At 34.1% G+C, this 72,089-nt stretch overlaps 1 protein-coding gene across 1 annotated transcript; it reads right to left on the bottom strand.

Annotated features, from left to right (window-relative positions):
• Window positions 1-46,451: 46,451 nt before the first annotated feature.
• On the bottom strand, window positions 46,452-59,141 carry LOC114325835 (pupal cuticle protein Edg-78E-like). Its single transcript, XM_028273965.2, has 2 exons — window positions 58,975-59,141; window positions 46,452-47,504 (listed from the first exon to the last, which is right to left on the bottom strand). The coding sequence occupies exons 1-2, from the start codon at window positions 58,984-58,986 to the stop codon at window positions 46,839-46,841; spliced, it is 678 nt and encodes a 225-aa protein (XP_028129766.1). The 5' UTR covers window positions 58,987-59,141; the 3' UTR covers window positions 46,452-46,838.
• Window positions 59,142-72,089: the final 12,948 nt, after the last annotated feature.

Raw genomic sequence — 72,089 nt, 5'->3', positions numbered from 1 at the left:
AAATCCTAAAAATAATTTATAATAAAAACAACACTTACCCATCAGACTCCCTATTTAAAGAAACAACACTTTTGGATATCAGGCAAACATATTTTCTTAATGTCGTTTAACATATTTATAAGAATAACTCCATAATTCATTCAACTCAACATAACTATAATACAAGATATAAACTTGACGATAACATACAAATCGCTTTAAAAAATAAGACCATAGGACAAAGATCATTAAGCTTTCTAAGTATCATAATTTTCAATTTTTTGCCAGTTACATATAAAATGTATTTAACGACCATTAACTCAAAAGGTCTTTTTAAGTCATTTATTAAATCATTCATTTTAAACACTGAGAGGTCTGTTATTCATTCTCTAATTGAAAGAGATGCAAATTAAAGTAATTTCAACCTAATATTTTATAGTAGTTTTAACTGTTTTAAATTTTACTTGTTTTTTTTTAATTTAGGCAATTCCTTCGATTTTCTTTTTTTTAATTAATAGAGTTTGGTAAAAAAAATATTAATAATGTACATATTGTAGAAACCATTACAATATAATCTGTTGAACAAAAAATACCCCATGCGCATCCTACGGGACATAAATGGTATTTTTTGTTTATTTTGAAAAAGCATTCATGTGATATGTATGAATTGTAAAAAATATATAAATATTAGGACAATGTTACTAATAAAATTTTCCATAAGTTATATTTATTTAAAATAATTAATAATTTCATATTCTTTTTTTACTTTGTAAATGCTATATAACTTTTGGTTGTAATATAAGACAGACTCTTATTTTTGATTATTGTAATATTATAATTAATTTAAAGATAAACTTCTTTAATTATGTTATACAACATATTCATGCATATGTAAACAAATGTAAATGTAAATAAAATAAACTCCTTATTATTATTATCCAGATTTAGCCATACGGCTCACACTCCCTCTAAGGGGAAAATTGACTCATCCCAGATACCTACGGTATCAAAAGGATTGAGCTCTGGTGGGACTCTTTCCGTGTTATCGAGCCCTAGGTGACTTGGAATGCAGGTGTATCTCCCAGAAATTTTCGTACGCATCTGGCCGTCGCGAGTAGTACAGCTTTCTGCATGGTCTTATAAAGATGTTCATTCAGACCCAGCTTTTTTATGCTTTCGAGGAGGGTCTTCGGAATGACTCCAGTAGTAGAAATAATAATCGGTATCGTCTGGGTACTTTGCATTCTCCATTGCCTTCGTATTTGAATTTCTAGATCTCTGTATTTGGCGATCTTTTCAGTAAATTTACTACGTAGATTATTGTTGTTAGGTATCGCCACATCAATTAGTGTTGTTTGTCTTGTTAATTTATTAACTAGTACGAGATCTGGTCTATTATGTGCCACTGTTTGGTCTGTGAGCACAGTGCGGTCCCAGTATAGCTTGTAGTTGCCATCCTCAAGCATACTCTCAGGGACGTATTGATAATACGGGAGATGGTCTGTTTGGAGAAGTCCCAGCTTGATAGCTATCTCTTGATGAAGGATTTTTCCCACTGCATCATGCCGTTCCTTGTATTCAGTTGCAGCAAATGCCTGGCAGCCCCCTGTAAGATGTTGGATGGTTTCTTGGGCTTGACATCCATATCGGCATCTGCCGTTTTGAACCTGAGGGTCTTTGATGATATATTTCAGTTATTATTATTATTATCCAGATTTAGCCATACGGCTCACACTCCCTCTAAGGGGAAAATTGACTCATCCCAGATACCTACGGTATCAAAAGGATTGAGCTCTGGTGGGACTCTTTCCGTGTTATCGAGCCCTAGGTGACTTGGTATGCAGGTGTATCTCCCAAAAATTTTCGTACACATCTGGCCGTTGCGAGTAGTACAGCTTTCTGCATGGTCTTGTAAAGATGTTCATTTAGACCCAGCCTGTTTATGCTTTCGAGGAGGTTCTTCGGAATGACTCCAGTAGTAGACATAACAATAGGTATCGTCTGGGTACTTTGCATTCTCCATTGCCTTCGTATTTGAATTTCTAGATCTCTGTACTTGGCGATCTTTTCAGTGAATTTACTACGTAGATTATTGTTGTTAGGTATCGCCACATCAATTAGTGTTGTTTGTCTTGTTAATTTATTAACTAGTACGAGATCTGGTCTATTATGTGCCACTGTTTGGTCTGTGAGTACAGTGCGGTCCCAGTATAGCTTGTAGTTGCCATCCTCAAGCATACTCTCAGGGACGTATTGATAATACGGGAGATGGTCCGTTTGGAGAAGTCCCAGCTTGATAGCTATCTCTTGATGAAGGATTTTTCCCACTGCGTCATGCCGTTCCTTGTATTCAGTTGCAGCAAATGCCTGGCAGCCCCCTGTAAGATGTTGGATGGTTTCTTGGGCTTGACATCCATATCGGCATCTGTCGTTTTGAACCTGAGGGTCTTTGATGATATATTTCAGGTAGTTTCTGGTTGGTATAACCTGATCCTGAATGGCCAGTAATGAACCCTCCGTTTCAGGGAACATCTTTCCTGATGTCAACCAGTAGTTCGACGCTATATTGTCGAAATAATCTTGGCTGACCTCATTGGGATGTCGCCCGTGCAAAGGTTTACCCATCCAGGCGCGCACTTTTTCGTCCATAGTAAGGTGGTTTATGCGCAGTTCTGCTTCCCTCAGTTTGATCGGTGTTGTGTCATCTACTGCGCAGATAGCGCGATGTAGAGTAGATGTCTCAGCCTGCATCTGAAAATAAGTTCTTAAATTAGCAATTTGTTTATCTAATTGCTCACCTATATCCATAAGTCCTCTTCCTCCTAAATACCGGGGTAATGTCGTTCGTTCTACTGCACTTTTAGGGTGGTGTTTTTGTGCCTTTGTGAGGTGTGTTCGTACTTTTCGCTGAAGATTCTCTATATCCGTTTTTGTCCACTTAACAATACCAAATGAATAGCTAAGCGCGGAACAAGCGTAGGTGTTTAGTGCCTTAAACAAATTTTTACTGTTAAGCTGTGAACGAAGCAGCTGTTTTACCCTTCTTATAAACTCAATAGTTATCTCAGTTTTCATTTGCTTATGGTCAATTTTTCGCGCCTGCTTTACTCCAAGATATTTGTACATATCGTTGTCGCCCATGGCCTCGATGTTCTGGCCATTTTGCATATCGAATCCACCGGGCTGTACCTTTCCTCTGACTATATTCAAAACACGGCACTTGTCTAGACCGAACTGCATACTAATATCATTAGAAAATGTTTCTACAGTTTTTAGCATCTCTTCTAGGTGTTCTCGAGTGGAAGCCATTAATTTCAAATCATCCATATACAACAGATGATTGAGCTTCGCTAGCACAATATTATTGCTTTTAATGCTAAAACCGGAGTCGGTGGAGTTTAATAGCTGTGAAAGGGGATTCAAAGCTAAACAGAACCACAATGGACTCAACGAGTCTCCTTGAAATAGGCCCCGGTTGATTACGATATTTTCGGTTTCGATATTGATTTCACCAGGTATTTGGAGGTGAATTTTAGTCTTCCAATCTCTCATTATATGCCTTAAAAAGGTAACTATGTTATCATCTACTTTGTATATTTTCAATATATCTATTAGCCATTCATGCGGTACTGAATCAAAGGCCTTTTTATAGTCAATAAAAGCAGTAAAAAGGTTCCTTTTTTTAGTGAATGCCTGGTTAGAAATGACTGAGTCGATGATAAGCTGTTCTTTGCAACCCATGGAACCCTTAGCGCATCCTTTCTGTTGAGGCTCTATGATATTGTTTAGAGCACAGTGTTGGTAGATACGCCGGGTTACACAGGATGTGACCAATTTATACAAAGTTGGAAGACAAGTAATTGGGCGGTACTTGGATGGATCTTGGGTGTTATTTTGATCCTTGGGTATTAAATAAGTAGTTCCCTGAGTTAGAAATGATGGTAATTCCTGCGGATTAGAAATAACATGATTGATTAATGTTGATAAGCACTCATGAATACTCCAAAACTTTTTAAGCCAGAAGTTCTGAACTCCGTCTGGTCCAGGAGATTTCCAGTTATGAAGCTCTTTGATGACATTTGAGACTTCTTCAGTCGTGAATGGTTCGTAGTTAGCAGTGACGTAGTGGTGACAGTTGTGCGTCGTATCTTCTATCCAGCCAGCATTGTTGTTAAAAGCAGCTGGTGTGGAAAGTTGATTTCCCCAAAACTCATCAATTTCTTCTTGGCTTGGGTAAGACTTGTCGACACTTTCTACGGTGGAATTGAGTTTTCGGTAGAACGCCTTCTCAGAGTTCTCAAAAAGTGCATTGTCACATTTTCGGCTGTTACTAACTTTATACCTTCTTAATCGTCCTGAATAGACGGAGAGTTTTTGTTTTAATGTATCCAGACACTGTTGGGCTGTGTTATTTTCTGGATCGTATCTCGAGTGTCTTGCAGTGCTCCGCATTATTTCTTCAGCTCTTTTAATGACTTTTCTACTTGTAACACCTCTTATATATTCTGTGACTTGACCAATATCCCTACGCAGTAATTCAATTTTTCCGAGAAGTCTTTTTTCCCAGGGTGCAATTCTGTTACCAGTCCTTCCGTTATTAGTACCCCGTCGTGTTCTGATCTTATTGATTATTATTATTATTATTATATAGATTTAGCCATACGGCTCACACTCCCTCTAAGGGGAAAATTGACTCATCCCAGATACCTACGGTATCAAAAGGATTGAGCTCTGGTGGGACTCTTTCCGTGTTATCGAGCCCTAGGTGACTTGGTATGCAGGTGTATCTCCCAAAAATTTTCGTACACATCTGGCCGTTGCGAGTAGTACAGCTTTCTGCATGGTCTTGTAAAGATGTTCATTTAGACCCAGCCTTTTTATGCTTTCGAGGAGGTTCTTCGGAATGACTCCAGTAGTAGATATAACAATAGGTATCGTCTGGGTACTTTGCATTCTCCATTGCCTTCGTATTTGAATTTCTAGATCTCTGTACTTGGCGATCTTTTCAGTGAATTTACTACGTAGATTATTGTTGTTAGGTATCGCCACATCAATTAGTGTTGTTTGTCTTGTTAATTTATTAACTAGTACGAGGTCTGGTCTATTATGTGCCACTGTTTGGTCTGTGAGCACAGTGCGGTCCCAGTATAGCTTGTAGTTGCCATCCTCAAGCATACTCTCAGGGACGTATTGATAATACGGGAGATGGTCCGTTTGGAGAAGTCCCAGCTTGATAGCTATCTCTTGATGAAGGATTTTTCCCACTGCGTCATGCCGTTCCTTGTATTCAGTTGCAGCAAATGCCTGGCAGCCCCCTGTAAGATGTTGGATGGTTTCTTGGGCTTGACATCCATATCGGCATCTGTCGTTTTGAACCTGAGGGTCTTTGATGATATATTTCAGGTAGTTTCTGGTTGGTATAACCTGATCCTGAATGGCCAGTAATGAACCCTCTGTTTCAGGGAACATCTTTCCTGATGTCAACCAGTAGTTCGACGCTATATTGTCGACATAATCTTGGCTGACCTCATTGGGATGTCTCCCGTGCAAAGGTTTACCTATCCAGGCGCGCACTTTTTCGTCCTTAGTAAGGTGGTTTATGCGTAGTTCTGCTTCCCTCAGTTTGATCGGTGTTGTGTCATCTACTACGCAGATAGCGCGATGTAGAGTAGATGTCTCAGCCTGCATCTGAAAATAAGTTCTTAAATTAGCAATTTGTTTATCTAATTGCTCACCTATATCCATAAGTCCTCTTCCTCCTAAATACCGGGGTAATGTCGTTCGTTCTACTGCACTTTTAGGGTGGTGTTTTTGTGCCTTTGTGAGGTGTGTTCGTACTTTTCGCTGAAGATTTTCTATATCCGTTTTTGTCCACTTAACAATACCAAATGAATAGCTAAGCGCGGAACAAGCGTAGGTGTTTAGTGCCTTAAACAAATTTTTACTGTTAAGCTGTGAACGAAGCAGCTGTTTTACCCTTCTTATAAACTCAGTAGTTATCTCAGTTTTCATTTGCTTATGGTCAATTTTCCGCGCCTGCTTTACTCCAAGATATTTGTACATATCGTTGTCGCCCATGGCCTCGATGTTCTGGCCATTTTGCATATCGAATCCACCGGGCTGTACCTTTCCTCTGACTATATTCAAAACACGGCACTTGTCTAGACCGAACTGCATACTAATATCATTAGAAAATGTTTCTACAGTTTTTAGCATCTCTTCTAGGTGTTCTCGAGTGGAAGCCATTAATTTCAAATCATCCATATACAACAGATGATTGAGCTTCGCTACCACAGTATTATTGCTTTTAATGCTAAAACCTGAGTCAGTGGAGTTTAATAGTTGGGAAAGGGGGTTCAAAGCTAAACAGAACCACAATGGACTCAACGAGTCTCCTTGAAATAGGCCCCGGTTGATTGCGATATTTTCGGTTTCGATATTGTTTTCACCAGGTATTTGGAGGTGAATTTTAGTCTTCCAATCTCTCATTATATGCCTTAAAAAGGTCACTATGTTATCATCTACTTTGTATATTTTCAATATATCTATTAGCCATTCATGCGGTACTGAATCAAAGGCCTTTTTATAGTCAATAAAAGCAGTAAAAAGGTTTCTTTTTTTAATGAATGCCTGGTTAGAAATGACTGAGTCGATGATAAGCTGTTCTTTGCAACCCATGGAACCCTTAGCGCATCCTTTCTGTTGAGGCTCTATGATATTGTTTAGAGCACAGTGTTGGTAGATACGCCGGGTTACACAGGATGTGACCAATTTATACAAAGTTGGAAGACAAGTAATTGGGCGGTACTTGGATGGATCTTGGGTGTTATTTTGATCCTTGGGTATTAAATAAGTAGTTCCCTGAGTTAGAAATGATGGTAATTCCTGCGGATTAGAAATAACATGATTAATTAATGTTGATAAGCACTCATGAATACTCCAAAACTTTTTAAGCCAGAAGTTCTGAACTCCGTCTGGTCCAGGAGATTTCCAGTTATGAAGCTCTTTGATGACATTTGAGACTTCTTCAGTCGTGAATGGTTCATAGTTAGCAGTGACGTAGTGGTGACAGTTGTGCGTCGTATCTTCTATCCAGCCAGCATTGTTGTTAAAAGCAGCTGGTGTGGAAAGTTGATTTCCCCAAAACTCATGAATTTCTTCTTGGCTTGGGTAAGACTTGTCGACACTTTCTACGGTGGAATTGAGTTTTCGGTAGAACGCCTTCTCAGAGTTCTCAAAAAGTGCATTGTCACATTTTCGGCTGTTACTAACTTTATACCTTCTTAATCGTCCTGAATAGACGGAGAGTTTTTGTTTTAATGTATCCAGACACTGTTGGGCTGTGTTATTTTCTGGATCGTATCTCGAGTGTCTTGCAGTGCTCCGCATTATTTCTTCAGCTCTTTTAATGACTTTTCTACTTTTAACACCTCTTATATATTCTGTGACTGGACCAATATCCCTACGCAGTAATTCAATTTTTCCGAGAAGTCCTTTTTTCCCAGGGTGCAATTCTGTTACCAGTCCTTCCGTTATTAGTACCCCGTCGTGTTCTGATCTTAACGCCCATTACATTGGCAATTGCTGTAGCTGCACAGTAGATTAGCATATGCAGATACTCCAATGTGTGGGCTTCTACGACATAATTGGGTAGGACTTCAGTATTCACAATTTGTAACAGGGCACCTAGTTTCTTACAAGAGTTTATTCGTGGTAGCGGTGGTCTGCTAAGTGGATTTGTTCCATTAAACTCTTGTACGGCACGAGCCATTTCGTTCTCTAGACTATCGCGCAACTCGTTGTTTTCCTGCTGTGTATTGTCAGGTTGAGTTTCTGGTATGGGAATCTCAGGAATCTGCTCATCAAGGATTTCATTAGGGACTTGATCTAAAACTAGCTCTTGGTTATTAATCTCCCGTTCGACTTCGCTTTTGATCGTATTGCGTCTAGTCTCTGGGATAAGGTTGTTTCTTACGATTACCCGGTATTGATCTGATACTCTTTGCTCCGATACTTGAATATCTGGGTACTCCCTGCAAAATTCGGCATACAGCTGTTGTCTGTAGCCGATCGTTTCTTGACCGAGGTTTGTCACCTTATAATAGAAGCGCAAAATGCTTTCGTTAATGGACACAGTCCATTTCATGCGCTGCCTCGGTCGTCCCGCTTGAGTGAGCGCCGGCTGATGTTCCGGCGCAGCACCTTCAGCGAGTGGAGCTCTTGCTGTTGTTTGGCTCGCTTGTGGTTGTTGTTCTTGTTGTTGGGCTGTAGCTGTTTGTGTGACAGGGGCCCGCCTCCTCAACACCCTGCCACCGACGTCCCGCATGCTGTCACGTCCAGCGTCGGCTCCAGACGTGCCCTGGCGATCCCCAGGCAGCGGCCCTAAACATAAACTATTAGTCTCCATTCTCATGGGTGTGCATTTTATACCTACTGCCAGGTGTCAGTTTTTGTTCCACGGCAAGTATTCCTGCTACTCTCTGGGTATTGGCGCTACGAATACCCAGAAAGCATCCCCCATTCGCAGGGGGCCGCGCCTGATAGAAGAACTGACATAAAACTCCCACAGGGGATTGTAGATTATTATTATTATTATTATTATTATTATTATAATCCATATAATTATCGACGTATAATTACATAATCCACATAATTATCCGCCAATGAGGAGGCTGAAAGGAAGAATGTGGAAAAAATCGACAAATCTGAATTACTGGCTCTTACTGGTATATTAATTTTGATGTACAATGTAATTTTTTATATTAATATTTTAGAAGATGCTGTGTTTATTAAGCATAAGATTCTTAAGTTTAATCCATTTCCAACAACTGTCAATACATATATTAGCTATTTTCTAGGTGGACACTTTTTACCCACACTTGGAACCTAAAAAAGGTTGGGCGTTTAAGGGTTAAGCTCCAGCTTAGCTAAGCTCTACTTATAGATAGAGCCTCCTTGAGTATCACTTACGGTGCACCATAATTTTCGATTTTTACCTTATTATCCATCATATCTATTACTACATTATGATATTTTTATTATAATATATTATAATTATATTATATTAATTCTTATGTTATTCTCGCTTAAGCTTAAGATCTGTTGGTGCAACCGGGCATAAGTGTAATAGTCACCGGAATTATATGTTTATATAATATGTAAGCACTTACTTACTTACTTACTTACTTACTTAGTAAGTAAGTATAAGTATAATATGTAAGCAATATAATGTAGAAAACAACATACTTTAAAGTACAAAGTAATAAAAAAATAGAGTCAAACAATTCTAAACACAACAACTTTTCATCAAATAGTGGCATCGAGGTAAAACGAACTGAGAATGCTAAAATGATGACTGAGAACAAGTTTTTCGTCGTTGTCCGATTGATAGCAGCACTAGTTGGGTCTCTAGGCTAGGTATCCCGTTTTATCCGACTATCCTGTTTTATCCAACTCTCCCCTATCAAGTCCATCTCCGCTTGTCTTGTGCAATTTTTTCTATGACATCTGTCATTTTAGTCCTTTCTTTCTTACTATTCTAAGTATTTGGTACGATATCTCTTCTTGTTATTCCCAACATTGCTCTTTGCATTTTTCTTTGAGTTATTCTCAATTTATTTGCGGAATGTTTAGCCAAAGTTATGGTTTCCGAACCATAATATATTGTTATTGACAGTATGCATGGGATTTAAGCTTTTCTCTTCAAGCAAATAGGTAGCGTTCCTGATCAAGATAAAATTCTATCCCGAATAGACTGTTTAGGATATTTCATATTGTGGTCATATTCCACATTTGGCCCAATTCCTCTAATACTAGGATATTGACGTTGAAGCAGTGGCCGGTCAGGGTTGGCAGGGTCGGCAGTGCCGACCCACACATTATGGACACATTGTAGATTTTCTAAATATTTAATTTAATCCAGAGTTGATGATATTTGTTTCTGTAAAATAAAAAAAAATCGGTGAGATAATACAGACTAAATTTAATTCATTGTTTTTAAAAGAATTCGATCAATCCGATACGTTACGTGATCCCTACGCGTAAGAAACTTTTCAAATTAATAATCCCAGCCGTGCATCCGATTGCGATTGTATGAATTCTTTTTTATAAGATCAGCTTCGCTTGACGGCAAGCCGTCCCTAGATCTACGATTTAAAGCGCTGCGCTGTGGAATATTAGACAACCAATTATACATTTCACCATAATTTCACCCGTATTTGAATGGCAGGGTCCGGCACATAAACAATCTGCCAATCGGTGATAGGTAGACACAGCAGCAGGCAAGCCACGTAAATCTAAAGTGCGCTGGGAATGAAATTAATTATGAAATAAAGTAGCTTTTGGAATTTTAAATCTCGGTTAGTTTTCACTGTAGCAGATTTTCGTAAACAGCTTTTGGAAGTTTTTAATTTTATTTTATTAAAAAAGGCGACAATTTTGCAAGTGATGATATTATTTCGATTCGTGAAACAATCGGTTTGAAAACTTTGCTAAATGATTATTCTTTTAATATTTTTTTACATATTTTTAAGAAAGTGTTTACCCAAACTGATGTGATATTCAATGTTGTTGAAAAACAGTCAACTGCCATTATTTATTCCAAAAATAGAATAACAAAGCTGGTAAAAAATCTCAGAGATAGTAATTTTCAATATAATATACGCAGTGACGTTTTGGATTCGCTTGATATTTCCGAACACCCCCAAAAAATACAAAAGTATGACACAGATCTCGAAAAACAAGTATATTTTGAAATTTTTGATACTATTATTATTTGTGCAAATAGTAAAATATTATCCTTTTTTCAAATTTTAAAAATTTGCAAATTTTTGAAGCATTGCAAAAATTTAAAAGTTACGCCAAAGAATTTTCAAAGTATCTATTAGACAAGTGTATTAAAACTATGCATCATTCTTTAATCAAATAGACAACTAAAGAAATTAATTAAAGTTTTATATGCTGATCCAAATATTTTCGGAAGATGGGATAAGTTACAAAATATGTATAATTTTATATACTGCAATTCATTGCAACAAACTGTTCCCGAAATTAATAAATTATTATCATGAATTCTCTCATTGCTACCAACTTTTGCCTTAAGGTGATACAGTAGCGATCAACAGGTAGCAACAAAAATGCGGTCCAAGATTCCGAAAGTTCTACGAACTTTCAAAAGTGAGGCAACAGTGCGTCGGTGATTCGACACTGACAGTGACGTTTATACTATCAAAAACAATAATTTTTATACAGATAGGGGCGAAATGTTGCCAAGTCAGTGACGTTCGATTTCTTGTTAAAAATAATCGATTTTTGGTAGTTTCAATGTGACACAAAGTCTAGGCACGGGATAAAAAAGTTTATTTGAAAGAAAGTGTATTTTTTTGTCTTTCTTACTGGCGGTACAGGCTCCTTTTTGCAATATTTTATTTAGTTATAGAGTAATTTCCACATACTAACATATTTCTGAAATTGGGCTCTATATCGTCAAATCTTTATTATATTACAAATAAGTGTGCCAAATATCTCCACAAAATATTCAAAATTACAGCCGCAATCTTGGAACGCGTTTGTTGCTACCTGTTGATCGCTCCTGTTTCCTCTTAAATGAACGGGATTTCTCTTGTCTCAAAAGTGTCAACACGTATTGTCGAAACACCATGAAACAAAAGAGTATGTCAAGATTTTCTCAAATGTCAATAGAAAAAACTATTAAAATATCTCCAACACATTAATAAATTTTACGATGATGTTATAACCCATTTTGCTACGTCCAAACAACATAGACTAAAGTTAATTTATAAACATGTTTAGGATCTAAATTTAATGTGAAAAAAAAAACAAAAAAAAAGCAAAAAAAAAAATAAATAAAAAAAAAACAAAAACCAAAAATCAAAAATCTTCTATGATGATTGAAGCCTTTCAATTATATGGTATACCTATCTGAGGAGACAAAAACCTTGCCGACTCTGTCCCTAAAGCCACGAGCCGCCACTGCGTTGAAGTTATTAAAACGGTTAAAATTCAGTGCTATTTTCTATCTATTACGAAATATTAATAATAATAACACTATTTCCTTTCAACTATTAATATTGAAAACTAATAAACTCTTTTTATTCGCCATTGCCTCTATTTAAAAATGTATAAAACCTTCATATACCAGAAAAATATTTGTTTAATCTTGTGATATCTTCAAATTGACGCTGTTGGGAGTGGTTTTTCCTGATCCATTTCGGTGACCCAAGGATGTTCTTGAAATATATCATCTATTGAAGTATTTCCGCAAGTGTGATAGAATTATTTTAACACCAACTTGTTGAGCAGGAAGTAATAGTAAAAATCCAGTAATAACTAACATTTGTTTATGATTAAATTTTTATATTTATTGTAGATTAATTTTTACGGCGTATTGTTTTTAAATTTATTGTAATTATAATATGTTGCTCTGTAACCACAACTCTTCAACTTAGCTCTGGAACATATAATCAGAAATCAGTAGAATCTAAAAACCGACTCAAGGGCGGATCCAGGACCGATTTTCGGGAGGGGCCATGAATTTTTTTTGGGGAGAGGTACTTGAAGTACTGGGGGTAATTTTTAAGAATTATTGTTACAATGGTGAGTTTTAAGGCACATTTCACACACTTTTACCGTGTGTAAGAAGTGCCTTAAAATTCACTATTCGTTCCGTAGTGATTCCTACACATTTCTTCGGATCCAAGTGCAGTTCTTTCGACAAGTTTAATATTATTTTTCCCAATGCTTCTCCTGTCAGGCATTGTTCTTTCCCTCTTTCTTGATTTTCACTAATTATTTTGAGGTTCTCATAAGCGCCACTGAACTTGACAAAGTCTTCACGGATGTTCCATGATGGGATACGTCGGTCGTTTCGTCTAATATCACAGAGTAATAATTTGCACTTTGAACATGATTCATTATTTGTTTAATTATTTCTTCACCACAACATGTTATTAATTGATTTTGACTGGTGCTACTAATGTTTGTTGCTCAGGAAGATGCTGTGGATAGGTGTTATTTAAGAGTCTTATCTCCTGATGCAATTTTAAACTTTAACAATTCCCCTTATTGCTAGATCCAGCATCTTTGTCCAGAAGCAGATGGCCATCATCACGATGGTCTCTTAGAGGAATATTTTGTCGACCTAAGATAAGAATACTATAGACCCTACTATTGGTCGTAGTCTTTCTTTATTTTTTTTTTGTATCTGTTTAGACCTCTGAGAGTCTATCTGGTTAATGACTGACTTTCGAGGGTTACGATAACTTTGTAGAAAATCCAGCTCAAGCTGAACGCAGTCCTTGTGGTATGATGTTTTTCATGGGTGTGTATGGCTCCGTCTTTGCTCATGAGTTTGGTAAAAGATGTTAAAGGTTTTATGACAAGGCTTTGGGCTGTCATCCCTTTATTGTGACCATATTTTCCATTAAAAAAATAAAACGCAATACTTATAAAAAAATTCCTTTTGGCTGTGCAAAAATACTAACCAACTCCTTTGTTCTAAGTGCTAGTGTCCCAAGTAACAGTTCATTTCTTTTTTATTCTTTGTGTGTATAGAATATGGAAATTGATACGATTTTGATGGCTGTCAAGGTCGTTCTAACAATTGGTACTTTGTAAAATTATCAACATTTTGATTTATAAAACATCCAATGTCATTCTTGAAGCTTCTGTTACTGTCTTTGTTCAATTCTAGTCCAGAAAACATATGTATCCCCTGTTTTGTACATGTGTTTGCAATTAAAAACATTTGAACTGCAAATATTTAAATTTATATATTTTTTAAATTCTCGGAGGGGGCCATGGCCCCCTCCCTGGATCCGCCCTTGAACCGACTACAGTATTACATCGAGAAAAACCAAATTTACTATTGGCATTTGCAGACGATATCGATTTAATAGGAAACACCCGATTAATAGCCCGGCTACACGCACCGTCTTGCCTGAGAGCATGCCTGTACAGTCTGGTTTGTGCAGGTAAGAGCGTGCGTATGGACGGCAAGACTGTATCGCGCACAGGCACAGCATAGAAAACGCAACAGCAGTGACACACTAGTAGGCGGGAAAAGTTCGCGCACTATTACTGCGCAGATCGTCGGCCATTTTGTGCGTAGTACCAGACAATGTAGAAAATCGACAGTGTTGCCGATTTGTACATAATTATCAGATTTACTCAACTTTTATGACATTCATATTTTTTAACATAATTTTATACGTATGCCTGTGGGAATTATGTCAATAATTGGGACATAACACAAAATATTGACGATGAATGGCGATTGTATTGTTAATCTTTTGCATAAATTCCAGAAATTATTCAAAAAGAATCTCTTACGGGTAATAAAGTTGGTGACATCGGCAACACTGATGAACCAACACATCACATACTACGCGAAAAATGGCGACCCTGTACTTTTCAACTTCAAAGGCGGCATCAGGGAGTGTCCTTGCTGGTTTCGTTTATTATGCTGTGGCACAGGCCTCCAAGCGCGGACTGTATCCTCCTCGACATGCTGAAGATTTAACCTGTGCAGTTTTTGGTTCTACAGTTTTACTTGCACGTGTGGACGGTAGTTCAGTCCGTGCTTCAGTCCCACAAAAGTTTTCGAGGTGGATAGACCAAGATGAGCGACATAAGAAGTGTTACGAAACAGTTTTTAACTGAATTTATAGAGTTATACAAATCTTTGCCGGCGTTATGGAGAGTAAAGTGTAAAGAATATTCCGACAGAAATAAGAAAAACGAAGCCTACGCTTTAATGGCAGAAAAATTAAAAGAGGTAATATTTTATTTTTGAAGTTATACTTCTTTAGGCGCGATTGAGATTGAGGGTGAATTTATATTAATCTGCGCGCATGCGCACACCGACAGTATGGTATTAGTCGTTATACGGGCTCTGATTGGGTGTTGAAATGATCTGTCAATAATAAATAATTGTTCAATATGAAGGTAAATAAATGTATAATATATTAGTTTTATTATTGTGAGGACAGAAACAAAAAAGTTTATAATTGTAGTGACTTTTAAATAGTTTTTAAAGCAACAGGTACGTAATAATTGTAAATGTATCATAGGTACCTACCTATATGAACCTACCAAAATACATAGTATGTAATACTTTTATTTACATAATTTGATTACCATCAAAATTTCTATCAATATTCACCTAATGTATTGTTTTCTTACTCTATGTTTTGTTGTATCTTTTCAGTTCTAAATCATTTCAATTCAAAATCAAAATAATTTGATTTAATTCAAAAATGTCAAAAGTTTAATCCGTTTACTTAGTCGATCTTCGCACACAATGACACATTGTCTCCGTGGCGAAGGGTTTAATGCGAATGAACTCCAATACAACGCCAATACCAACCGCGCTGATAAGTTAGTTCGAATCCCAATAGAAACTTTAATTTTTTATTTTTTTTACATTTTATGATTGTGGGTATATCTATTATATAATTTTATTTTCAGAAAATACGTATTTAGTTAAAAAATTTCCGACAATTAATGTTCAGAAATCATTTGTGGCATTTTTAATGTGTTTGTGTGTGTTTTATTCTTTTATTATTTTAATTTTTGGCACTGTTTTAATAAAAATGTTTGAGAAGTAGTAAGTATAAATTAGTTTAATATTTAAATAAAATATAAATAAAAAGTATATTAATTTCGTTTATAATCATATAATCATAATAGAAGTATAACTTCTTACGTGCGTACAAAGTACACACACATTCTTTTTTTATTTTTTAGTTGATTCTAAAATAGGGCATACTTTAAAATCAAATAATTTATACCGTTTGGTATTTAATAAATATTAACTATTATTTTTTCCAATATTGGTATACTATTATTGAAAACAGTTTATACAGTGCGCTGGAATAACTGTTACAGCCCCCTATTAACTTATTTATTTTTAGCACATAAGAAAAACGCTCGGACAGGTCGATTTTTAAAATAATCATAGTAGGTATATCATAGCATCAATGTTGAACTTTACCCGATCCCTCCTCAGGTGACAGGCATAACTTTTTTTTAATGGGAAAATACATCATGTGACACCTCATTTAAAAGATTTTAAAATACTTATTATAAAAATGTATAGTAATTCTTTCTAAACGCATTTATTTTTTTCGAATCCTGAGAAAACTAATAAGTATTTTTTTAAAATTTAAACGCAAAATGATAGATTTCATGAAGTCCCTTAGAATAAACAAAAAGTATCTTTTGAATGAAATAAAAATCATTTTAAATTAATAAACAATACAATAACGCTTCCATTAAAAAACCCTCTTCCGTGCTGTTCATCGTGTCGAATTCTCTGAAAGACTGAAGTTTGCGAAGTCCAATTTTTTACGTAGCCTGCACGTGTGGACAACGTACGGTGTACAGTTATTTTGTTCCGTCATGCCTGCACAGTTTTGGACTGCACAGGCAAGACGGTGCGTGTAGCCGGGCTATAAGGATGAAGGAGACTTACGCGAGGTTCGAGCAGGAAGCAGAGAAGATGGAGCTAAAGTAATAGATACCTAGCAATAAAAGTTAATAATGTATGTATAGATAATAATAATTAATAATAAATTAGTTAGAATGTTACAGGGGGTTCGATAACATAGTGGCAGACCAAACTTACGTTTTTTTTTTTATTGGAACACCCTATGATATAGGTAGTAAAGTATTATTTTATATTCGAATTTCTGCTAACTGCTCCATCACAAAAATATAAAGGTTTGTTATGTTAAACAGGGTATTTACAAAGTTATAACCAATTTTATATGAAAATATAAAATTGCATAAATAAAAATAATGGTAGGGGAGCCAAATCGGGGATTTTTGCAGTTACTCGAGCGCGTCAGATTATTAAATGGGAAGAAACCCTGTACCAGATTAAGATAAGGTACGTTAAGTACATGCAAAACAGTGTATATTTAAAAAATCTGACGATATGAGCGGGGCGTAAGGAAATGGGCGAGTCTCAAAGTTTCACAAGAAAAAAGCGAATATTTCGCGAAATGAATGACAGATCGAAAAACTAAAAATACGTGCTCAATATTTTTCAAAAATCTATCGAATGATACCAAACGTGACTTACCACTGAGAGGGGTGGGGGGTAAATTTAAAATTTTAAATACGAATCCATCGCGATATTTCGCGAAATAAACATCAGATCAAAAAACTGAAAAATACACTTATTCAATATTTTTGAAAAATCTGTCGAATATATTTTTTTATTTTTCAATGGACCAGTAGCGTAGCCACCCAGATCACCAGAATTTAATAAACTGGACTCATTTTTTTAGGATTACGTTAAGAATGAAGGTTATAAAATACCTTCAACAAGGGATGAGATGAGATATACAATACAAAGTGTATTTCGAATTGTTAATTTACAAATGCTTCGTAGTGTAACTCTTTCAATGATCGTTTTTAGACATGCATAAATGTGTTAGGAGGTTATTTTGAACACCTTATGTAATTAAATATTTAAAATATTTTATTTAAAGTAGCTTTTAATTTTTTTAAAAATGTATATTTTGTGTTAATATTTTTTTTTTTTTTGTAAAATTTATTACTGATAAATTATTTTTCGTTCTTTATTTGTTAAATTGTTGCATGCACATACAAAAGTAGTTTTTAATTGTTTCAAAAATGTTATATGTTGTGATAGTGTTTTTTTGTAAAATTTATTCCTAATAATTTATTTTTCTTTTTTTATTTGCTAGATTGTTACATTGTTTACCGGTTTAATAATCAGTAATCGTAAATTGTCAGTTTTAGACAATTCAGTCATGGCTTACTAAAAATTCGGAAAATTTAGACACCTAATTAATAATTTGCTCTGAAAAATGAAAATGTCACGAAACCTACTAAATTTAGACATATGGAATGTTAGCTAAAACTCTAAGTACGGTAATGGTACTTTTCGATAGTGATATAAAATACAGGGTGTTCCATTTAAAATTACTGAGAACATAATGTAATTGCGTTTTGACTCACCCTGTATTCGACATAAAAAAATAGCAATATCAATAATTTTGAAAATTTTGACAATAAACAAAAAATATGGCATCAAGTACCCATTGCTGTTGTGCTTATTTTTATTTATACAGTGAGTTGAACTTGTTACGATTTTCATATAAAATTGGTTATAACTTTGTAAATAGTCTGTATAATATAACAAACCGTTATATTTTTGTGATGGAGAAGTTAAGAAGATATCAAATATAAAATAAAATACAGGGTGTTCTATTTAAAAAAAACATAAGTTTGGTCTGCCACTGTGTTATCAAACACCCTGTAACAGTCTAATTCATTATGAAGCTCAAAGTTAGCTAACATTTTTGCTGTTAAATTTTATTGCTATCTATTACTATAGCATTGCAGCATAAAAATGGAAGAAACCATATTTAAAAACGAAACATCAATGTATTGCTTTTGTGGATGATCTAACAATATTATCAAAATCAAAGAAAGAATTGAAAAGAATTGTGAAAAAGATAGAACAAGAAGCAAATAGGTTTGGCCTAAAGATAAATGAAAAGAAAACTTAATACATGATAATGGGTGATACACAGCAAGACAATGAAGAGTTTATAAAAATACAAGGGGAGAAAGATTACATATACAGTTTTGACAGAGTGGAAGAGTTTACTTACCTTGGTGTGAAAGTAAAGGAAAATGGACATGAAGATAAAGAAATAGAATCCAGAATTACAAAAGGCAACCAGAAATACGGAATTCTGAGATCCTTAATGAAGTCGAAGTTTGTTTCAAGAAAAACAAAAGAAAGAATTTACAAGACAGTGATTAGAGCTACGCTGCCGTGCTAAGCCCAAAGGCGGTAACTGATTTTTTATCGAAAATGAGATTGTTGTATTTCTCCGTAGATTATAGGTATTTAGAATATTTTTACCAAGTCCTTAGAGTTGTAGAACTATTATAATGGGTATCTAGAATATATTTACAAAGTCTTTGAAGTTGTAGAAGCATTATAATATAATGAAACCTACCTAGAAATACAAAAATGTCATTTTCGATAAAAAATCAGTTACCGCCTTTGGGCTTAGCACGGCAGTACGGTTGTATATGGAGCTGAATTGTGGGTTTTAAGAAAGTCAGATGAAGAAAGATTAGAAAGATGGGAGAGGAAAATTCTCCGATCAATTTACGGCGGCATAAATACACAAATGAGATGGAGAAGAAGGAAAAATAAAGAGTTGGAAGAGCTGTATACGGAACCAAAAATCACCGCAATAATAAAGGCGCATAGAATAAGATGGCTGGGACATGTGCAAAGATTGGAAAACCATAGAATGACCCAGGAAACCAGTAGGGAAAAAAAGGAAAGGAAAACCCCGTAAAGGATGGTTTGACAGCGTCCAAGCAGATTTACGAGAACTAAAAATAGATAACTGGAGAAACAAGGTATTAGACCGAAAAGAATGGAGAAGAGTGGTAAGAAGAGCGCAAGAGAAATTGTAACAGAAGAATGTGCCATGAATTGTAAAATGAGAGCTATATATATATATATATATATATATATATATATATATATATATATATATATATATATATATATATATATATATGTATATATTTATATGATGTATTTTTTAAATAGACAAATTAATATTGTATATTTTAGACATGTATAATAAAAAAAAATGTAATTGTGTTTTTCACGCCCAGGGCCTACACGGCCTGTTGAGCAAAATAAATAAATAATTACTATAGCGGATCTACTGAGCTTTATCACACTAATCAATCACCCTGTATGTATATGAGCCGCAACAGCCAATGCAGAGACAGAATAGGTCAGAACATCACCATCGATAACTTTAACTTTGAGCGTGTTAGAGAATTTAAGTATCTTGGAACAACAATAACTGAAGACAATAGCAGATCACAAGAAATAAACAATAGGACACAGGACGGCAACAGATGCCTTTTTGCCTTTCTAAACCTTATAAAATCGAAACAACTAACTAGACGTACGAAGATACAAGTGTATAAAACGTGGACGATAACAAAGGCAAACGAAGAGGGACTACGTATTTGGGAAAGAAAAATCCTAAGGAAGATCTTTGGGCCTGGGCTGGATAAAGTATCAGGACAATATAGTATAAAAACTTACAAAGAGCTCGAAGAACTTTACACAGACGCCAACATTATAAAAGTAATAAAGTCCAGAAGACTTCAATGGGCAGGACACCTCAGAAGACATTCTGACCAAAGAACAATAAGGCTGGTATGGGAGGAAGTCCCAACTGGAAGAAGACCACACGGACGTCCTAGACTCCGGTGGCGAGATAATATAGCAGATGAGCTAAAAGCTGTGGGCGTGGAGAATTGGATACAGGTTGCTCAAGACACAAAACAGTGAAGGCATGTTGTCGAGTCGGCAAAAACCCACGAATTTTAACCCCACGGAGTAATTAAAAAAATATGTTGCTTTATCTAGTTGCGACGCGTGACTTTTTCTAAAGTGTTACCAAAACTAGATGTAAAAAATCTTATTTAAAAAAATTATTTTGAACCTCCCAATTATAAGTTTTTGTATTCAATCCTGTGGGATAAAACTAAACAAATCACTATTATTCCCAAAATGTAATAGGTATAACAATAAATAATAAACAATCTAAAGAACTTCTACCATTACCATAAAATTAACATAAAAAAATGAACAAGTAGGAAAAAGAACATATTTTGAAAACTATTGTTTATATTTTAAGTCTTCAATTTTCAATAATTCTTTCATACTACTAAAAAATATACAAGGAGAATGACTTTTCAAGTAGTTGATCAACCCACACTGTAATCTGTAATAGATACTAAACCAACGTTACCAATCCAAAAAATGGTTACAATACTGATATACACAGCGTGCCCACGCGCCGTCTCTAGAGCCGTCGCTCCTTAAAAATTTTCAGAAACGAGCTAGTCCCGAGCGACAGCGAGGTTCCTTCTGCATTACCACTGCCAAATGTGGTAACAACGTATAATAATGTGCAACGGATTCACATAATCTCGCCAATATTTTCGTGCGTCTAGTTGGCTATTTACTAAATTAGGTACTATTAACAAATATTTCTGTTGGTAAAAAATATAAATGGAATTTTTCATAGTAGTCATAAAATATTTATTTGCAAGATTTTTAACTGTTACCGATGGTAACAGTGGCCAATTAGTGGCCAGTTAACAATAATTGCCAATATTGATGAGTTGCGTTCCTGGGACGATTTTACTAAAAGATAGTTCATTCGATTAAATGAGTTGATGAAATCAACCCCAACTCAAGAATATCCGCCACAAGTTGAGATGGGGTTGATTTCATGTAATCGAATGAACTATCTTTTAGTAAAGTCATCCCAGGAACGCAACTCATCAAATTTGTCAATATCATTTTAAAGTCTTCTACTTTAAAATGTATAAATCATGTCTGAATTGCCGATATAAATGAGTCAGATTAAATAAATTATTAGAAGAATTTTTTACTAAGCAACAACATTTTTGTTTAATTTAGTAATATTTTGTATTTTGACAACGACACCCGATTTGGGCGTCGAAACTTTAATAAAATCATTTTCTTTTAGTAAAATTGTGGCTTATTTCCCATTAAAAATAGTTAATTATAAAAATGCCACAAGGAAATAGCTTCAGAACAACATCGTAGATTCTTTGGCCATCTTTAAATAATTATGTTATGTAATTTTTCCGGGCCGGCGTAGCCGAGTGGTAGTGTGCTAGGCTAGCGTGCCGGTGGTGCGGAGTTCAAATCCTACCGCCGGAAAGAACAACTAGACATTTTTAAAATGTTTATAGGCCCCAGGTCGACTCAGCCTGAATAAAATGAGTACCTTGGGTAAAACCAGGGGTAATAATAGGCGGTTGAAGCGTAGCACTGGCCCTGTTACCTTCCTTGTATACCGTAGGCCCTAGATATAGCAGACTACCCTGCTATACTCCCAAAGCCACGTGAGCGGTATAAAACGGGAGACTATTATTATAATTTTTCCATTCGGTAAAGCGCTCTTTAATATCACTTACAATTCTACCACCAGAGTCTTGCAATATACCTATTTTGCTTGTAAATTCTGCCTTTTCCTGATAATTACTCAAGTGAAAGCTGTGGTGTCGTTGTTCCAGTTTCTCAATTTCTAAACAGCATTCTTGTAGTCATTGGTCTTTTGCTACTTTAATTATTTTTCGGATTTCTTTATGTTTTAATGTATTTGGCGTTTTATGGATTTATGCTGCCTCCGAACGTCCATTAGATCTAAGATCTCCTCTGTCACCCAGTAATTTTTAACTATTTGTTGTTTTAGAAGATTTTCTCAAGCTATACGGTGATTATTGTCATTTTCATTTATTCTCAGCAATCATTTATGTTCTTGGTATCTTCTGGTCTAATTTCGTGGAACTTATTGTTAATTTCTTGAGAAACTTTATTTACAGTGCATTGGTCTTGGAGTGCATCAAGTGATATTATAGAGGTTTTTTGATTTTTATAGACTCTCTTTAGTCTAACCTAGGGTGACCAAATCACAACTTGAAAAAACGAGACACATCCAAGGATCAGTAGCGCACCTAGAATTTTTCAGTGGGGGGGGGTGTTAACCCCCTTGGGTGCTCCACTGCCAAGGTGGGGCCTCCATCGAGACGTAATTATTGAAACATGGTCTTTTAGCTAATTTGGGAAATATAACGCTGGTAATACCTATAATTAATGTGATTCCTAATACATTTCCAGTGAAAATAATAACTCTTTGATAAGTGTTGGCGATACAATTTTTTTGTATATGCGTGTCCGCGAAGATTAAACTCCCAAAATATGTATAACAAAAAGATTTAGTTCATAATAGATGTCGACGAAAACAATTATTTCCCTTTCTGTTTCTGTTTCTGCCGACGAAAACAATTATTTGTGAGCATTTTTAGTAATTATAATTTTCGTGGACCCACAAACAGAAATTATGTTTTTTACTGATACTCCTCAAAAAATAAATTTTTTCGTTAACGCTTTATTAGGGATTATAATTTTCATAATCATATAATCGAAAATAATATTTTTCGCGCCGTTCATTGAAAGTTCTATTCTTAACGGCATTTTTCGGAGTTATACTTTTCGTAGGCGGCGGCGATATAGCTATTTGTATAACAAGGGAGGAAAGTGCTACTTTTCCTCCCGAGAATGAAGTTTACTGCCCGACGCGTAGCGGAGGGCAGTAATCATTCAAGGGAGGAAAAGGCACTTTACTCCCATGTTATACATATGGTTTTTCCACCTTCTTCAAATAATAAGTCATTTTTTCATTTTTACTTAATTTATTTATGTAACTAACCAACAAAATTTATTAGAACTAAAACTAACAAGTAGGTACAATATAACTGTCAACTGTCAAATATAAGTCAAATTATTAATGTAAACATTGTTAAATCAAAATAACAATTTACTCTTTTTTACCATTCTGCAAAATACAGGGTGTTTTATAAATAAACGTTAAATTGTATAGATACTTACGTAATAGAAAATAGATATTATACAGTGCGTCAATAAATTATATTGCATGAATGAAATACCATGACGTCACTTTTACTTTTCCTCCCTAGGGAGGAAAATATTTTTATATGGAGGAAAAGTACAACTTTGCTCCCTACAATCAGGTCCGGAAAAGTATACTTTCGGTAGAGGTAGGTGGAAAAATCCTTTTCAATTTACTTACGTAAATTACATGATCGTAAATTACATCAAGGCTGCGAAACAAACAGAACACTAAAAAACTCCGCCAGAATGGCATGAATCAACAACCCGTCAGAACAAAACAGGAAAGAATACAAAATAGCGAGAAATAAGGCTAACGCAACAAATAAAAAGAAGAAAAATGACTGGATTGGCTGGAGGATATTGAAAAGGATATGAAAGACCATAAAATAAAAATTTTACAAAAAAGTCAGAACAACCAAAAATACGCCTAGCATTAAAACAAGAGGACTAAAAAACCAAAAAGGAGAAACCGTATTTGAAGACAAACAGAACAGTAGAATATGGGAAGAATATGTATGTATTAGGAAAAAATGCTATTCACTGCAAAGGAAGACTGTGATGAAGAAGTAAGGCCATACAATTACAATAACACAGAACCATAAATATTTGAAACTGTATCCACCTTTAGCTACTTAGGAGTAACAATAGGGAAAAACGGAAAAGAGAGAACAGAGGAAAGAATTCTGAAAGCCAAAAAAACATAAATATGGATTGAATAGAAATCTGCTGAGAAGCAAAACTCCCGTTTTTACGGGACGTTTGGTCACCCTAGTCTAACCGTACTTGCAGAGCAAAATAGAGTATGGTCTGAAAGAATATCGGCACCTGGGTAAGTCTTAACCGATATCTACAGTGTGGAAGGCACATGGAATAAAATTATTTCTGCCCTTGTTTCAGAAAATTATAAAAAACGCTGAGGCCCGTCGATTTTTAAATAAAAATGTGCACTTTTTAAACATAAATTTATATGTACAGGGTGACTCATGCAAGTCCAACAGAGTCCATGAACTTTTATTTTAATGGAGCACCCTGTATGTCTTTATATTTTTAAAAGCTACTTAACAACCTGATTTCAACTAACTATATCATGCAGGGTGTATTATGAATAATACAGGGTGAAATTTTGAAATTATAAAGTATGGAAACCAATTATGGAATAAAATGGTTTGTGTCCTTATTTTAGAAAATTGTAAAAAATACTGAGACACGTCAATTTTGAAATAAAAAAGGTAGCTTTACAAACATAAACTTAAATATACAGGGTGATTCACGCAAGTACAGCATAGTCCATGATCTTTAGTTTTAATGGATCACCCTGTATATTTATATGTTTTTAGAACATACTTTACAACCTGATCTCAAAAAAGTGTATTACTGTAGGGTCCATTATGAATAATATAAGGTGAAATTTTGAAATTTCGTTAAGATACAAAACCCAATAGATTTTACTTAGTTTAGAAAATGACTGTCTTAGCTAATTTAAAAATAATACCATTATTTAAAGTATATGTATTTAAAAATTTATTTCAAAATTTTATGTAGGTTTTTTATATACTGACGAAAATTATATGTACATTATTTTAAAATTTCACCTTGTAGGTATATAATAGACCCTACAAATACACTTTTTTGATGTGAGGTTGTTTAGCAGATTCTAAAAACAAAAATATATACAGGATGCTTCATTAAAATTAAAGATCATGGACCATGCTAGACTTGCGTGAATCACCCTGTATATTTAAATTTATGTTTAAACAGTGCATATTTGAATTTAAAAGTTAACGTATCGTAGCGTTTTTTAAATTTTTTTAAAATAAGGACACAAACAATTTTATTCTATAAGTGACTGCCACACATTATAATTTCAAAACTTGACCCTGTAAGTATTACTCATAATAAACCATACATAATAGTTAGAGTAGGTTGTTAAGCAACTTTTAAAAATATAAAAATATAAATATTTATATGATGTTCCATTAAAAATAAAGCTTATGGACTATGCTAGGTTTGCATGAATCATCCTGTACATTCAATTTAGGTTTAGAAAGGTATATTTATATTTAGGTATATTTATATTTAAAAATGGACGGGTTTTAGCGTTTTTTAAAAAAATTTTAAAACAAGGACAAAAATAATTTTATTCCATAAATGCCTTTCACCCTATATCCTCCTGAGACCTGATGTCCAATTAAATGGGCATTTACGTATTACATATATACTTTTTGGCAAGAACTAAATTTACAGCGCCGAGTCCCACGGTCCATCGTAGTGTACATTACAACTGAACCTATCAACTAACAGCGCGCCGTATTACTATGAGCACATTCTAACTTAATTAACCTGTTAATCGCAAGTGAAAAAAATGGCGGGTAGTTGTAGGAAAACAATTGATGATAAGTAGCTAATCTTATTATATTATTAACCTAAATGTTGTTTAGTCTAATAACTTAGGATATTATAAATGTATTCATGTGATGTAGTTGTTATGTCTATCAAACCATTTTGAGTTTGTTTTTTATCTAAAACAGAGATGTCCATTTTTATGGACCTCAGGTCCTTGGGCATACATAAAATATTACATCAGACTTTTGTTTCGGTTGCCTTTGGTAATAAAAAATATTTTAAGACTCGAAGTTGACAATGAAAGACTTCTTGAATGTCTGGTATAATAATGGGATCCAGAATACCCAATGCAATTCATGTAGCATCGGATAAGGTGATGACTCGATTGGGTCGTAGCTCTTCTGAGCAAGATATAAGATCTGAGAAAAAAATTAACATAGTCCAATGATATGATATGAAATCAGTTATGTTAGCGTCAACTTCATTGCAAATAAAACCTTAAGATGAATGTATCCGATATGATCGGAAGTATCCGAGGTACTCCAAAAAAGGACTCCTGATAAATATGAAGAGGTACCTAGACCAAACATTGTTAAAAAGTATACAGTGAATGCATGGCGCAACAGATTTATTTGACAGGATGATCAGTTATTATCGAATGGAAGCTAGACGTAATAAAGACGTAATTATTGTTAATGTAAGTAATCGAATTTGGAAGCTCTCAAAATTAAAGAACATTTTATGATCTACAAGTTTTATTAAAACCATTTTGAAAATGTATAAGAAACATCTTATAGGAAGAAAATAATGCTATTACTTTTTAAGATTGTTTACAAACAGAAAACGAAATCGGCTAAAATTATTCACAGATTTCCGTCAGCTACTCCTCATATTATTCATAATATCTGCATAAGATTTTTACATAAAATCAATGATTTTTTCTCAGATAGACTCGTGTAGTGCTTTTTAGATACAAATATCCACCTTATTTTGAACCACTCATTTTTAGAAAAAAAGTAAAAACATGTCAAATAATACTTGAATATATGGGTAGACATTATTTTAAGATTGCTGGAAAAGGCAATCCCTCACCCCCGTATCATCCTTATTTTTTTTTAATTTATTCCACTCTTTTTTTGATATTTGGATTCTCTTCTTTGTAATGATTTCAAAAACGTAAAACACTGATGCTTGAAGTAATTAGTTTATAAAAAAAATAAATACACAAGCAAGAAAACTTGATTGAATAAAAATTACTTTTTTAACAATTTTATAACATTTAGATTGAACATTTCAGTACCAAAAATTTTAGCAGTGATTACTCAAAATTTTAACAATAATTATTCAAAATTTTTAGTCATTTTGAATACTTTTATTGTTAAAATTTTTGGTAGTGAAAAGTTCATTCTAAATGTTTCTATGTAATATAATTGTAAAAAAAATATTTTTTTCAATCCAGCTTTCTTGCCTTTGTATTTATTTTTCTTATAAACTATATCCAAATATAAAATATAAAATATGGGTATCCAAATATAAAATAAAAAGAGATGGAAGTATTGTAAATAAAATTAAGGAAGGATACGAACAAGCTTAAATAGGGCATAATGTGTTCCCATTTAAGTATTATAGACGTGTTTTTGCGTTTTTTCTAAACATCAGTGGTTCAAAACTTATTTAAGGTGGATAGTTTTATCTGAAAAGCACTGTATGTTTGGTACGCTAACTTCGTTGTTCCGTTAAGTTTGTCCCACCCACATTATTTATGATCAACTAATTCCGGAAAAATAATATGAATTTATTATCACCTTTAATAAATCAGTTGATATGAATTTAAGTTACTAGTGCTCTGTGTTATGCAAAACACGAACAACCAGTTCTACGAGAATAAGAGCAATTACCTTTATTATATTCAAGGACATGCATTACTTTGCACTTTTCAATTTTTTGTGTGTTAGGGAACTAATGTGAATGCAATTTTTTTTGTTACTTTGCCGATAAATGTCTGAAACTATATGCAATTTTGTTTAGAGATGACATTTTCATGTGCGCTCAATAAAAGAAAAGAAATTCAAAATAAATTTACCAGAGCAAGACTCCATAAAATACTTATATAAACGAAGATTGGAACAAAAGCTACAAGAATTTAGGTATCAATTACTACAACAAACGTACGAACACTTGCAAACTTGCATAAAGACAGCGGCTCTAGAAGCTTTTGGAGAATGGGATCAAAGATACACCCACCAAAATAAAAAATTAAAAGAAGACACTGAAATGCATAAAAGAGAATAACGAACTCCACATAAAATACCTGAACACTAAAAATTATGAGGACTTGGAATTATAGGAAAAAGGACTAGAAAAAAAGTAAAGTAAAAAGAAAAGTTGCAAATAAAAATTATGAAAGATGGTAAAAAATATGCAAAGAGATAGAACAGCATATAGGAGGAACGAGAAATTTAGAGTCATGGTGTACCTTAGAGTCGCTCCAAAGAAATATTAACAGAGAAAATCAAGATCGGAAGAATCAAAGAAAGGGAATGGCAAGAATACTACAAAAAATTGCTAACCGAAAACTGCCTCATATTTAAATAAACAGAAATAGACGGAAGAGAAAGCTATACACTTGATGAAATCGAATTAAGCCTAGCTGAGGTGAAGAGAAAAATTAAAATTCTAAAAAACAAAAAAGCAGAAAGCCCCAGCGGAATACCAAATGAATTCTAAACTCTGTTGAGTAAGCCCACCAACCTTGCAGAAATTAAAAAACAAATAGATAATCAAAAACAATAGGACATTTTACCTATTTGATGTTTATTGACGAGTTCAGATTTCTTTTAAATCATATTGATGGACGTATTAGAGTTTGGAGAAGACCAGGTGCGGCTTTTTTGGATCCCACAATTCAAGAAACCCAGGCTTTTGGCGGAGGTTTAATACCTTTAAATGGCCGCTCTAACGTAGTAGTTATTCGGCGAGGGACCATGACGACAAAGCGCTACATTAACGAAGTTCTTGAACCACATGTTCCATTTTCTGCAAATATGGGCCCTTTAGCAGGATAATGCGAGACCGCACGTGGTCAGGATAGTGCAAAATTAATTAACTACTACAATATTCAGGTTATGGAGTGGCCAGCAAGGAGTCCAGATTTAAATCCCATTGAACATATTTGGGATACACTCGGGAAGTTCTTGAAGGATCGTCAGCAACTAAGAAACTTTTATTTCCAGGAAGTTCTCGTGGAAGTATAGGAACAACTAGATCAAGAAACTATTTGAATTGTGATTCAAAGCACGCCTGGACGTTGTACAGAAGTTCGGCGGGTTAGAGAAGCCCATACACGCTATTAACGTTGTTGATAAATACGATTTACTGGTATACCTGTTTATTTTTGTTTATTTTATTTTGTTTTGAAATCATTTTTAGCAACGCTGTTATTAAAAAAATAAATCGAATTTTTCATATTTATCACTTTTATTTATTTTTTTTTTTTCAAAAGAAAGTAGAAAACATGCTGAATTTATAGTGAGAAGCCCAACTTTATAGATGTAATTAAGTAAAAATAATATAATGTTCAAAGTGGCTTCTTTTTTGTATTGATCAGTGAACTTCTCTATAGTTTTTATACTGAATAAACTGGTATTTTTTATTTAGCTTAATACCTCGACAATTAATGGCCATTGCCATGGTACAGTTGATTTTTGCAATCAGATACTTGGTGTAGCGTGTTTATTAAGTAAATGTCTTGTTACATTAAAAAGTCGACTTCATTGTCTTTACAAAGAGACGCTAATTGTATCCGAACGATCGATTTCACAAGGATAGAAACTATTTTCATTTATTAATTTTTAAAATTAAAAATTTCTTACCACGCTGAGATTCGAACTCATGCCCCTGAATCCAAAAGTAGGCTCTCTTACCACGGAGCCACAGAGGGGAGCTGGTATTGATTTATTTTACAGTTATCATTTTGTGTTTTGATATCAAATAGTAAATGTTACATTATTACAACCTAGTGGATAAGATATTATGTACTTTTTATATTGGAGCCAATTATTACTAGTTTACCTTTCAAACTTGTTTACTAGTTAATTTTATTTAACTAAATTTATGGGTCAAACTTGGATTCTGCATTGGTTACTCAATAGTTTATTATACCTAAATGTCAGATTTTACAATTTGAAAGAATACCGCTGTTACCTCACAACTGAAGAAGTTCAAGCGTGATTATCTTATTCTTCCATCTGTTACAAAATGGCATTCACGGAAAAGCAAAAATAATAATTTTTGCTTTATATTTTTGCTAATAAAACAATAATACGTATGTTATTTTCGAGGAAATAATTTAATGTATCGTAATTTAAAAAAAAATGCCTTATTTAAAAGATAGTGGTAGTCCAAGTAATGAAGCTTAAAATAGGAAAAAACCTCGCCATTTTTACAGAATGGATCGATTGGCTTGAAAATTTGAGGCCAAAAGTAGGGATGGCGGTTTTTGACAAAACACCGGTTTTCGGTTATACCGGTTTTTTTTGCTGACGGTTTAACCTGGCAGTTATAATCGGCCAAAAAAAAAACGATTTTTGGAAAAACCGGTTTTCGGTTTTTTCAATCCAATAGGTTACAAAGTTACATTTACAATGCACTTTAGTTTGCGATACTTCATTCGACTCGATATCAATATGATCAAAATTAGTACTATCGAAAGAACATCAATATCAATATAAATAACACACAATTTTTAATAAAACAATTTTACTCTATTAATTAATATATTTAAATTGGGACTCTCTGAAATGGGATTTAAAAAAAATATCAACATAAATATTTTACTTAAAAATAAATTGGATAATGCAATTTATCTTTTATTTTTACTACCATCAAAAAAAATGTACCATAATGTATTACTTTTAACACGTTTGTATATTTGTAGAATAGGTAGGTAAATTTTAACTCATTTAATACTTCCTGTATGGGTGTATCGTTTTGAAAACGTAGGGAAATTCTTGGAGATTCGTATTCGTAATCAGTAATTCGATATTCATAGTCAGAGCATTATTTTTGGTAATCGGAAAAAGTCATTCACCTACTTTCAATGTCAAGAGTTAAGTGTGAAAAATAGATGATGTTTGCGTCTAATTCAACCAGATTACTTCTTATGTAAATATTATTATTACAAATACCTTTTCAAGGAAACATTATAATAAAACTTAATAATTGTTTCTGGCTGATGTGAGATTGCACTTTCAGTTTGCTTCTGCATTTATAAAATAAAATAAAATTTGAATTATGGTTTTATTTGGAATAATTACTTGAGCATAATTATTATGATTGGGATCCAAAATAATGCCTAACCTAATCCTAATCACCGTAAAAACCTAATAACCGGTTTTTACTTTAAAAAGAAAAAACCGGTTATAACCGGGACAAAAAACAACCGGTAAAACTGGTTATTGCGTAGTAAAAAAACCGGTTTTAGGTTCAAACCGGTAGATTTTTCCCATCCTTAGCCAAAAGGCGCTTTTACCATGGGGGTGGTTGCAAAGTTGGTAAAAACGTTCATTCTTAGCAAAAAACGTTCCAGACATTTTTTTGATAAAATTGATAGTTTTCAATTTATTCGCTATGTAATGTACAAGAATAAAAAACCGCTAAACGCCGTAAAAATGAGTGGCGCATACAATATTCCAGCTACAAAATATCTGATAGAAATATTACGTGGCGCGAAAATGTATTTTCAGTTTGATGCAAAGCAAAATTCTAGTTTTAGTTTAAAAGACTTTTTCATAATATTTGCCCAATTTGAAATAAAACGCGCCACAAAAAGCAACTTTGATACAGTTTGAATTTTGAAACACTTTTGTGGCGCGTTTACTTCAAATTTAGCAAATATTATGAAAAAATCTTTTAAAATAAAACTATAATTTTGTTTTGCATCAAAATGAAAATACATTTTCGCGCCACGTAATATTCATATCAGATATTTTGTAGCTGGAATATTGTATGCGCCACTCATTTTTAAGGGGTTTAGCGGTTTTTTATTCTTGTATCAGGAGTTTTTCAAAGTTATTTATAAATTAAATGTATAAAGTTAAATGCAATGCTTCTCTATTACACGATAAGCTTTATAAATGGTCGCCTTTGTCGCATTATCTACCAAATGATCTACTGTACATTGTATGGAACGTCCTTCTAAGGCGTTTAGCGGTTTTTTATTCTTGTATCAGGAGTTTTTCAAAGTTATTTATAAATTAAATTTATAAAGTTAAATGCAATGTTTCTCTATTACACGTTAAGCTTTATAAATGGTCGCCTTTGTCGCATTATCTCCCAAATGATCTAGTGTTCATCGAATGTACACTAGATTTTTTTTCTGTTCGAAATAGATTGAAAAAAATATTGGGATGGCCGGTAAATGAACTCGGATTGCCAGTTGCCAGATCAAATTAGCGTCATAACCACTACAACTACATAAACCATTTAGGGAATAATCGTTAATTGGATTATACATTTGTAGCTTAATAACTTCTAAACGGCTTAACCGATTTTGTTCACTAAACATGAGTTTGAAACGTATTGACAATTACTATCTTATACATCTAAGGTATGTGATAACTGAAGCTATTACAGGAATTATTGAGCTTGAAAACCGTTTTTCCCATAAGAAATAGATTTGATCATATTTATGAAGCCTATAACTTAAAAATTAGAATTTTTCCGGATATAAGGTATACACCGTTAGATTCGTCTAGAATCCTTCTACAAACGCTCAGTTATTGGCGTAATTTGTAGGTTGAAATTTTGAGTAATTGTCGAAAAACCAAAATTTTCAAAGTTTAGTTTTTCAGTTTTTCGGCTATACTGAGCCGTGTGTATGTCTGATCCTGACAACTTAGACACCATTTGAAAGCTTAACTCAACGCTATTTATTTGGCGTATTTACTGTTCTCCTGTCTCTTTCTAAACCGAAGATATATACCGCCAAAAATATGCCGTTTTGTATTTACCATGTCCTATAGCTGGCTTATGGGTAGTCAAAACTCACACACTACACCGGTTCTAAATCGGCCTTCACCCGCTCTTCAAATACAGAAAAAAAAATCAGATCGGTTTAACTTTTCCACACACACACATACATACATACATATCCACAAACATTTTCCCTTTTTTAAATAAAAATTGACTCATACTTCTGAGCTCGGTAACTTTTGAACGGTATAAGCTATTTTCAAAATTGGACATGCGTTGGAAAGGTAATTATCGCTTCTATTAGAAGCCGTAAAGGTTGGAGTTAAATTTTCGAAGTTTTTGGGAGTTTTGGGGACGAGAACGAAAAACAGACCCTAAATAAGAAGGGCCGTAAAATCCACAACCTTGGACCAAAATGGATGGTTGACATATGAATGGGTGAGTCTTTTCCTGAACTTATAGATGGGAGTTGGCCCAATTTTCAATTCAGTCAGACTTAGAAAATAGAAAATTTCGTGTATATATAGTGTCGCGTGTATAGGGGGTGTAGGTGTGCGCCACTGGCGAGAACTGCCGTTCTCTGGTAATTAGTTTTATATCGAAAAAATCAATGTTTTTAATAAGTTTTCTGCTAATAACTCCAAAAGTTTTCGTTTTATCAAAACAACTTTACTTAACAAAAATGTAGCTTTAGAAAAAAATAAACAAAACCTAAATTTTCTTAAGACCAATAGTAATCGAGCTATACTGTATTATATGTTGGCTCTTCTTCGTCAAATGCTAAATATTGTAGTATCAAAGTCAAATGACGGGAAAACTATGCATTTTTCGACGACAACTTGTTCAAACTAATTCAAGTACTTAAAAATATCTATCTCCAGAAATAAAACAAAAAGTCTCCAGCTCACAAATTAAGTGACTTATAATGAACAGAATGTCAGTCCCTATTTTTTTTTTCAGCGAAAAAGTGATCGCAAGCAACCCCCTAATCACCACCCTAATTAAAATTAGTCATTGACCTTATTTGGTCTTTTTTATTTATGTATTATTAATAGGTTCTAGAATTTTGACCGGTTTAGAATAATTAGTTTAAAAAAATGGGGTTAAAATGAATAACGAATTTTTGTAGTTTGGAAAAAAACTGTTTTTCTTCAGAATAGCAAGATTAGCATCAGAGATACGAATAAATGTTTAAATATGAAATTGTAGATTATTTAATTCTCAAGAACCTGGTTTACAAAAATTTTTCCTACGGCAAAAATTGAGTGAGCTATTTACAATTAAAACTTTTAATAACATGCAAAAACCACCTTTACCAACCCTTTCAAAGTCGCCTCTTTTTGCGACTGAGGATTTTAAAAAGATTTAATACTAATAAGCTTATAGATATTGTAAATACCTACAAAATTATTTTTGAACAAACTTCCTAAGATAAAAAATAAAAAAGTTAGAGTTAAAAAATCCATATATTTTTTTGAAAAAAAAGGAGAAATCCAATTGGAAGCTTAATAATGTAAGTTAGCGGTGTTTTTAGTCATTTATCTTATTTATTCGTATTTATTTATGTATTGTTAATAGATTTTAGAAGTTTGGCTGGCTTAGAATGATTAGTTTTTAAAAACCTGAAGTTAAAAGCGAATAACGAATTTTTGTAGTTTGGTAAAAACGGCCATTTTCTTCGGAATAGAAAGATTAGCATCAGAGATAGGAAAAAATGTTTAAATATAAAATTGTAGGTTATTTAATTCCCAAGAACTTAGTTTGAAAAAAATTTTTCTACGGTAAAAATTGAGTGAATCGTAAATGAGTAAGTATATCGAATAACATTGATTTTTTCTATACAAAACTAACACTTTCGATGGCGAATAAATCGAAAACTGTTAATTTTATCAAAAAAATGTATAGAGCATTTTTTGCTTAGAATGAATGTTTTTATCAACTTTTGCGGTCAAAATATAATAAAAAATTTCCACCCCCAAGATGGGGTGGCAACCACCCCCATGGTAGAAGCGCCTTTCGGAATCATATATATTTTAATCCTTGGACTATCCACTACTTATTCTTAAACTTTCAAGCAAATCGATCTATTCTGTAAAAATTGCTAGGTGAAAAGCTTCGGTTCCTGGCCTATGGTGTATTTTAATTATTTTAATTTTAGACGCTAATTGTATCCGAACGTCTCCGGTTTCTCAGCTGAGTGCTGATCCCAAATGGATAGAAATTATTTTTAATAATTTTTAATAAAGAAAAATTTCCTACCCAGCTGGGATTCGAACTCAAAACTCTTGGATCCAAAGGTAGGTTCTCATTCCACAGAGGGGTATAAAGAATATTTAAAACCAGATTTAAACTGGTTTGTGAGGGATTTTATGGTGGCTAAACAAACTAAAAAGGACTATTGGTTGATATGACTCTGATACTATGATGTAAGTATCTCTACATGCTAGTTCATTTTGCATTAATATTTCCATACTGTACTGAACACAAATTTCATTAGACGGTGGTAAAACCGCTGTATTGTTATTAGTTTATACCACAACAACCATGGGACATTAATACTAAGACAAAGGCATCTAACAAATTCTACAAGGAAAATATTTTCCTGTAGCTGGCTGTATGTATACCATTAATCACAAAAAATTTATTTAGTAAAATCCGAAATCGGTCGCAAAAATATAACAACATTGTTAAGACTTTTTCTTCTTAACGTGCCCTATCAGCCCCTTGACGTTGGTGATTAACATGACTACACGATCGCTGTCTCGATCTATTCTAAATAGTTGCTATGCTTTCTTTATTCCTGTCCACTCCCTGGTTTTCTTCAACCAAGAGGCCTGCTTTTTATACCACTTCCTCTGCGCCCTTCGATTTTACGCATCATAATAAGTAGAAGAATATTATATCGGCCTCCCCTTACTACGTGTCCAAAATAGGCCATCTTTCTACATTTGATGTTATCAAGAAGCTCGCGAGCAACATTTGCTCTCTTAACCCATTAACGCTGAGAACAATGTTTTTTGTTTTCGACAAAATTTATTAAAAATCATTAAATGTACCCATATGGGACCACTATGCGCGAACCCGATAGATGTTCGTTAAGAGTTATTTGGTATGAAAACTCCAAAAACAGTCAATACAAAGGACCGTCACATCATATTTGCAGCACATTGTTCTCCCTCGGCTTAAAAATCCACCCCATACGCATCTTCTTCTTTTGTTTCCTGATACAGAAACCACAAAAACCACTTCTTGCAGCTGCGGGCACTCATCCTGGTGCTTTTGGTGGGATTTTATATCTTAATAAATACATTTGGATAATATCCCGTGTAAATACCAATTGGTTAATGTTACGACCAGATTTCTATACAATTTCCATGCATCCACTAGGTATGTAAAAATAGGCCAATACCATTTTTTTAACGGATTCCAATTCGATAGCAAGATAAATCGCTATCCATCAAATTTATCGCTATTGATTCCAATTCGATAACAAGATAAATCGCTATCCATCAAATCTGTGTCACCCATATTATTATTGTATTTTGAAACAATATTTTTGGAGTCTGAACTACAATGTTTTTTTTCTTCTGTCTTGAAAACCTTTTAACAGGTCTAGTTGATGTAATCTAAAAAGTTAAGAAGGGCTTGAACCAGCATCTTTAAGTATACTCAAATACTCATACTTTAAGTAAACTCTGGAAAATCATACACTGTAAGTAGGAACCACATCCTTTTCTTCGCAACTCTGCAAAATCTGCATTTTTCTGTCGCGTTAACATAATTAGACCTCCATCAGTTGGCGCAGATGGAATTGCTCTGGTAGTACGGGATGATCGTGTGTTCACGATCATCCTGGCTGATCAGCAGTGCCTTCGCTTCTAGTGTCATTCGAAAATAAAATTTCCGCGCCTGAAGACAGCTAGTTACTATTTTGATTATCAGTAAAACCCGCAATATCTTCATCTGCCGAATCTTCATCTGTCAAAATGTTAGTATCTGGAGATTCTATGTCAATGACAAAAACATCGTTATTATTTTTGTTTTCCTCAAAAGCTATATCAAGATCTTCTTTCAAAGAATTTCCTCTAAAAATCAAAAAAGTAAAAAAAGAATAGTGAAAACAAAATATCCAGCAAACTGCCTAGCGGTTCCATTTGGGAACACCCATATTTTTGGCCTAATTACGAAAAAACCAAAAAATGAAATATTATGAAAACCCTTACAAGTTCTTTATTAAAGTTTGTAGAAAATCTTTTGAAAATAAAAACGAGGACCCTAGTGCAAAAAGTAATAAATAAAAAACTTAAACGAAACGAATGTCCATATTTTGGCACAAACAAAACCAACCGCAAATTCACAAATTTATTACACTGGAAAATAGGTATAAAACTAAATTTGAGTTGTTCACTCAAGAAGAGGTAACCTTGAACTACAAATAGGCCGAATCCACCTGCGAGATTTTACCTAACAATATGGTAAATAGACTCTGATGCGTATACAATTTGTTGGCTCCATATGGTACCCGTAGGCGTTAATGGTTTAAAGACTGCCACATTTGTCAGCATAGTCGTCAATGGTATCTTTATAGACCTGGATCCCGCGTAAGAAAAAAAAGTTGATTAATAGCAAGCTGAAAATTTGTTAATAGCTTAACGGTGTCTAGTCGGACAAACATTGATGCACGGGAACACTGAAACAGGGGAAGTTTTAACGGTGAAGCATGATAAACGTGTCGTCCTGACAAGTTTATGATGGTGAAAAATAGCAAGTTGTTTTAAGTTTATTCAATAGCCAACGTTATATAATATAAAAAAAATGTTTGTCCGACAAAAAGGTTGGGCATTTTAACGAGTCCGACACGTAGAACATGTCACATCACAGGAACTATGTTGGTGATGAATAGCAGTCTGATTTTTGCATGAGAGTTTAATAAGAGGTTAAAAAAGCAATTGAAAGTTCGGTCGGACAAAATGAATGGGAAATTTTCCTAGTCGGACATTCTAAACATGTAAGATATAGACAAAAATGTTGGTGATAAATAGCAAGCTAATTTTGATTTGTTTATGTACAAATTATATTTTGTAACGCAAAAAGTTATATGTCGGACAAAAAGTTTGGGCAAATCGAAGGAAATAAATAAAAAACATTTTTTCAGAATGACTTAGTCATATATTGATAAAGCTATTTTAGTTGTATATTATTATTTATATTCACATATTTGCATGTGCATATATATATATATATATATATATATATATATATATATATATATATATATATATATATATATATATACATGCAAACTCCAAAAACAGTGAGGTAAGTATCAATGCATGTATATATTGCAAAACAATTATTTTTTGGGTGGAGTTTGTTCTACATATTCTCAAAATGACAATAAAAAATGTCAAAGAACATGTGAAAGCAATCTCTTAGGGTTTTCTAATTAGGCGCATCAGAAAGTATGGAAAATTTCCTACAAAAAACGTTGTATACATTTTTTTCCATACTCAAATCTTAATCCTCTAAACGACATTGAAAAATGTGAAGAGTCTAAAACTTCGGTGCTTATAAGTATAGACGTAAATATGACACATTATGCTTAGAAGTATGTATTAGAAGGCTGCATTTGTCAGTGTGACACTTTGTGCTATACAAAGTAGTATTTGAAAGTACATGGTCTCTGAGTTTCTGTTTGCCACGTGTGTTGGAAATTAAAATTTATATTAACTATGGAGTGTTTTTGTGTCTATTTTTGAGTGTCTACAGTTTAAATTTTAAGTCGCCAAATCAAAAGTGAAACCATTCAGCGGAACATTTTTGAGTAATTTTCGAACATTTTACAAAGTTAGTAAAATACTTGGTCATTAATTCAATGAGGTTCAGTTGCCAGATAATTGTGAAAGTTCTATTGAATATCATTCTTCGTGCTATAATGCTTTGCTTGATTGAAAAAAGGTACCTAAATAAATTATTACTAAAATTGTATAACGTAATTTTTCTAAACTTTCTACAAATGAAATAATAATGTAATTAATATGTCACATGGCAAGAAATAATTTGCTGCCAAAATAAATCGGTTAGTTTAAATTTGAAATTACGATTGCAATTTATTATGAATTATTGTCAAAAGTGACAGTTTTTCTTAAATGGAAATGTATTCATAGACATAAGGGTAGACAGGGAATACAGTGCAAAAAGTCGATAGGTGGTCTATCTATCTCTTTTAACCAAGCGATCCCGCGCATGTGGCAGACAAAGATAGCTAGACTACTCAATCCATAATATAATTTGCCTGATCTACTATAAATGTATTACAGTGAGGTATCTAAATGATGTTGACATAAATCGAAAGATATCGATTGTAATTGATTGCAGGTACTTTTGACATAGAATAATCACCCCTTATTGAAATTTCAAAAATTATTTTTTTAAATTGTCCGACTACAAAACCTACCCCTTATTTTTTTCCGACAAAAGTCATTCTTGGTAAGGAATAATTTACTTAATTAAATTTCGTCTTTGTCGGAAAGCTATTTATCACCAGCAGTTTTGTCTATATCTTACCTGTTTAGAATGTCCGACTACGAAAACTTCCCATTCATTTTGTCGGACAGAACTTCCAATTGCTTTTTTAACCTTTCATTAAACTCTCATGCAAGAATCAGACTGCTATTCATCACCAACATAATTCCTGTGATGTGACATGTTCTACGTGTCGGACTCGTTAAAATGCCCAACATTTTTGTCGGACAAACATTTTCGCATATATTACATAACGTTGGCTATCGAATAAACTTAAAAACAACTTGCTATTTTTCACAATCATAAACTTGTCAGGACGACACGTTTATCATGCTCCACAATTAAAACTTCCCCTGTTCCAGTGTTCCCGTGCATCAAAGTTTGTCCGACTAGACACGGTTAAGCTATTAACAAATTTTCAGCTTGCTATTAATCAACTTTTCTTTCTTACGCGGGATCCAGGTCTATTAGTGCACGTATGTGTAAAACTTAATAAACGTAAAGGATTGTGGGAAGAAATTTTCCTCGTCATATTGTTTAGATCATCTTACATCGGCAACCATTGCATCATGAAGATACATATTATTTTTCCCTTTTTTTAGTTTCTTTGATTGCTTTGACGACTCTGTGTCACTGGTGGTTATATATAGTTGCTTTTTGTAGTCCATAGTTCGTCCCACCTTGACTTAGAACATAGGCAATGCCAGTCCTCAGTCCTTATGAAATTTTTTGGCGCGGTGATGTCAATTTTATCAAAAATAATTTGTAATGAAACATTAGAGAGATTAAATTAAACTGTTTTAGAAAGGCAATTTACAATTTAAGGATTCATATCGGCAATAGCTATGGTGTATCAAATAAACTTAAACGAATATGAATCCTAAAATTGTAGATTGCCTTTCTAAAACAGTTTTAATTTAATCTCTCTAATGTTCGATTACAAATTCTTTTTGATAAAATCGGCACCATCGCGCTAAAACCTCTCATAAACATTGCCTATTTTCCTTGTTCCTTATACAAAATCAAGGTGGGACGGACCATAGAAATCAGAATTTGTGTAAGGCTACGGCTCCACGGGCGAGAAATTGACGCTAGCAGTATCAGTAAAATGAACTTAAGGTTCCGCGGAACGGAATAGGAGTAGCCGAACTGTACCGACTATAGTATTTTTACTACAAAAACGTTATTACGTAGGTCAAAATTTTTGACGTAAGAGAACTGTCAAAATATTAGAATGTGACTTTTCATTATTGCCGTGTTTATAATAAACATAGCAATAATGAAAAGTCACATTCTAATGTTTTGACAGTTCTCTTACGTCAAAAATTTTTACCTACGTAATAACGTTTTTGTAGTAAAAATACTATACAGGACTTGTGCGTAGTCGGTTCAGTTCGGCTATTCCCATTCCGTTGCGCGGAACCTTAAGTTCATTTTACTGCTACTGCTAGTGTCAATTTCTCGCCCGTGGAGCCGTAGTCTAAGTGTAGAGGGATGCAATTGTCTAACTGTGGTTATTTTATGTAATGAGACGTGCGTTCATTATTTTTGACATCTTTGGTAGTGACTTATCGGTCTCTCTCTAAGTTCTAGCTTTTCTAATTTATAACATAATTTTGTAGGGAATTTATGTGTATAACATATGGTAGGGGAGCCCAAGCGGAGATTTTTGCAGTTACTCGAGCGCGTCAGATTATCATATGGGGAGAAACCTGGTGTCCTGCAGATGTACCTCTACCATATATTGGCTCTTAACACAGCGGAGTTCGTTAAGGGGGGCCCGAAAAAAAAATATATCCTTAAAAATACTCGAAACTGTCAGATTAAGATAAGGAAAGTTACATACATGCAAAAGAGTGTATATTTTAAAAATCTGACGATTTGAGCGTAAGGAAATGGGTGAGTTAAAAAGTTTCACAAAAAAAAAGCGAATACGGTAGAATCTCGATTATCCGTCTCTCCATTAACCGTCACCTCTGTTAACCATCAGGGTCCGTACATAAGTTGTATTGCCTACATAAGCAAAAATTGAGTCATCAATTCATTTTGTTTTCATGTCATTGTGAGCATTGTAATAAGTCAAACGAATCGTTAATTTGTGATAAGGAAGCAAATGGCTATCGATTGCTGACAGATGATCGATGAAATGGGCACATAGGCGTATGAAACAGATTGAGAAGATGACACAGACTTGGAATTTACGTAAAGAAACTAAAAAAGCTGCATCACAAATGCAACAATTCATCGAGTGGTATTCTCGAGTAAGTACTCGACATAAAGAAGCCAATAAAGTAGATTGTATCATCTTACGCCGATTAAGAAATTCAGCCGTTGCAAAATGCGAAGCAACAGTAAAACAAACAAACATTTCCATTGGATTTTATCCAAATTGATTTGACTGTACAAACACAAATACCTCTTATATTTTTAAACAAAACATATGGCGGTTCGCTAAACTCAGACACAACTGGCTAGTGATTTTATTAAGTAATTTTGCCAATTTGATAAAATTGGCAAAAAAATAATTACTAAATAGTTAATAATTACTAAATAATTAGTAATTTTGCCAATTTTGGCAAAATTGACGAAAAACAAAAAAATTACCTACTAAAATCACTAGCCAGTTGTGTCTGAGTTTAGCGAACCGACATACAAATAAAATTTTAGAGTTATAGGTACTATGAATTTTTAAGTTTTTTAATGTCCTGTTAACCGTCTTTTCGATTATCCGTCATACCCTTGGTCCGGTGCCCTGACGGATAATCGAAGTTCCACTGTAATTAGCGAAATGAACGTTAGATTGAAAAACTAAAAAATGCGTGTTCAATATTTTTCAAAAATCTATCGAATGATACCAAACATGACCCCCACGGAGTGGGGTGGGGGTAAATTTAAAATTTTAAATACAAATCCCGCGATATTTCGCAAAATAAACATTAGATCGGAAAACTGCAACATACACTTAATCAATATTTTGAAAAATCTATCGAATGGTACCAAACACGACCCCAAACGGAGGTGGGATGAGGGGTTACTTTAAAATCTTAAATAGCAGCCCCAAATTTTTATTCCAGATTTGGATTCTTTACGTAAAAATAAGCCACTTTTATTCGAAATATTTTTTCGAATTATGGATAGATGGCGCTATAATCTAAAAAAACCATTGTTGGAAATGGAAAATTAAATTAAAAATGGAAAGGCCCCACTAAAATGGAAAACTTTACTTAACTTTTTTTGGTTTTAGGACCTACTCTTCACAACCCAATAGGTCCCCAAAGCGCTCGAGTGACTGCACATTTAGCATACTTTGCTCCCCTACTGGCTACAAATTAACACAAAACAAAAATATATGCCTTGGAAAAGTAGCTTGATAATATAAATACCCATGGTTTTGTTAATAAAATACCAAATGATATGGCCATAAATTATAATGAGGAAGGTAATAGTGAGGCAGCAATCTAGGCAGAAGTTAAAGATGATGACTATGAATATAGATAGGTATACATAGAAACGTTGATTGAAATATTTATATGGGAAATGTGAAATATTAATATACGACAGTAGTCAGAATTTGATAATATGTATGATTCCTTTGCAAATACTTATTTTTGTTTTCTTTAATCTTTCTGCATGTGTAGTAGTAATATAAATATAACATTCGTTATACCGATGATACTCGTACAGTCATTATACCTGAAAAGTGGGAAACACGTGCAGAATGCAAAGTTTTAAAGTTTTCAACCTAATAGAAATATTAAAAATATTAAAAAATATTAAAAATATTCCTAAAAGATATTTTTTGCACGATTGATAATTTTTGACTGTTTACCGTGACAGATTTTACGTCAGTAGGTGACATTTACTAGCAACTCGACGGTAAGTAATCCAACTCGACGGTAAGTACTCCAACTCGACGGTAAGTAATTCACTTACCGTCGAGTTAAAAAATCTCTTAATTTTAATTTATTTTTTGAAAGAATAAAGAAAACTAACAAATTATTTATTAATATTGAAACTTATGGTAAAATTTGTTAAATTATTTAATGAAATCCCACTTGTTTGGGCTGTGGTTTCACTTCTAACAGAAACTCCTGCAGAATCGCATACATTAGTAGTATCCAACATTTTTTCTCTACAAATACGCGATCAAAGTTGAAAACTTGGAAATATCAATGCCATCATAAAGAAAAACGGTGGATTTAATCATTGACTATTCTGCCCAGAGGCTTCCAGGAGCTTTCAACTGCATATGTCTTTGAACGAAATATGCCAATAGAGTCTTTTCTTCGATTCTTAAATTCTTGCCTTCGCACCATTTTTTAAAACTTTGGTAGGTATTTTGATAACGGATTTTGGATTTTTCGGGAATAATTGCTGAACACCCTTCTTCCCAAGCCCGTTCAATTTCTTCAAATTCACTTTGGCTCATATTTTAATTTATAATAATCAAAATTGTACTTAAAATTATTGACAACTAAATAAAAACTCAATTCTCCATTGTTGTTATGCACCCTAGTTACTACCTAACAACCAAAGTATCTATCTTGATAAAATGAATGAAACTAGTCAATATGACGAAAATGTTTAATTTTGTAATTTATAATGGTATCAATCGTGCAAAAAACGTTATAAGCATGTCGAACGTTAAGGGTAACCGATCTCAGACAATAATTGGAGTCGTCGCTCCGCTCCTCCCCCAAACAATTGTCTTCGATCGGTATAAAACCCTTACCGTTCTCCATACTTAATATACTATAATTGAAAACTTATTGGACCATTTTCCAGGTAACACATCCATGGCTTCTAAAAATTGCAAGCCAGATGGATGCTGAAGCGAAGAAGACAAGAGGGAATTCAAAAAACTTACAATTCACGACCCCGTCTGTTCAGCTGATAAATTTCAACAAAAAATGGACCTAGTTACTCAAAGGAGTTAAACCAATATAAAATGAAATAAGAGTGCTGGCTTGCGCTCTCTGTTCTAAGTGAAAAATAAGACGGTTTTGCCTTCGCATTGCAACTGAATAAAAATGGTATACATTTTTATTTACTTTTATATTGGTTTTACTCCTTTGAGTAACTAGGTCCATTTTCCGTTGGAATTTACCAGGAAAATGATCCAATAAGTTTTCAGTAGTAATTACACAAGAGCTCTAAAATTATTGAAATTTTCCCGAGTGACACTTTGTCAGTTTTAATTTCACGAGCTGAAGGCGAGTGAAATTATATCAAAGTGTCACGAGGGCAAAAATTCTATATTAATTTTAGAGATCAAGTGCAATTTGTTGCGATTATTTCATGAATAAAACTGTTCAACACCAAAATTTTATTGTAATTTATTTATGTAAGTACAACGAAGTTGTAACGAAACATTTTCGTGTTGCAACGAAATTGAAAATGGTTATTCATTTTTCATTATTTTCTTATTTATTCTTACTGTCGTGTGATATTCGTAAGATTATTTATTAATACGTATATTATGGATATTTTCTTAAATGTGACAGTTGTCAAAACTAGGAAACTGGTTGCCATTAAACAGAAACAATCTACATAAAAAATTCTATCCGTAATTTTCTACAGTAGATAATTCTCAGTATAATTTTAATCTGATTGGACAGAATTAAACACGTGATCAAATATCTTACTATACGATTGGAAGTTAAAATCATTAAGAAATAATCGATTTAATTTAGATTTATGGAGCTTTCTATTGGTCAGAATCTCCTATGAATGAAATAATCAATGAAATATCTTTTAGGAATATTTTTAATATTTTTTAATATTTTTAATATTTCTATTAGGTTGAAAACTTTAAAATTTTGACTTTCAGTTACCAGATGTCGTTAGACACCTACTTAATGGACGTCAGTTGCAATGCGGAAACAAGCTCTCGGAGATTGGTCACTGGGTGCAGAGAGCAGCAAGCCTACGCCTATCTGATGATGACTCCAAATAGAGTCGAAAATCGTCGATTTAGATTACTAGCTTGCGCTCTCTGTTCTAAGTGAAAAATAAGACAGTTTTCATTGCATTTGAATAAAAATGGTATACATTTTTATTTCATAAAGAAAACAAATACCATAGTTATCAGTTAAAGGGATAAAGTCATCACAAGCATCCAGATAAAAAAATAAAGATATTGAACAAGTGGACAAAATGAAATACTTAGGAGTCTGGATTACTTAAGATCTAAATCATAAATCAGAAATTCGATTAAGAATACACCAATCAAGAGAAGCCCTTTTGAGGATGAGAAAGATTCTGAGCAACTAAATAATTAATCTACAAATCCGATATCGGATAGTAAAATGTTATGTCCACTCTGTTCTTCTTTATGGTGCCGAAGCTTGGAATATTGATGAATTAATGAGAATTTTGAGATGTGACCTTTTAGGGGAATTTTGAAAATACCTTGGACCGATCACATTACGAACGAAATGGTGTTGCACAGAATGGCAAGATACAGAAAAATTTTGGTCACCATTAAAAGGAGAAAGACAGCATATTTCGGCACATACTTATAAATAAAAAGTACGAGTTGTTGCAACTGACAATGAAGGGTAAAACCAAAGAAAACAGGGGTCTTGGTAGATAACAAATATCAAATATGAGTAGAGTTTTGGACTCTAACGGAAGCAACAACGAAGATACTGGAAGCGTTCTAAATGTGGACATATAGAAGGATTCTTAAGATATCATGGATGGACTAAATATCAAATGCCAAAATACTTCAAAAACTTAACAAAGAGAAGGAAATAATATGCACGGTGACCAGAAGAAAATTAGAATATGTCGGCCACATCACAAGACATGAAACAGAATATAACCTGTTGAAATGCATTTTGCAGAGAAAAGTGAATGGTAAAAGAGGCGTCGAAAGAAGAAGAATATCTTGGCTCAGGAACTTGAGGATCTGGTTTGCGACATCCACCACAGAGCTTTTCAAGGCAGCAATTAATAAAATTATCATTACCAGAATGATTGCCAACATTCGTAATGGATAGGTATCAGAAAAAGAAGAAATGTTAGTGTATGTGTGTGTGTGTCATGAAAAAAAAATCATGTACAAAAAGAATATCTTTAAAACTATTTATATTTATTAAGTACTCATCAGTCTGTTACACCTTAGTACAAAGTTTTCTCAAATTTCATAGATAATATAATAAATACAGCACAAATATTGTATATTGAGTAAAAAATTTATATGAACAAAAAATCATTATATCTTATAATATAATGTACCACTTTATAAAATTCTTTTATTAGTTTTCTATATAAGTCGTCTTTTTACAACACAGCCATTCCACAAAAACGCACACAAAAAGAAGGTAGAATAAAAATCTTCCCCACAATGTAGTAAATATCATTAGCACATTTCAAATACAAACTATATTGCAAGTACAAGCATAATAAATTTAAATTAAAATAGTGTTCCTATTCACTCCTAATCACTCATACCTACTTAAGCTTTTTTAAAGCTAAATTGGAAACCATCGGGTGACCTGTTTAAAGACAATTTACCAGGAGGGTAAAACCTGTGTGGAGGTGGGGTAGTAGGGTTATATTGTGGTTGAGGTCTGTATTGAGGTTGAGGTTGGGGTTGAGGTTGGTACTGGGGTTGTGGCTGATATTGTGGTTGAGGTTGATATTGAGGTTGAGGTCTGTATTGAGGTTGAGGTTGGGGTTGAGGTTGATATTGGGGTTCTGGTTGGTATTGGGGCTGGGGCCTATATTGTGATTGAGGTTGTTGCTGATATTGGGATTGTGGTCTAGAATACTCCGGAGGATTGTATTGTGGTAAAGGTTGGTACTCAGGTCTTGGAGCTACTGGTAATACTGTTGGGATTGGTTGAGGAATTCCGTCTCCTGTTGCCATAAAACCATCTTTTCCAGCCGTGTAGGTTACAGTGTGTCTCTGACCGTTGGGATCTACGTAAGAGTAGGAACCTTGACGTGTGCCGTCTGGTGAGCTCACTTCTTTGAAGTTAACGCCATCTTCTTGTTGATATTGAGCACCAAAACGACCGTCAGCTTGAAGGTACCTATCTTCCGCCAAAATTGCAGCGGTTCTTGAATCACCTTGGTAGCCCTGGCCCAAAACGGTTGAAATAAGGGCTAAGGATATGACCTAGAACAAAAAAAAATATTTCCTATGATATTACGACAAAACAATTACGACTTCGACAGGAATTATGTAATATAATTTATTTTTATTTAAATTAAGCAATTAATTAAATATAAATATAAAACATGAATATATCTGTTTTTTTTAATATTATTAATTTTTTTAATAATTAGAAGTTAAAGCTTCAGCTAGACTGATCCCATATTTCCCGAGATTTAAGTTTGAAATGGCAATAACTTGCTATTGGCACGCTGCTTAAGTAAAAAGGTCGACACAGAGGAACAAAAACAATAGAGAAAAGAAATGGTGAAACTCGGAATAGAATTGGTAGCACAAATATAAGAGAATAGTGAAATTCGAACAGAGTGAACAGTGTTCATTTGCCTGATTTGATCACGTTACGTTATGTATTTTAGGTTATACAAATTGTGTTGAGCTTATTATATTTTTGGTTCTTTTTAATTGATAATTTCACAGTATTAGATCATTTTCGTTCGTGTTTCTGTATACTGAATGCTATCCAGAAAATGAACAGGGTTCATTTTCCTTTCCAATTGAAAGGTTGTATAGAGCACGAAGGGGTGCTGACGACGGCTGAAGCAAAAAAAAACATAATACATGGTTGATATACTTATGGATCACAAAAGAGAAACAAATAAGAGCAGACAAGAAAACATAAATAAAAGAGGAAAGTGAAAAACAAACAAAATGCGTCGAAAATAAGCACATGAAACATAAGGACGATTTTGGCCCTAGTAAAAATATTGGATATATGCGAACAACTCAAAAAGGACTTTACAATCATATATACTCATATCTTTTATGATTGTAGTGTTATACTCAGAAGGAAAGAAGCAAAGACCAAAATGAGTGCTACAAAAAAGATGATACCTATATATTTATTATACTAGGACACCTCGATGCTCAGGTAGGAGAGGATTTTTACAACAAACTGAAGGAAAGCATTTTAGTTTACAGAAACACGAATGAAAATGGTCCAATACTGTGTTACTTAGCAATAATGACCAACATGATAATAAGCTCAACAAAATACCCTAAAATACATAAAGTAACCTCATGTCACCACATTAGACGACGACCAGATAAATTGATCACTTTGATCATTAACAAAAGAAAACAGTTTTCAATAAAGAATGTGAGATCATTTAGAGGTGCGTGTGCAGATTCGGACACAGCCACTATAAGACAAAAAGTTAAAATAGAAAACAAACAGAAAATGGAACGTAAATAAATGGCACAATGCATAAATTAATAATAAAAAAGTAGATATAACGATCCAAATAAAAAAAATAAAAAGCAGAAGGTATAAAATCAGAATGGGAGACGCCAAAAATCAACAGATAAAGCTGCGAATAAGCAGGTTGGCACAGACCAGAAGGAAACAAAACACGAGTAATATAATCAGGAATGTAAAGAAATTACGGCAAAAGGTGCAAGCAAGAATCAAATTGATGGATATATGAAAAAATACAGGAAATAGAACAGGTAAGAAAAAATTGAAACAATTCAAATTTATTTTATGTATTACGGCAAAACAAACCAAAAAATGCAAGAAAAGTTAAAAACGGAATAAAAAACAAGCGTAGTTATAATAGAGGACAATAATTGTTACTAATAAAAGAAAGCAGGGGCAGATCATTAAAAGGGAATTTTTAATAGAGAATGTACTGAAAAAAAAAATCAACGAGTAAGGGGTTAACGAAGAAAAAGTTGACGAAGTAGACCTCGAAATTTTAAAAGAGCAAACAATACAGAAATTAAAGGAGGTAATACAGGGAAGCACATGGAAAAGCTCCTGGTAAAGTCGAAATTAACATGGAATTTATAGAATATGGAGGAAGGGAGCCGACGGAAAAAATATTAACCCTATTGAAAAATGTATGGAAAGAAGAGAAGACGCCAAATGACTGAAAGAAGATAGGGGAGGTAATACATAGGGGAGGACAATACATAAAAAGAAAAATCAACAAGTTTGGTAAAAATATGGGGAAAACATCACTAATAGACGAAGAGGCAGCGCTGAAAAATCTCTTTGAATTTAACAAAGCTATATTTTTCACAGTTGATTACTGTGATTGTGTAGAGAAACATACTGCGTTCGGTCAAGCGAAACGTAGAACAGGGGTTACTGAGAGGGTATAAAAGTTGCTTTCCTACGAAGGTAATTAAATCCATTTACTAAGGCTGAAAATCAGTACACACATTCTAAATTGAATATAAATAAAAGTTATTATAGTCGGTCAGCTGTATGACGGGACAGAGCCGGTCGGTCGGCCCCAATGAATGTACAGGGTTATTCACTATATTTTGGCCCCTTTGTAAACTGCTTTATTTAGAGAATTAGAAAAAAATGTAAAATACAAAAGTTACTCGATTTTTAAAATATGATTTTTTGACATATATATCGTACTAGTGACGTCATCCATCTGGGCGTGATGACGTAATCGACTATTTGTTTAAATGAGAATAGGAGTCGTGGGCTAGTTCATTTGAAAGGTTATTCAATTCTCTATACAGTACTATAAACATTAAGATCATTATTTTTACAGGGTGTCCAAAATTTTTTTTGAATTATTAATTAAACAATTCATTTAATTAAAAAAAAATTTTGGACACCCTGTATAATTAGTCATGTTAATGTTTATATTGCTAAATAGGGAATTGAATAACCTTTCAAATGAGCTGGCACTCGACCCCTATTTCCATTTAAAAAAATAGTCGATTACGTCATCACGCCCAAATAGATGACGTCACTAGTACGATATATATGTAAAATAATCATAATTTAAAAATTGAATAACTTTTGTATTTTACATTTTTTTTATAATTCTGTAAATAAAGCAGTTTACAAGGGGGTCAAAATATAGTGAATAACCCTGTACATTCACTGGGGCCAACCGACCGGCTCTGTCCCGTCATACAGCTGACCGACTATAATAACTTTTATTTATATTTAATTTAGAATGTGTGTACTGATTTTCAGCCTTAGTAAATGGATTTTTAATTACCTTCGTAGAAAGCAACTTTGATACCCTCTCAGTAACCCCTGTTCTACGTTTCGCTTGACCGACCGCAGTATGTTTCTCTACACAATCACAGTAATCAACTGTGAAAAATTTAGCTTTAGAAAATTCAAAGAGATTTTTTAGCGCTGCCTCTTGGACTATAAGTACAACGTATAAAATAAAAGATGTTAAATACTCAAAAAACAAATAATGGAAAAGCAAATGAATACAAATTAGAATTAAAAATGCTGTTTATAGACTTCAAAGGGGCATTCGATTCGACTAATTGAAAGAACTTATAAAATCACTGGAAAAATTAAAAATCCCAGGTAACTCCGAAAATGAATAAATATGACAATACCAAAAATAGCATACTTAAAGACGCAAAGAAGTTAGACACGTGAAATCGTTATAGATAAAGGGGTGAAACAAAGATATTATGATGCTTTATCCTCAACACGGTGTAATCTAGCTTTAAAATATTTGCTTTGAAATATAAATATACGAAACTTAACAAGAAATGGTGGACAAATAATTGCCTATGTAGACGATATTTAGAAAGGAAAACACGAGAAGACTCAATGACTCAAATTAAATCTAGAGACGAGATAAATAATACGATTAGTATATATTAGCGCATTAGTATATATTAAAATAAGTAGTATAAGAGTGGAAAAAATGATAATGAATAAATCGATAAAACAGACTTAAGAATAATGAAAAAACTGTCCAGATATAATCTGTCTACAAGAGACCAATTTAAAACCTCAACAAAAATACAGTCCCAAACACTACACATGCTTCCGTAAGGACAGGATGCTTTTTAACCATGCTAGTGGTGGTGTTATTGCATTAGTAAAAAAATCCCTCGACGCAGATTTATTTCCCGTAGTAAGCAATTTAGAAGCGATAGTCATCAAAATTGAATCCTCCATGTCCTTTTACATATGTAATATCTACATTCCTCCCAACTCACAGGTAAATTACACAGACTTGCTACACCTTATAGACCAAATTCCAAAACCACGTTTAGTCATAGGTGACTTTAATGGACACAATATAATATGGGGATCTTCTAACACAAGTTCGATGGGAAGAACAATAGAAAACTTATTATATAACTTGGATTTAAATTGTCTTAATGATGGAACGCCTACTAGGTTCAACTCAGCATCGGGAGAATCCTCAGCAATTGACTTAAGTCTCTGTGATCCAATTTTAACTCCATCCTTAACTTGGGAAGGGCTGTCGTTCACCTATGGCAGCGACCACCACCCCATAAAAATCTGCAATACTAATACTCTACCGGAAATACAAGACAAATTTGTTCCAAAATAGAAAACCGAGAAGGCTGATGGGGTGAGTTTCTCAACATATATTGATAATTCCATAGAAAGATGTGAAATTAACCACTGTGATATCGATAGAACAATCGCTAATTTTAATCACTCAATACTAAAAAGTGCCGAACTTTATATTCCAAAAACAAAAAAAAATATACAATCATCATCCAGTACCATGGTGGAATAAAGATTGCGAAGAAACAATGTGACAAAGTCAAAAAGCTCTAAATAGGTTTAAACGGCACAAAACCCAAAAAAACAAAATTGAATTCAAGCGCCTAAAAGCCAGAGCCCAATTAGTTATAAAAAAATAAAAGAAACCTCATGGTCAAAATACGTCTCTGAAATAAACTGTTCTACTCCAATGACTGAAGTTTGGAAAAGAGTAAATAAAATCTCCGGTTTAAAGTATTCCTCATCAATTAACACTCTTAAAATTAATAATACTATATTTTCTACCTCACAAGGCATTGCTGAAACTCCTGCTTCCACCTTTGAACAACATTCCTCTAGCGAAAACTACAACACTAACTTTAGAGACTACAAACAAGACAAAGAACGCACTATCTTGTCTTTAGAAGAATCCTACGAAAACCACCTATCTAAACCTCTTACTATCATGGAACTGAATAGCTCCTTACAGGACATAAAAAACTCAAGTCCAGGACCCGACAATATCCCTGTTCTCTTTCTTAAGCAACTGTCAATATTGGCAAAACAACATCTCCTGCTAATTTTCAATCAAATTTGGCAGCATCGGCAATTTCCGTCTGCATGGTCAAAGGCTACAATTCTACCGTCTTTATAATCCAGAAATCCTCGACTTGACCCAGAATCATACAGGTCCATCTCTCTAACATGTGCCATGGCTGAATTAATGGAAAAAATAGTCAACGCCCGGCTTATGTGGACACTGGAAAACACTCATTTTTTCTTACCAGAGCAAAACGGCTTCAGACGTAACCGGTCAGCAGTCGACAATATTGTAGACCTACAAAGTGATGTCCAAGAAGCATTAGCAATGAATCAAATGTGCATAGCTATTTCCTTCGATCTAAAGAAAGCCTTCAATACGTGCTGGAGATACAGCATCATTGAAAACTGCACGCATCCAATATTCGAGGACACTGCTTAGCCTACATCGAAAATTTCTTAAAAAACTTCTCCTTCCAAGTAAGAGTCAACAACGTTTATTCAGATTTTCATACTGCAGAAAATGGTACTCCACAAGGCTCAGTACTCAATCCTACCCTATTCCTAGTTGCCATAAACAGCATATTAAATAAATTATCTAAACCTCTCAAAACTCGCCTCTATGCAGACGATTTAGTGGTGTACATTAAAGGAGCACAAAAAGACTCTTTGTGCCGAATAGTACAGTCATTTTTAACCCAGCTAGAAGAATGGACAGCAACTACAGGATTCGAATTCTCCGTTACAAAGACAACTGGGATGCTGTTTTCGAAAAAATCATCCATTGCTCCAGTCCTTTATCTTCACAACAACGTCATTCCCTTTGAAAACTCCGTGAAATTGCTCGGTATGTGGTTAGATCAAAAGCTTTCCTGGAAAAAGCACATACAACACTTGGCGCTAACATGCAACAAAAGACTCAACTTGCTTAAAACCGTATCAAATTGTTTCTGGGGTCCAACTTTCTACGCTGCTGCTTCTGTACAAAACACTAATTAGATCCAAAATCGATTACGGTTTAATTGTTTATGCCTCCGCAACTAAGACTACCCTAAAACCACTAGATACAATCCACAATGCCGCACTTCGGATCGTTCTCGGAGCTTTTCACACTTCACCAATAGAAAGCATATATTCCGAAACTGGAGAACCATCATTGCAGTATAGGCGGACAATTCTAACACTTTCACATGCTTCTTCCGTAGCTGCCAATAAGGATCATCCACTATTTGAAAATACCTTTTCCAAAAATAATCACGACTTTTTCTCCAATAGACCTCGTACCGGAAAACCTTATATAAGGCGAATAAGATCAATTTTAAATGAACTCGATGCAACAATTCCAGACGTGTTTCACTGTAACATCCAATATCCAACTCCAGGGTTAATAGACATCCCAAATTGCAACACCTCTTTACTAGAGTTCTCCAAAAAATACACTTACACCTTACTTATAAAAAACAAACTGAACGAGATTCTTGAACGAGACTACCTAAACTGCACAAACATCTTTACCGATGCCTCTAAGTCCAGTGAAGGTATTGGTTGTGCATTTGTAACTCCGACGTCTACTTTTCAATTTAAACTACCGCCTAGTTCAAGCGTTTTCACCGCTGAACTATTTGCTCTGTATCGCGCCCTAAAACATGCAAATATTTCAAAGCCTCTGTTTCTCACCGACTCGCTCAGCTTTCTTCTCGCAATCCAGCATTGTATCCTGAAAGTCCTTTAGAGAAACTATGAGCTACAAATTGCCCAAGAGAACAACACAACTCCGAAATTTATATGGATCCCATCACATATAGGAATTATCGGCAATGAAGAGGCAGACAGAAGTTCTCGTAATGCAGCGACAAGGGCGATATCCGAATTAGTGCTCGAGTGTATCGCAATCTAAACTAAAATCGGTAAAACCAGATACACGACAGTGGAAAACAAGTGCTAGTTCGAGGTTTATTCAAACGGTTCTAACGCGCCTACGTATAGGGCACACCAAAATTACACACTCATATTTACTTTCGGCCAGTTAACGTCCCATGTGCGACCTATGTGCTACGCCTCTTACCGTCACCCATCTGTTAATTGAGTGTCCAAAATATCAACGTGAACGTTCAATGAACAATCTACCAAACACTCTACCAGCTTTATTAGGAGAAAACTGTCCAGTAAAAGACTTACTCAACTATCTAATTTCTATCAATATTTTGTATCAAATCTAGTTATTTTTTTTACTTGTTAAAAATCATTGTTAACCTTTGTTTATCAAGTAATGCCGCTAATAACCTCTTGGTGAATGCGGTAATTTTCTTTAATAAAAAAAAAATGAAAAAAAAAGATCATGAAAATTAAAACAAATCGAAATAAATATAGAAGCAGAAAAAAATTCTGATTAAGAAAGTACTGAAAGAATATATCGTGACTAAAACAGGCAATGCAAAACTAGATGGCTAGGTCACATCTGTCAATGTAACGTCGTCGCTAGATATGACTAGGTGTAAACAAAAAAGTGCTCGAGTGGAGGCCACGGGTAGGCAAACGAAGCCGGGGAATACCCCAATGCGATGAACAGAAGGCTTCAAAATAATTATTGTGGCCAATTGAATAGTATGGAAGCGTAAAAGAAATAGATGGAAATGTCTGGAGGACGCCTTTGTTCAACAATGAACAAATAAGGGCTGATTGATGATGATGATAATGATAATGATAATGATGATGATGATGATGATGATGATGATGATGATGATGATGATGATGATGATGATGATGATGATGATGATGATGATGATGATGATGATGATGATGATGATGATGATGATGATGATGATGATGATGATGATGATGATGCCAATCATATGTATATAGGACTTTTCTCTAATATATTTAAAGCAGTTATATTTTTAACAGCTATGTATTAATAATTAAAATAAAATAAGTCAAAAGGCCTAAAATCTAGATTGAGATTTCTTAGTAGTTAGGAATTCTAATGGTGTATGTACCTAAAGGCTACTCACTACTAAAGGGTACTAAAGGATAGTTCATTTGAAAGGATATTCAATTCTCTATTCAAATATATAAACGTTAACATAATTATTTATACATAGTGTTAAATAAAAACTAATTAAATTATTTAAGACAAAAAGAAGAATATGTGTAATTTATTTAATTCAAAATACATACGTTTTCCTGTTGTCAGAAAACTGAAAAAGAAAATGTTTATTTGACAAATAAATACTCTTTTTTTTTACTTAAATTCAATGTTAAAGCTGCCACCCATCTCCCTTATGGCAGTTTGAACATATTCGTTTAACCTTCCGATGACCAACCTTTTTTTGTTACACGGATTACCAACGGGGGTAAAAAATGACCCCAAGTCAAACATGACAATTGACAAAAAAAAATGAAATTGTTTTAAGAAATATAATAATGTATTCCTAATTTTAATGTTACTATTGTATCAATAAATTATAAATAAACATTAGTAAAACATATTTTTAATTACAACTGAACAAAAACAGGAATCATCATTCTGAACTTAGAACTAAAGAAATTTTAAAATATACACTAATTACATCACCACAGGTTTAACAAACATTTTTTTCAATATTGAAAGGTTTCTTACATAAAATTCCACATAATAGACGGTATTTACTTAATATAAAATTGGAATATGGAAGGCCAAGGGAGTTCGTCTTTGACCCCAAATTCAGAAAATATCTTTACCACCTATCTCTACCGAAAGTATACTTTTCCAGACCTGATTGTAGGGAGCAAAGTTGTACTTTTCCTCCCTAGGGAGGAAAAGTAAAAGTGACGTCATGGTATTTCATTCATGAAATATAACTTATTGACGCCCTGTACAATATCTATTTTCTATTACGAAGTATCTATACATTTTAACGTTTATTTATAAAACACCCTGTATTTTGCAGAATGGTAAAAAACAGTAAATTGTTATTTTGATTTAACAATGTTTACATTAATAATTTGACTTATATTTGACAGTTGACAGTTATAGTGTACATACTTGTTAGTTTTAGTTCTAATAAATTTTGATGGTTAGTTACATAAATAAAATAAGTAAAAATGAAAAAATGACTTGTTATTTGAGGAAGGTGGAAAAACCATATGTATAACATGGGAGTAAAGTGTCTTTTCCTCCCTTGAATGATTACCAGTAAACTTCATTCTCGGGAGGAAAAGTTACACTTTCCTCCATTGTTAAATATAGGGAATTTTTTTATTACAAAATATGAGGGTATCTAGAATAATATTAAAGTCAAATAAAAAAATAATGAGTTTAAAATTGAAAATATTTCCGAATTTATTAAATAAAAACATGCATTGGGGTCCAAATTTACCCCCCTTGGCCATCCGAAATTTAAGCGAAATTCAATGTTTATTTTTCAAATAACCATTTTTTTCCAGTTTTCTTACAATGGGAAAACGTATTTTGAATTAAATAAATTACTTATATTCTTCTTTCTGTCTCAAATAATTTAATTTAAAAAAAAATGTTTTTGAACACCCCGTATAAATAATTATGTTAGTGTTTATATTTTTGAATAGAGAATTGAATACCCTTTCAAATGAGCTGTCACATGACCGCTATTCTTATTTAAAAGATATATGAATGCCGAAAAACCGTAATTTAAAAATAAAAATCGACCTGTTTCGGGTTTTTTCCTTAAAGTCGCCGGTTTACGAAATAATGAATTTATGCGTTACTTTATGGATGCACTGTACAGTGCTTTTCAGATAAAACTATCCACCTTAAATAACTTTTGAACCACTGATTTTTAGGAAAAAAAAACGCAAGAGCACGTCAAATAATACTTAAAGGGGGAAACATTATGTCATATTTAAGCTTGCCGGGAAAGGCACCCCCTTACCCACCGTATCATCCGTATTTTTTAATTACTTCCACCTTTTTTTATTTCATAAATGGATTCTCGTCGTTGTACTGATTTCAAAAATGCTTAAAGTGATTAGTTTATGAGAAAATAAATACAAAAACAAGCAAACTGTATTGATTAAAAATTATTTTTTAATAATTTTATAACATTTAGCATGAACATTTCACTACCAAAAATTTTAACAATAATTATTCAAAATTTCAAAAGTCATTTTAAGTAATTATTGTTAAAATTTTTGGCAGTGAAATGTTCATTCTAAATGCTTGTATGTAATAAAACTGTTAAAAAAATAATTGTTTTCAATCCAGTTTTCTTGCTTTTGTATTTAGTTTTCTCACAAACTAATCACTTTGAGCATCACGTGTTATACATTTTTGAAATCAGTACAAAGAGGAGAATCCAAATAAAAAATAAAAAAATAGGTGGAAGTAATTTTAAAAAAATTAAGGGTCGATACGCGGGGTGAGAGGGTGGGTTCACCGGCAAGTTTAAATATGGTATAATGTCTCCCCCTTCAAGTATCTATTATTTGACGGGTTTTGCGTTTTTTCTAAAATCAGTGGTTCAAAAGTTATCTAAGGTAGATAGTTTTATCTGAAAAGCACTGTATAAAATATTAATATAATTTATTGAATTAGATAGAATAACAAAAAAATTCTTATTCACTTAAAAATATTAAACCAATATTACCCACACAGTTCTTACATACCATGTATTAACATTTTAATTTATGTATTGAAAATAAAAATATGAATAAATTGTGAAAGTTGATTACCTAGGGCTAAACGGGATAGTAAAGGTAAAAGAGAAAAGGAAGTAGAACAACAAAGAAGCAAATATAACTCCAATTAAAATAAATTTTATTAGCAGATCGGATTAGAAGACGGACCAAGAATTACAAGCATCTTTAATTATATAAAAACTAGAAAATAGAACAATAAAGGAAGATAAGATAATCATCAATACCTAGAAGATAATTATCAATCATAATATTGTAGAATCTCTAGGTACGTAGAAAAATAAACATACCTAATTATTGTTTATTTACTAAAAAAATTAATGGAGAAAAAAAGGGAAATACTACAGGAGAAATAATAATATGAATACATATCAAAGGAGTAGGTATACTTCAAAATTTAAAAAAGAAATTTTTTAAACTGTTAATAAGGATAACTCTGTAAATATTTCAATGGATTTGCACTAACATTTATTAAAAAATTTTAAAATTAAACTATAAAATTATAATATAGATATTATTTATTAAAACAGTTAATGATTGTATGAGCAATTGGTAACAGGTAAACGCAAAAGAATGCGGTATTGCATTATGCTCTCAACAAAGACAATATAAGGTTAACCACTTGCCAACGAGAACCTTTCACCCGGATATCACCGCAGGAATATTTATAATTTCCTGCTATTCGAAACCGCCACCAAAATTTCACAAAATTATAATTAAGCGTGTCAATTTTGTTTTTAATATTTTTTGAATACTCACAAATTTCAACATGATAGATTTTTTCCGGAGTCTATCAAAAGGTGAAACTATTACTAGTGCCCCTCCAGCCGTTAATTTAGTTATATAGCAAGGAGTAACCTTGGGTACTGCGACCGTGGAACACTCCTTGTATTATGGTGTGGTACTACTATTCTCTGTACTTCGACTTATTTCTGCAAAAGACTCGATTTTGGTGTGGTTAATACTAGACAAACTGAAATACCTAGTAATTTATTGAGATAAGCGAATTGATTCCATAAAGTAACAAAAGCATGTTTACGTTTATTTATTATTATTTTATGGGGGATGTAATAAAAATATTCATCAAAAGCTAAACCAAGATTTCTAAAGCGATTGATGGCTATACAGAGGGATTCATTAAGAATCTCTGAGTTGTAGATTCTAGACCTCAAAATATGATTCTGTCAAACAGGCGTTATACAAATATTGCTACTTTCCGAGATACCGCGTGTTTAAAGTTTAAATATAGATTTTCATTTTCGTAATAATTTTGTATATACAGGGTGATTGATTAGTGGGATAAAGCTCAATAGATCCACTATAGTAATAGATAACAATAAAAGTTAATAACAAAAATTGTAGCCAACTTTGAGCTTCACATTTTAAAATTAATTAGAATGTTACAGGGTGTTCAATAACATCGTGGCAGACCAAACTTATTTTTTTTTAAATAGAACACCCTATATTTTATCTTATATTCGAAATCTTCTTAACTTCCCCATTACAAAAATGTAAAGGTTTGTTATGTTATATTGGGTATTTCCAAAGTTATAACCAATTTCCTAGGAAAATCGTAATAAGTTAAGCTCCCTGTATAAATAAAAATAAGCACAACGGCAATGGTTTATTGATGTCATATTTTCTTACTTATTGTCAAAATTGATAAAAATTATTGACATTGCTAATTTTCTTTATATCGAATACACGGTGAATCCAAACGCAGGTACATTATTTTCTCAGTAATTTTAAATGGAACACCCTGTATTTTATATCACTATTGAAATGTACCATTAGCGTACTTTAATTTGTATACAACATTCCCTATGTCTAAATTTATTAGTATTCGAGATATTTTCATTTTTCTGGGTGGCCACCAGTAGCGTGGCCACCCAGATCACCAAAATTTAAAAAACTGGACTGATTTTTTGGGCTTACGTTAAGAATAAAGCTTATAAAATGCCTCCGAGAACAAGGGATGAGATGAAAAATAGAATACAAAGTGTATTTCGAAGTATTAATTTACAAATGCTTCATAGTGTAAGTATTTTGTACAGAAAGCATTTTGAACATCTTATGTAAATAAATATATAAAATATTTTACTAAGAGTAGCTTCCCATTTTTTCAAAAATGTTGTATTTTGTGTTCGTGTTTTTTTTTGTAAAATTTTTACTGATGAATTATTTTTCGTTCTTTTTTTGTTACATTGTTACATTTACATACAAAAGTAGTTTTTAATTGTTTTCGCAAAATGTTGTATTTTGTGTTTATGTGTGTGTTTTTTTTTAATTTATGACTAATCAATTATTTTTCTTTCTTTATTTGTTACATTTACATAAAAAGTAGTTTTTAATCGTTTCAAAAATGTTGTATGTTGTCGTTGTGTTTTTTTTTGTAAAATTTATTACTAATAAATTATTTTTCTTTTTTTATTTGCTACATTGTTACATTGATTACCGGATTGACAATCAGTAATCTTAAATTATCAGTTTTAAAAAATTCAGTCATGGCTTACTTAAAATTTGGAAATATTTAGACCCCTAATTAATAATTTGCTCTGAAAAATGAAAATATCTCGAAAACTAATAAATATAGACATAGGGAATATTATACAGAAATTAAAGTACGGTAACGGTACTTTTCGATAGTGACATAAAATACAGGGTGTTCCATTTAAAATTACTGAGAAAATAATGTACTTGCGCTTTGACTCACCCTGTATTCGATATAAGGAAAATTAGCAATATCAACCATTTTTTGAAATTTTCACAATCATCAAAAAAATATTGCATCAATAAACCATTGCTGTTGTGCTTATTTTTATTTATACAGGGAACTTGTTACGATTTTCATAGGAAATTGGTTATAACTGTAAATACCCTGTATAACATAAGAGAACTTTATATTTTTGTAATGGGGAAGTTAAGAAGATTTCGAATATAAGATAAAATATAGGGTGTTTCATTTAAAAAAGCATTAGTTTGGTCTGTCACGATGTTATCGAACACCCTGTAACATTCTAATATATTTTAAAATGTGAAGGTCAAAGTTGGCTACAATTTTTGTTATTAAGTTTTACTGCTATCTATTACTATAGCGGATCTATTGAGCTTTACTCTACTAATCAATCACCCTGTATATTTTCAAAATGTCCACTTAAAAATCAGCAATTTTGCATTTTTTGCATTAGGATTGCTAAAAGTGCTCCTTATAAAAGGCGCCGGATACACTTGCTTGTAAATCAAAACAATATTTTTAGTGTCCATTCGGTTAAATACTGTACGTTACATTGTCTTGTAATGTCTTCATTCCTCTTTCGATTACTCAGCGTATTTCCTGTAATTCTTCTCAGATTCTCATCTCTGCCGTTTTCAGTAGTCTTTGATGTGTTATAGCTCTATCGGGTCTTGTTTCTGATGCGTATGTCATTATTGGTCATACACTGGCTTTATAAATTCTTGCCTTCATCTCAGTGTTAATATCTGGATTTCGCCGTATTTGCTATTTGTACTTGATTTCTCACTTCTTTGTCCAGGTCTCCATTCCAAGGTATTTTATTTCCATTACTTGTTCAATCCTGATGTTATATTTTATATCTGATTGGCTCTTTACTGATTACTATCGTTTTAGTTTTCTGAGATGAAATTCTCATATTGCATTCTTTTGCGTTTATGATAAATCTGTGGACTAATCTTTGCAGACTATCTTTATCCTGGACTAATAGTCTGCGTAACCGAGTATTTTTACTTCTGTGTTTCCCATTCTGTATCATCTTTCTTTATTAACGCTTTTGATTATTCCATTCATGAGTAAATTGAAGAGTTTAGGGCTCCATGAGTCTCCCTGTCTTATTCCGCTGCCTATGTCTATAGGTTTTGTAAGTTATCCATCCATTCTGACTTCCATTTTGTAGTTTTGGTAGATGTTTTCAATGGTTTTTATGATATCTAGGGAGACTTCTCTAGTATACAGAAGATGAATTACATCTTTGAGTCTTACTCTCTCAAATGCTTTCTTCAAGTCAATCAGACATAGAAATGCTGGTCTATTATACCCTAGTGATTCTCAGTATTTTGCTTTATGACGAATATTGCATTTGTACACGATCTTCCAGTACGAAAATCCTGTTGTTCACCTGCTAAGCTTATCCTCTGATTCATTAGGTCTTGTAAAATTTTAGTTGCAAGTTTTAGGGTAGTATTTAACAAGTTGATACCTCTGTAGTTTTCTGGCTGCTTTTTATCTCCTTTTGTGAATAGTAGAATTAGTTCGCTTGTTCTCCGTTCTTCCGGTATTTTATTGTGTTTTATGATTTTGTTAATTAATGTTGTTAATTGTTCTGTCATTGCTGCATGTTGCTATTGACATGAAAGATATTTCTTTATAATACAGAAGATGAATTACATCTTTGAGTCTTACTCTGTCAAATGCTTTCTTCAAGTCAATCACACATAGAAATGCTCGTCTATTATACTCTAGTGATTCTCAGTAATTTGCTTTATGACGAATATTGTATTTCTATACGATCTTCCAGTACGAAAACCCTGTTGTTCACCTGCTAAACCTCTGATTTATTAGTTCTTGTAGAATTTTAGTTGTAAGTTTTAGAGTAGTATTTAATAAGTTGATACCTCTGTAGTTTTCTGGCTGCTTTTATGTCATTTTTTGAATAGTAGAATTAGTTTTCTCGTTCACCATTCTTCCAGTATTTTGTTGTGTTTTATGATTTTGTTAATTAATGTTGTTAATTGTTCTGTTATTGCTGCTCCACGGTATTTCAGTAATTCGTTTGGTATTCCAACCCTATCTGCAGCTTTTCTGTTAATTAGCTTTTCAAGTGTTTTTTAAACTTCCTGTGTACTTACAGTAATATCTTCATTTGTGGTAATTTCTGGTGTTTCCGGTTCTAGCGTCATTTGTTTTCCTCTGCATAGAACTTATTTAAATCTTACTTGGGACCAAAAAGGCATTCAAATAGAAAACCTAATAGGGGGTGCCCAATCCACAGGAGCATGGATAACTGTGAGAAGCTTAAAAACGAATGCAACGAACGAAGTAATCACAGATTTAATCCCTATACTAGAATGAGGTAACCACTACGAGAAATTGCTTACCAAAAATATACCAGAATACACAAGTACGAACCCCCAATCGAGTAACAAAGAAATAGATAGAAGCATCAATATATTAGAAGAGGAAACAAGGACGACGTTATTCAGAATGAAAATGGCCGATCACCTGGTCCAGGAAACATCCCTGTCGAACTTCTGAAGGCAGGAGGCCCCTGTCTGATAAACAGAATTACACAGATTATGAATTGCTGCTGCAAATACAGATACCATGTGAGTGGAAGAAGGCTCATTTAGTTTCTATTTTTAAAAAGGGTGATGGAAAAGACCCAAACTGCTATCGAGGCTTAAGTGTAAACAGTACTATGTGCCGCCTGTTTAGCAAAATATTAAACAATAAAATTAAACAGAACATAGGTCATTAAATAGGAGAAAATCATAGTGGATTCACACCAGACAGATTTTGTACAGATAACCTTTTTGTTTTGCAACAACTGGCAGAAAAGTTTGTATCCGTAGGAAAATAATTACACTTAGCTTTTGTTGACTTAGAAAAGGCATATAACACGGCTCCTAGAACAAAGTTGTGGGAAGCCTTGAAATACCTGAATATTGACAACCACGTTTTGCCGATTATGATAGAAATGTACAGGAATAATACAGTACAGGTTAGAAAGGGAGAGATATTGTCGCACTCCATTAATGTCACAAAACGCCTTAGACAGGGATGTAGTATGTCTCCTATTTTATTTTATTTGTATGTTGATGCAGCCCTTAGTAACTGGAAGAAGAGATGTGGCAGAATGGGTGTTCCAGGTTCCAGTTAATGACAATGACAACATCCTTTTCTCTCTTAGTTTTGCAGATGATCAGGTCGTGATAGCTTAGGATGCTTTCGACCTAGAATTTATGATGATAAGGTTGTATCATGAGTATCAAAGGTGGGGACTGCAAGTGAGTCTAACAAAAACAGAGTATTTGGTAGTAAACAGCGAGGCTCGGTTTCAAGTCATTGTCAAGGATAACGTTAACATTAGTCAGGTGGAAACATTTAAATGCCTGGGATCATTGTTTGACAAGACCGGATTGGGGGAGTAAAGATGAAGCAGAGAATCCGGAAAGGCAGGCAAATTGTGGGAAGCTTGAATTTATTTTGGTGGGATATAGGTTGTTGACGAATACATATTTATACCTGGGTCATATAACAATTAAAGTACAAAGAAAAATTAGATTGGCGTGGGCAGCGTTTGACAATTTAAGATGGATACTAAAAAGCACACAAATACAACAATACCTAAAAACCCATGTATTTGACCAGTGCATCCTTCCTGTTCTGACGTATGGCTCAGAAACATGGACATTAACAAAGGATAACATAAACAAAATAGATATAACTTCTAGAAAAATGGAAAGATACATGCTGGGAATAAAGCTGCAAGACAGAAAAACAAACAAATGGATAAGAGAGAAAACAAAAGTAAAAAATGTAACTGAACATATAAGAGGGCTAAAGTGGAGATTTGCTGGCCAAAATGCGAGACAGAAAGACAAAAGATGGAATGCTAAAATACAAAACTGGAGACCGTGGACAGGAAGCGATGCGATGAAAAGACGATATTATAAAAGCTGCAGGAACTCACTGGAAAAACGTAGCCAAGGACAGACAGATATGGAAAGATCTGAGGAACGCCTATGTCTAAAGTTGGATACAAATGGGCTAAAGAAGAAAGAAGACCAAATTATCATATTCTCTATCTTACCAATTATCCAAACTTTCCATTTGTAAATCTCCTCTTATGCTACTATCCAAAATTTTACCTGGAATATATCCGATGTCCATCCTCTATGTATCAATTCGTATTTGGTTCAGTTTTTCATTAAGTTAGGAATCTAAAAAATATAACAAAATACATATTTATGACGAATACCCACACGTAACTGTACCACCCATTGAACTCATGATCGGAATTGCCAATAGCAAGGTAACTTCTATGATATTTGATTTTATATTACTTCCTATAAAAATATTTAATATTATAATGTAGCACTGCTACAATATATTAACCCAAATTTCATATACACATATACAGGGTGTAACAAGAAGGTAAGTAAATCATAAATAATTAATAATATATTCTGGGACCAAAAATAGTGCGATTGAAAATACACCTTAGTACAAATGTGCACTTAAAACAAGTTACAGCCCTTTAAAGTTACAAAACAAAAATCGATTTTTTACAATATATATCGAAGAATGTTAGATATTTTATATTGAAAATGGGCATGTGGGTTTCTTCTGGCAGGAACATCTTAAAAAAAAGAACAGTAAAATTTGTGAACCTAATAAAAATTTTATGGGGGTTTTGTTCCATTAAACCCCCCATATGTTTGTGTATGTTCAAATTAAAATAATTATTGTGGCATCATTAGTTAAACACAATGTTTTTAAATCTTTTTTGCCTCTTACTGCTTTTTCGATAAGCCATTTTTATCAAGATACGGCTTCTTTTTTAATGTTTCAGAATTTCTGAGTAGGTACCTAATAAAATGTAAATTATAAATTTTCACATTATTCCCAAGTACCTACTTAAACTGAATTTACAATCAAGGTGCAGTAGAAATAAACAAACCAAGACACTTCAATGTTACGAGGAGCACCGTCGAATCATGATGTACAATGTACATATAAACTTTGTAAATCATGATTTGAGATTTATGCAATGTAAGTATATGTTACCGGCCAAACCCGATTTCAGGACAAACTAGTTTGGCCTAGGCCAAACTAGTTTGTCCTGAACGCGTTAGGATAAATTAGTTTAGCCTAGGCCAAACTAGTTTCTCGTAAACGCGATAGGATAAACTAGTTTGGCCTAGGCCAAACTGGTTTATCATATTTATACGGTCACTGCAGCATAAACTAATTAGTAAGCCCTTTATAATATACTTACAATAGCAAAATAAATAGATAAACTGGATAAAATACTCTGTTATCGGAAAATAATCATTTTTAGTAAAAGGGAATGACTCGTTAAAATTAATGGATAATACAAATAATCATACTGTGACGCTATTTATAACAGTCTGCTCACAGATTGGCCTATCCTGACTGAACAATCTAGTCGTTACTGGAGAACGCGCGAAACAGCTATTCCTTTTCCACGGCGTTCGGGGCGAACGCTGCCGAAGTATATATAGGACTGAAATTCAAGCACAGGCCAGTCAGTCAACGAATGAGCCGCGACGCGTAATATAATTGTACTCGATTCGGATTTAATGAAATGTATATATTACTTATCGTTATGTTTAGTTAATTAAATCATAAATTTGAGTTGTAAATAAATTAGATGTGTTAGTTGGTGTTATTTGTAATCATTAAAAATAAATAAGTGATGTAAATAAAATAATATAAGTAAGTCTTCCTTTATTTAAATTAAACTTAGTGACTAAAGATATAAATAAATAAAATAGTAGAGTCAACCGCGTAACAAAATGGTGCAGAAGTGAGGATACTTGAAATACATAAATTTAACGTAAATTTTCGGTTTAAATAGAGTGTGGAACTTTTAAAAATAAATAAAATATAAATCGTAATAAATAAAGTGTGTGACAATGTCTTCACAACATAAGAAAATCACTGAATTGATCGTTAAGGAGCTCCGCAACCAGTTAGAAGAGAGAGACATGAACACTACTGGGAAAAAGGCTGATCTAGTCGAACGTCTAAAGAACGCTCTTCAGAAAGAGGGTCAAGATCCAGAAACCTATTTGTTTGAAGACAAGCATGCTGCTGTGATCTCGTCGATTTCGAAAGTTTCTTCCGATGTTTCTAAAGTTTCGACAGACATTACATCGTTAGAGAGCAAAGTTTCTAGTGAAATCTCCCAAGTTTCAACAGACATTACATTGCTAGAGAACAAAGTTTCTAGTGAAATCTCCCAAGTTTCAACAGAGATCACATCGTTAGAGAAAAAGGTTTCTTGTGAAATTTCCCAAGTTTCCTCGGATGTTTTGAAAGTTTCGACAGACATTGCATCGTTAGAGAAGAAAGTTTCGGGTGATATTTCATCCCTTGACAGCAAAATGACTAACGAGATCTCTAGGGTCACTTTGGATTTTGACGACAAGATATCGTCCATAAAATCTACTTTTGAAGAAAAGATCAAGGAAATAGAAAAGAAAATGCAGGAAACGGAAAAAGTAGACAAAGGTATGGAACCCATCTTAACAGACATTAAAAATGATGAAACCAAATACAAATTGGAGCCACAGTCGATAGTTGAAGGGAGTGTGAGTCTTGCTCGTGTTAAGGTGCCAAATTTCGACGGAAAGTCTTCCTGGAACAGTTATGTGAAACAGTTCGAAGCAGGTGCAAGAGCGAACGGATGGTCTGAAAAAGACAAAGCTGTAAACCTGGTTATTGCTCTTCGAGGAGAGGCTTTAGATGTACTTGAGACCATAGCAGTAGAGGAAACTAATGACTATGAACAACTTATGAAGAGACTAAACATGCGCTATGGGCAGGAACATTTGGAGTATGTCTATCAGGCGCGGTTTAAAAATCGACGACAAAAGAAAGATGAAGCTCTTCAAGAATACGAGGTCGATATTGCCAGGTTAGTACGGTATGCATATCCAACAGCTCCTGAAGACATGATGGAAAAGTTGGCTGTTCAAACATTCATTGATGGCCTTCGTGATCATGAAATGCAGAGAACACTGCGATTAGCTCGTCACAAGACGCTGGTCGATGTATTGTCCGCGGCCCTCGAGTTCGAATCCGCTACGCAGGCCTCTGGTGAGTACAGTGCAGTTCGAACTGTGAAAGAAGAAGAGGATGAAGACAAACTTGACCAGCTGGTAAATATGGTGAAAGGCTTTACATCGAAGAAAACGCAGACCATGAATTGCTGCAATTGTGGTGAAAAGGGGTACGCACGGAGTTTAAGGAAGAACGCAAATCAAGAAACTCGCCAGCAGGAAATAAGAGAACGCACAGACCCTAGGGGGGCAGCCTCGACTCAGAACTCCTCTAAAGACCATCTAATACTAATAGCTTCTTTGAAATGTCGTGAAGATAGTGTATATGTGGATGGAGAAATAAATGGTAAAAAGTATACATTGTTGGTGGATACCGGAGCGACCAGGACCATTATACGACCGTCAGTTATAAACAGTCATAAGAAGCTCTTACCAACGAGGTTGCGACTGCGGACTGTCACAGGTGAAAATGCCAACATCCACGGAGAAATCCAGATACAATTGGGGATCGGAGCAGAAAAGTTCGTCCATACTGTCATAGTTGCAGACATCGAAGAAGATGTTATATTAAGAATGGACGTAATGAATTTGCATGGATTTCAATTGGATTTTAAGAATAGGGTAATCAAAGTTGGCAACGAGGAGGTATTTCTTCATCCACATGATGACAGCACTGTTCTGGCAGCCATTAAAGAAGATACAGTTGTGCTTGCGAGGAGTGAAACGATCATTGTAGCACGGCTACAGGGAATTGTGGAAGAAGGAACACCTGTTATGATGGAGCCATGGAACCACGACGAGGAGGTTGGCCGAGGAATCATAATTGGAAAGGAATTGGTTACTTCTGCTAAAGAAATTCCCGTGAGATTGATTAATGTCAATGACTACCCGGTGACCATCAAGAAGGAGACAAAAGTAGGAACTTGTGTACCCGTGACGTCCATAATCCGTCAGACAACAACAGCAGATAATTCCAACGACAAGTTCGACCAAATGGTTGCAGTTGCAGGCCAATCTCTGAATCAAGTGGAGAAAAGGAAATTAAGGGAATTTCTTAGGCAATATCGTGACATATTCGTACCGAAAGGAGGAAAGACAGGAAGAACGACAGTTGTCAAACATAAAATTGACACTGGTACCGCTAGGCCAATTCGTCAAACAGCTCGACGATTACCACAGGCGAAGAGAGAGGAAGCTGAAAGGATTGTTCAAGAAATGAGGAAAGACGGGGTGATAGAACCTTCTACGAGCCCATGGGTCTCTCCAGTGGTCCTGGTCAAGAAGAAAGATGGAACCACGAGGTTCTGTGTGGACTACCGTTTGTTGAATAATGTTACCAAGAAAGATAGTTATCCTCTGCCTCGGATCGACGACACGTTGGACACATTGGCTGGAAGTAAATTGTTTTCTACGTTGGACTTGAAGTCTGGATATTGGCAGGTAGAAATGGATCCAGTGGACAAGGAGAAGACGGCCTTCACGACAGGATCTGGATTATGGGAATTCAACGTTATGCCGTTTGGACTCTGTAATGCTCCTGCGACATTTGAAAGGCTTATGGAAAATGTGTTGAGAGGGTTATCTTGGAAGACGTGCCTGGTGTATTTAGACGACATAATCGTTTTGGGGGAGACGTTTGAAGACCACCTGAAGAATTTAGAAGACGTTTTTAATCGACTTAAAGCTGCCCAGTTAATGTTAAACCCCAAGAAATGCCAGCTATTTCAAAGTAAAGTCAATTATTTAGGCCATATAGTCAGCAAAGAAGGAGTGGCCGTGGATAAAGGAAAAATCGATTCCATTAAGGAATGGCCTGAACCAACTGATAAACATCAAGTGAGAAGTTTTCTGGGACTATGTACTTACTACCGGAGATTCATTAAGAAGTTTGCAGATATTGCTAAGCCATTAACGCGACTTACAGAGGAAGCAAGGGATTATTGCTGGGATGGAGACTGCCAAACGGCCTTTGAAACTTTGAAGAGGCATTTAATTACAGCGCCAATATTAGGGTATCCACTGCCAGAAGGAGAGTTCATCTTAGATACGGATGCAAGCAATGTGGGAATTGGAGGAGTGCTGTCGCAGATCCAAGGAGGACAGGAACGAGTCCTTGGATATTTTAGTAAAGTGCTTTCAAAACCTGAACGAAATTATTGCGTCACGAGAAGAGAACTTCTAGCAGTAGTAAAATCAGTGGAACACTTCTATCAATACCTCTACGGAAGGAAGTTTCTAATCCAAACCGACCATGCCGCCCTTAAATGGTTAATGCAGTTTAAGAATCCAGAGGGTCAGATAGCCAGATGGATTGAACGACTTCAAGAATATGATTTCAAGATCGAGCATCGGGCCGGAGTTAGCCACAGGAACGCTGATTCTCTATCTAGAAGACCGTGTCCAGCAGAATGTTCCCATTGCAACAAAACAGAGTCAAAGGAAGCAGCAGTACTAAGAACAACAGTGGTCAACGACGAGTGGACGCCTACCAAGATCAAGGAAGAACAAGAAAAAGATCCAGTTTTACAGAAGATTCGAAAATGGAAAGAAGAAAATCGTCGACCATCTTGGCAAGAAATATCAAGCCTAGGCTCAGTAGTTAAGACATATTGGGCCCAGTGGGACTCATTTATCTTGGAAGACAGCTTGCTCAAACGAGTAATAGAAAATGATGATGGTTCAGTGAGGAGAACACAGTTGGTGATTCCAAAGAGCAGAATAGCCGAAGTACTTCGTCAGTTACACGACAGTCCATCAGGAGGGCATTTTGGTGTAAAGAAAACCCTTCAGAGAATTCGGGAACGATTTTATTGGATGAATAGTTCCGACGATGTGAAGGACTGGTGTAAGAAATGTACTACCTGTGCTACAAGTAACGGGCCCTACCGGAAAAGAAAGGCTCCTATGAGACAGTACAATGTTGGAAGTCCGTTTGAAAGAATAGCTTTGGATATTGCCGGGCCATTTCCAGAAAGTGACAATGGATGCAAATACATGTTGGTGGTAATGGATTACTTCACGAAGTGGGTGGAGATCTACGCAATTCCAGACCAGAAGGCCGCCACTATTGCAGATGTGTTAATCAAAGACTGCATCAGCCGATTTGGAGTACCTCTGGAGATCCATAGTGACCAAGGAAGGAACTTTGAGAGCGATCTATTTCAAGGAATCTGTGATAAACTAGGCATGAAGAAGACAAGAACCACGGCCTATCACCCGCAATCGGATGGAATGGTGGAGCGTATGAATAGGACAGTCGGCAAGTATTTGACAAAGATGGTGTCCAATCATCAACGAGACTGGGACCAGTACCTTCCGTTCTTCGCAATGGCCTATAGATCTGCTGTTAATGAATCAACTGGCCAAACACCAGCAAAAGTCCTATTTGGACGTGAGATGCGTCTACCCTGTGATCTAGAGTTTGGATGTCGACCTGGAGAAGATGTTGCTGGTGAGGATTACGTGAATGAATTACGAAGAAGAATGGACGATATACATGAGTTGGTCCGTTCTAATCTTCAGATCGCTAGCGACCGAATGAAGAAACGATACGATACCCAAGCTGAGAAGGGATGTTTCAAGGAGAACGACAAAGTCTGGCTTCATAATCCAAAGAAGCGAACAGGTTGTTCTCCCAAGTTGCAGCAGTTCTGGGAAGGTCCGTACCTCATTGTCAAGAAAATCAATGACGTTATCTACCGAATAAGCAAGATTCCTAGGGGAAAGCCGATGATAGTCCACCATAACCGGTTGGCGCCGTACGAGGGAGACCACGACGTAGATGAAGAAGTGGAAGTCAACCAAGTTCGAGAAATACCTGACCTTACCTTTGAAGAGTTCATGGGTGCCTACGGAGGTACCGGTAAAGCAAGACATGGTGTTACCACTGAAGAAAAGCGAGATCTTCTCGCACTTCCCGATGACTATTCGCTGGCCCATACTATCCCGGCCAGTATCAAAGACGCACGAGGGTTGGCATCCGCCTTCCGAAGGAAGTTTGGTCGAGTTGCAGAACTTCAATGCCAACTGCCAGCTCCTGGCAAAGCATT

This window comes from Diabrotica virgifera, chromosome 4, assembly GCF_917563875.1.
Source record: "Diabrotica virgifera virgifera chromosome 4, PGI_DIABVI_V3a".
Classification (NCBI taxonomy): domain Eukaryota; kingdom Metazoa; phylum Arthropoda; class Insecta; order Coleoptera; family Chrysomelidae; genus Diabrotica; species Diabrotica virgifera.
The sequence above is the reverse complement of the archived record's forward strand: the minus strand, read 5'-3'. Positions and strand labels throughout refer to the sequence as shown.